The following is a 72089-nucleotide window of genomic DNA, read 5'->3' as shown; positions in this document are numbered from 1 at the left end:
TCTATCGGAAATTCTGATCGTTTGTATGCAATTACGACGCTCAAAAACTCATGCATGCTCAGATTCAACTACAACTAAGCTATTGGCTACTGGGTATTGAACTTCCTTTTTCTAGTCCCGTCGTACGTGTTGTACGTCACCCCATTCTTAAGGGTCGGAATTTGGTGTGGCCGTGTGTAGGCAAGACAGCTTGAGCGGAATTCCGTCGGAATTCCATCGGGAAAACCATCAGACCTTTTTCCGACCATAATTCCGATCGAGTGTACGCGGTATTATACTTGGTGCAAAATGCTTTATTGGTAATGACAGCTTTAAGATGCCTCCTGTATGAAGAAATTAGTCGCAAGCATTGCTCAGGTTAATTTGGCCCATTCCTTCACACAAAGAGTCTTCAAACCTTGAAGGTTCTGTGGGTCTCTTCTGTGAACTCTGATCTTTTTTCTATCTCTTTTTATAACGCTGATAGATTTTCTATTGGATTCAAGTCAGGTGATTGGCTGGGCCATTCTAGCAGCTTTATTTTCTTTCTTTGAAACCAATTGAGAGTTTTCCTTGGCTTTTTGTTTGGGATCATTGTCTTGCTGAAATGTCCACCCTCATTTTATCTTCATCATCCTGGTAGATGGCAGCAGATTTTTATCAGGAATGTCTTGGTACATTTTTCCATTCAGCCTTCCTTCGAATGAATAAAGTTTGCCAGTACCGTAAGCTGAAAAAAAGCCCTACACCATGACGTTCCCTCCTCCAAACTTCACTGTTGGTATAGTGTTTTTGGGGTGATGTGCAGTGCCATTTGGCCTCCAAACATAGCATGTATTATGACATCCAAAGAGTTCAATTTTGGTCTCATCTGATCAGACTATATTCTCCCAGTATTTCACAGGCTTGTCTAAATGTTGTGCAGCAAACTTTAAACAAGCTTTAAAATGCCTTTTTTCAACAATGGAGTGTGGTTTTCTGAAGCTCTCCACAAGTGGTCCTTGGCTCTTGGACAACTCTTCTTATAATTATTTTCACTCCTCTGACAGAAATCTTCTGAGAAGCACCTGGTTGTGGCCGGTTTCTGCTGAAATTATGTTCTTTCCACTTCTTGATTATGGCCTCAACAGTGCTCACTGGAACATTCAGATGTAAAGGTCTTGAGAGAGCTCTTTGCTTTTACCCATCATGCAATGTTTTCTTGTGTGACACCTTAGTCACCTTTTTATAGGCCATCAGTTGAGACTGAACCAGCTGATATTAATTTGCACTGACAAAGGGAATGCTTTCCAATTGCTGTTAGAGTTCAGCTGGTGTCTTGGCTTTCTATGCCTTTTTGCACCCCCTTTTCTTCACGTGTTCAATACTTTTTCCCTGTGTCATTCCATTTTATTACACATAACTTCAATTCTGAACTTATTTGTTTTGGTTTCTTTGTATGTATTGATTGCATGGGTTGTTACCGACATGTGCTGCTGACTTTTAATAAATGGACACTTACCTGTTCCAGGGTCCAGCGATGTCGGCAGCAGATGACGAGCAATTGCTTGTTTCTCGGCTGCCCCGCTAGCATCCTCTGTCAGGGAAGTGAAGTATTGCGGCTTCACTGACTGGTTCCCTACTGCGCATGCACGAGTCGCGCTGCGTGTCTGCACTGGTCCCCATTGTGTTCTGGGAACTGTGTGTTTCCCAGAACACAACGGGGGGGGGGGGGGGGGCATCTGTGGCTAGCTGTGGCTTGTCCCAGAAGTGGGTGCAGATACATGGATTATACAGGTATCTGCATCCCCCTCCTCCCTGAAAGGTGCCAATTTTGGAGGGGGGGGTTACGATGAGCGGAACTTCCACTTTAGGGTGGAACTCCGCTTTAAGAAGAAACCCAATCCATTAAGAGCTAGTGAGAAATAATATTGTCTGTATCAGACTTTCTCCATTGCCATCTAGTTTCTGCTGCATTTTTCTTGATGTACGTCTTAACATTTCCATTACTTTCATCATTCTGTGTTTGAATAAGGAGGGTGCAGCTTTATAAAAAAAGCTCTACTGTTTCTCCTGCGTGAACACTGGGATTGAATGTTTGATATATTCTGCAGGGGTTCCATCTTTACAGGAATAGAGGAGGAACCACTTTAGGGACATCTGTGAGTTCTCATATTCATATTGGTGAAATTAACCTTAGGAAAATTCATGCAGGAGTAACACAATTGCTCTTCATCATAGGAAAAGTGTACTTTAGTTTAATGAAAAGAAGCCAAGATATTTAATCTTTTTTTACATGCAGATTATTATTTTTTTTTATCTTTTTCTCTAGCTGTTTCCATCTCACTATTTATAGGCACACAATTTTGTGTAGGGTAAGAGGTCATGCTTAAAGCATACATATCCTGCAAAGAAAAAGGCATATGTCTTCAAAAATTAGTAACGATAAAATTGTATGGGGGGGTGGGGGAGGGTTTCAGGTGACTTTGGGAGGCCAAAAAAAAGCTTCAGGCACGCTGCCTGAATTTAAGGACACACATTACATTTGGACACATTTTAGGGGGTGTTTCGGAAAAATCAGTACAATGGAGCTGACAATATACATTGTTAAAGGGACTAGGATATAGGTATACATGGGCCCAGGATAGCATGCTGGAGAGCTTAGTGAAGCATGCATGAGGATAAAGGGGACATTCACAACATATTCCGATCATGGTAATTAGGGAATGATGAAATAAATACAATACATTAGCAAACATTAAATACATATAATGTGATCTTAAAGGAGAAAACTTACCTTAATATAGTCCTTCTATAGGACCTGGATGATGGCAGAACAGGTCTCTGGAATAATGATCCCTAGAGCCTGGGGGGAGGTGCCTGTCGAGAACTTGAGGTCCTGTAGACTTCTCCAAGTCGTCAAGTACCGCAAGGTGGTGACTAGCCTCTGCTCCGGAGCGATGGCTTGCCACATGCAGGTATCCAGCCTGCTGATATAAGGGGACAGCAAAGCCAACAGACGGTGAAAAACGGGGTCCGTCATCCTGAGATAATTCCTGAAATCCTCAGGATTATTCTCCTGCATCTCACGAAGCAAAGGCATGTGTGAGAATTGGTCATGCTGGAGTAACCAATTCTCAGTCCATGAACTCCTCCTTGCTTTTTCATGAACTGGGCTTGGGTCAAAGTAGGAACCCCAACACCAAGCCCCCACACGGCACGAATTCGACAAGTACGTACCCGCACCATGGTTTCAAAACAGTCAGCTGGTCAGAACAAACTTAAACGAACGCACTGAAGAACAGCAAGGCCTGTGAAGAGCGAGCTGAAGATCAGTAATGAGCGGACCACAAGGCACTGAAAACCATATACAAACCCACAAGCACAAACTGAACAGCAAAAGATCGGAATAAGCTGGAGTCTGAAAAGTGCGAATCGTCTCTAACCAAACTTCTACTAACACAAGATAAACACGAGATGAGCAGAAGGAGCCCAAAGTGTGGCGCACTGGATCTTGAATTTCCTTTTTCTAGTCCCGGCATACGTGCTGTACGTCACCACGTTCTAAACAATTCGAATTTGTTAAAATATATTCTGCTACTCGCCCCGAGTATAACGATACCACGTGTGAGAGTTTTACACAGCCTGGCCAAATACAGAGACCCATCATGCAGGGAGCAACATCAAGTGTTCTAGGGGCATAAATTTCAACTCTAATTTGACTACCTATTACACTTTTGTGAGGTACTGATGGGCACTGTAGTGGCATGGATGTGAAGTAACGTGGCATGGATGAGCCATGGATGGGGATGGCTGAGTATGGGTGGGGATGGCTAAGTATGGATGGGGATGGCTGTGAGTATGGATTGGATGGCTGAGCATGGATGGATGAGTGTAGGAATTGACACAGAGCAGTGCTCTGGTTACTACAGATCCAGTCCACAGTGCTGCTGCAACTGATCTCTCCCCATCTCCTCTCACACTGTACCAATTGGTATGGAGAGGGGAGAGATAAACCGGGCATGCGCCAGCTTATTTATAACTGATTGCTCCATCATTTGATGGAGTAATCACGTTGTAAAGTGCCGCTGCCATCGGCCCTATACCGTGATCCGTGATGCCGGCGGTCACAGATATATTCTCGGGTGCGCGTGATTCTGGGAGGACGTTATAGTAGGCCCTCCAAGAGTTATCCGGCTGCCCTGCAGCAGGGCGGTCAGCAAGTGGTTAAGAAGCTAACGTTTTTGAGAAAATGTGAATGCTTACTGTACTGCGAGCTGGACTTTGTTCTGTATAGCTGTTGGTATTAAATGATGTCTCTTCAGCACTGTCTGCCTGATAAGAGGCCTGTGTGTGAAGCTGCTACTCCTAACAAAAATGAGATTAATTCTGCTTAGGGCTGATATGCAGGGGACAGAGAACTAGCCACCTGTACAAATCAATGACATGCTGTGGCTGTACTTCGATAACCAGATATACCCATGTTTACTTGCATATAGGAAAAGATGAGCAGTCCTGGACCCAAACTGTCTGTGTTCAGGGGTGCACAGCTGTCCCTGTACACAACGTATCACTTGGATGTGCAATTACCAGCGTACATCCATAGCCTGTCATTAACTTGTACAAGTTGTTGTATGCAATTCCCTTTCCATCCCTGCCAACAGTCCCAGATGGGACTTTCCTGAATTTTTCCCTTTGTCCTGTGTACAGGGGCTTTGTCTCCCACATCACTCCATCCGTTCATTATGCACAAACATCTGTGCATCTGCCATATCTCTGCCCATATTTCCCCACTAGGTTCATATCTGTCTCCCCACCTGCCACCTTCTACCTCCACCAGTCTTCCATCTTACCCCGTCCTCATCTCTCATTACAATATTTATATTTCCATCTGTCATCAATCATTCACATGCCTAATCCACCTCGGTATCTGATGATTCTTCTTCACGCATCCCCATCTATTTCACATCTCCTCCATCTCTCCCCACAAGCAGCGATTACCTGCAAGTATTCAGCCCTGGGTGCAGACTGTCAGCTCTATGAGCGATTATATAGTAGTGCCTGCAATTGGCTGCTAGAGTTGTCTGCCTCTCGTTCCTTATGAAGTTATTGGAGGGATTACCTGCAATGATTGACCTTGGATGCAGGGCTTTCAGTTAATCGCCAGGATCCTTCACTGGGATTCCCAGATGCAATTGTACATGCCAATGTGAGAATGGAAACTAAGATCTATTATTTTATATCCTAATATTCTAAGGTCTCATACACACTTGAGCCCCTCCTAAATACTCGATTTACAAGTGTTAAAAGTTATTTTTCTGCCCCAGAATGTCAGTGTATGTTAGCCTATGGATCCATGCATACATAGCCATTTAAAGGAGTTCAGAGGCTGGGGTGTTTAACCACCTCAATACAGTGCACTTACACCCCCTTCCTGACCAGACCAATTTTCAGCTTTCAGCGCTAGTGATGGACGAACTTCCGACGGGACGTTTCGCGAACGCGGACCGCGAACACGGCCGATAGTTCGCAAACCGGAACGTTCGTGGCGGGCCCCATTGACTTCAATGGGAGGCGAACTTCGCAAACCTACAGGTCAAATTTGCAGCCACAAAATAATTAATAGCTGTGCAAACATAGTCCCACCACATGGACAATGACATAACACATGTATGAGGTGAATCTGGAATCGACAACTACAAGCATTCTTTTTTTATATGGGAAATTGTGGTGACAATTCAGGACTGTGGAGCGCATGAAGGCAATGGAGGAGAGGGAAGGTCAGGGACCAGGGTAGGCAAAGCAGAGGGTGCAGGAGATGATCACCAGCAGCGTGACATACAGCAATGACACCTGCACCGTGATAGAGTCATCTGACAGCAGCACCGCGATAGAGAGCACTGACATCAGCAGCGTGACATACAGCAATGACACCTGCACAGTGATAGAGTCATCTGACAACAGCACCGTGATAGAGAGCACTGACATCAGCAGCGTGACATAAAGCACTCACACCAGCACCGTGATATACAGCACTGACAGCAGCAGCGTTACAGAGAGCACTGACATCAGCACCGTGATATACAGCACTGACACCTGCACCGTAAGCAGCCCCAGGAGGAAGTCAGCATAGCACAGGGATGGTGGGAGCCCCTCATAATGAGCATAGCACAGGGATGGTGGGAGCCCCTCATAATAAGCAGCCTCAGGAGTAAGTCAGCACAGCACAGGGATGGTGGGAGCCCCTCATAATGAGCATAGCACAGGGATGGTGGGAGCACCTCAAAATATGCACAGCAGAGGTACAGCCCCAGGAGGAAGTCAGCACAGCACAGGGATGGTGGGATCCCCTCATAATATGCACAGCAGAGGTACAGCCCCAGGAGGATGTCAGCACAGCACAGGGATGGTGGGAGCCCCTCATAATAAGCAGCCCCAGTAGAAATATGACACCGCTCAACCTCTTCAAAGAGGAGGGTAGGGGCATATAGTACGGTGTGCTTTTTTTGGACAAGGAAGTGAGCCAAATGAAGAAAGAAGTTCTCTGTGCTCGATTAAAAAAATTGTTTATAGACATTAGGGATGAGCTTCGTGTTCGAGTCGAACGCATGTTCGACTCGAACATCGGTCGTTCGTGCGTTCGCCGAATTCCGAACGTTTGGGCCGTTCGCGGCAAAATTCGTGTGGCCCACAATGCACTGCGATGGCGCAATGCATTGCTGTCTCACGATTGGCCAAGCATGCACTGTGACCCCGCATGCTTGGCCAATCGCAGCGCCAGTAGCGGGAAGAGCAATGGTTGGTCACAGGCATCCTGCCTGTGGCCAATCATAGCTCAGACAGTGTAGTGCACGCCCCACACTATATAAAGCTGCCTTTCAGGCGGCCTCGTGTAGTGTTTGTTAGCATCTGAAGCAGTGGGTGTTCTGTGTACCTTCAACACAGTTACACACCAATCGTTTTTGGCTGATTTACTATTTTGCTCTTGTGTAGTGGTTACTGTCTGTGCCCTGACCGCAGTATACACCACTATATTCACCTCACCTATATAGCTAGTGATCTAGCTTTAATAATAGAGCTTGCAGTCAGTAGTGTTAGTGCGTGCTGTCTGCGTGCTCTGTACATACCACTATATACACCTACATAGCTGTTCTCTATTTGAGCACGATTGTCATTTGCTGGAGTTATTGGAAGTTGTGTGTGCCTCCAGCACAGCACAGTATACAGCTGTATATGCCCCTTTAACTCTGCTGTTTTCTTGTTATTGTCTGCGTGCCCTGACCGCAGTATACACCGTGATATTCACCTCACCTATATAGCTAGTGGTCCATCTTTAACAATAGAGCTTGCAGTCAGCAGTGTCACCCAGTACATACCGCTATTATCCACCTACATAGCTGTTCTGTATTTGGGCCCGATTGGCATCTGCTGGAGTTATTGGAAGTTGTGTGTGCTTCCAGCACAGCACAGTATACATCTGTATATACCCCTTTAACTCTGCTGTTCTATAAAAAAGGCATCTGCAGGAGTTAGTGGGTGTTGTGTGCCTCCAGCACAATATAAACTACCCAACTACTGTTTTACCCAACTCCCTTCAGGCCATTACCATGTCTGGAAGGCCAGCAAGGAGAGGCAGACAGGCGCGAGCCGATAAAAGAGGGCAAGCAGGCTCTGTGTCTAGAGACAACAGTGCTGGTCGGGGACGCGGTGCATTGTCATCAGCACGTGGCCATGGGACATGCTTGTCCTTCTTTTCTGCAGCTGGACATGTTGAACCGCAACATGCCAACGACTTGGTAGAGTGGATGACCAAGCCCTCTTCATCCTCCTCATCCTCTCTCACCCAGTCTCAGGGTAGTAGAAAAGCAGCTGCCAACACATCGTCGTCCCTCCTCTCAATGTCATCATCAGTGACTCCTTCCCTAGACCCACCACGTCCTCCTGAGGAGTCTCCTGAACTCTTTGAGCACAGTGTTGGGTACATGCTCCAGGAGGATGCCCAGTGTTTGGTGGGCTCTGATGATGACACTCAGCTAGAGGAAGGCAGTAGCGTGAGCACAGAGAGAGGGGATGCTCAAGAAGGACAGCAATCTGGCAGTAATGTTCCACAAGCTGCAGCATACTGCCAGGTTTGCTACAGCGATGAAGAGGGAGGGGATGATGAGGGCACTGACTCCACATGGGTGCCTGGAAGGAGGGAGGAGGAGGAGGAGGAGGAGGAGGAGGAGGCACATGTCCAACGAGGCAGGATGCCCTCCGGGGGCCAGCTTAGGGGCAGCACACCGACTGAATCACACCGCAGAGCTCCGCCTGCGCAGAGCGCTTCCTCTGCGCAGAGCGCTTCCTCTGCGCGTTATTCTAAAAGTTCTTTGGTGTGGGCCTTTTTTGAGACGAGTGCATCAGATCGCACCGCTGCTATTTGCAACATATGTCTCAAGCGTATCTCACGTGGCCAAAACATCAGCCGCTTGGGCACCACATGCTTGACCAGACATATGTTGACCTGCCATGCAGCTCGTTGGCAAGCATACCTCAAAGACCCACACCAAAGAACAAAGCGGACCTCTCCTTGCTCCTCATCAGCTGGCATCTCCAACCCCACTAGACCTTCAGTCCTCTCTGAAACCTGCTCTGAGAGGAATGAAGGTGTAGAATTAGGTGTGTCACAGCCAAGTGCTTCCGGGAACTCTGCTAGTGGTACATCCACGTCCGATTATAGCAGACAAATGTCCCTGCCCCAGCTGCTGGACCGGCGGAAGAAATTTACTCCCAGCCATCCACATGCCCAGCGGTTGAATGCTAGCTTGGCTAAATTGCTAGCACTTCAACTGCTGCCTTTTCAGTTGGTAGATTCGGCCCCCTTCCGTGAGTTTGTACAATGTGCGGTTCCTCAGTGGCAGGTCCCCAAACGCCACTTTTTCTCACGGAAGGCAATTCCGGCTCTCTACCGGCATGTGGAAGGCAATGTCCTTGCCTCGCTGGACAGGGCGGTCAGCGGTAAGGTGCATATTACCGCTGACTCATGGTCCAGCAGGCATGGACAGGGACGTTACCTGTCTTTCACGGCCCATTGGGTCACTCTTCTGGCTGCTGGGAAGGATGCAGGACAAGGTGCAGTAGTATTGGAGGTTGTTCCGCCACCACGCCTCCAAAATGCTACTATTGGTTGTGACACACCTCTCTCCTCCACCCCCTCCTCTTCTTCTTCCTCCACGGCCTCTTCCAGTGCTCTGTCCTCAGAACCAGCGGTGCTCCGTAGGCGTTGCAGGGGCTACGCAAGTACGCAGGCAAAACGATGCCATGCCGTGCTTGCGCTGGTTTGTTTGGGGGACAGGAGCCACACTGGGGCGGATGTTTTGTCAGCTCTGCAGGGGCAGGCCGAGAGGTGGTTGACGCCACGCCAGCTTAAGCCAGGAATGGTGGTTTGCGACAATGGCACCAACCTCCTCTCCGCCCTCCGACAGGGACAACTGACCCATGTGCCCTGTGTAGCTCACGTCCTTAACCTGGTGGTGCAGCGGTTCTTGGGCAGGTACCCCGGCTTACAGGATGTCCTGAAACAGGCCAGGAGAGTCTGTGTGCATTTCCGCCGATCATTTAATGCCTGTGCTCGGCTGGCTGAGCTCCAAAAGGAGTTGAACCTGCCCAAGAACCGCCTTATATGTGACATGCCCACCAGATGGAACTCAACATTGGCCATGCTGCAGCGGCTGCACACGCAGCAGAGGGCCATCAATGAGTACCTGTGCGACTACGGCACCAGGGCAGGGTCAGGAGAGCTTGGTTTTTTCTCACCACGCCAGTGGGGCATGATCAGGGATGCATGCACTGTCCTGTCACCGTTTGAGGAGGCCACAAGGATGGTGAGCAGTGACAGTGCATGCATCAGTGACACTATACCTCTTGTCCACCTCTTGGAGCATACGCTGCGTGGAATAATGGACAGGGCACTTGAGGCAGAACAGAGGCAGGAAGAGGAGGACTTCCTTGCCTCTCAAGGCCCCCTTTATCCAGACAGTGTTCCTGCTGTGCCACCCATCACACAGGAAGAGGGTGAGGAGGAGGAAGAGGAGGAGGAGGATGATTGTGTCAGCATGGAGGTGGAGGCTGGCACTCAGCATCAGCAGCAGCAGTCTTATAGGGATGATTTACAGTCCCAAGAAACACGTGGACTTGTACGTGGCTGGGAGGAGGTAGCTGCGGATCATGTTGTCCTTAGTGACCCAGAGGACTCCGGACCGAATGCCTCAGCTAACCTACGCTGCATGGCCTCCCTGATCCTGCAAAGCCTGCAGAAGGATCCTCGTATTCTTCGGATCAAGGAGAGGGACCATTACTGGCTGGCCACTCTCCTTGATCCACGGTACAAGGGTAAGGTTGCCGACCTTATCTTGCCATCGCAGAGGGAGCAGAGGATGAGACATCTCCGGGAGGCCTTGCAGAAAGCTCTGTGCAACGCGTTCCCAGAGACTGGGAGGTCACAAACTCCTGGTCCTGGACAACGTGTTGCTGAGGCATCAGTCAGAAGGAGCGGTGGAGAAGGTGGCCGTCTGACTGATGCGTTCAGACAATTTTTTAGTCCGCAGCCCCAAGGTATGATTGGTTCCAGCACCCATCGCCAGCGTCTAATTTACATGGTGCAGGAATACCTAGGGGCAAGGTCAGACTTGGACACCTTTCCCACTGAAAATCCTCTGGCTTACTGGGTCTTGAGGATGGATCACTGGCCAGAGCTTGCACAGTATGCAATTGAGCTCCTGGCCTGTCCTGCATCCAGCGTTCTTTCGGAACGCACCTTCAGTGCTGCTGGTGGCTTCGTTACCGATCACAGGGTGCGCCTGTCCACCGAATCAGTTGATCGACTGACCTTCATCAAGATGAATCAGTCTTGGATCACCCACAGCTACCAAGCACCTGAAGCTGATGTAACCGAATAATTTTTTTTGAAATACCACATCCCTTCAAGACTGCCTATGCTGATGCTGAGTGACTGTCCTGTTATGTTGATTGTCTATCCTCTTCCTCCTCCGCTGATATGTTGGAAGAACATTTTTGGTTCTGGGTGATGCCAGCAGCCCAATTTGTCTGCCCCTGTTTAACAGGGGTGTTTAAGTACAATTTTTGATGCAATGCTTTGCAGCAGGGCTAATTCCTGCAAAAAAACTAGAGTGTATGGCAGAGGTTGCAGTGTGATGGCACCAGTGCCTAAGGCCCAATTTTTCTGCCCCTGTTTAACAGGGGCGTTTAAGTACAATTTTTGATGCAATGCTTTGCAGCAGGGCTAATTCCTGCAATAAAACTAGAGTGTATGGCAGAGGTTGCAGTGTGATGGCACCAGTGCCTAAGGCCCAATTTTTCTGCCCCTGTTTAACAGGGGCGTTTAAGTACAATTTTTGATGCAATGCTTTGCAGCAGGGCTAATTCCTGCAATAAAACTAGAGTGTATGGCAGAGGTTGCAGTGTGATGGCACCAGTGCCTAAGGCCCAATTTTTCTGCCCCTGTTTAACAGGGGCGTTTAAGTACAATTTTTGATGCAATGCTTTGCAGCAGGGCTAATTCCTGCAATAAAACTAGAGTGTATGGCAGAGGTTGCAGTGTGATGGCACCAGTGCCTAAGGCCCAATTTTTCTGCCCCTGTTTAACAGGGGCGTTTAAGTACAATTTTTGATGCAATGCTTTGCAGCAGGGCTAATTCCTGCAATAAAACTAGAGGGTATGGCAGAGGTTGCAGTGTGATGGCACCAGTGCCTAAGGCCCAATTTTTCTGCCCCTGTTTAACAGGGACATGTAATTACAATTCTTGATATAATATTTCACAGGAGGGCCCCTTCCTGTGCCCACCCAGAGTAACTGTGAGGACTTATAGTGTTGTGGCACCAGCACCACAACCACCAAAGGTCAATTTTTCTACCACTGTTCAACAATGGCATGTAATTACAATTCTTGATATAATCGTTCACAGCAGGGCGCTCCAGCGGCCACCAAGAGTCACTTTGAGGGCTTACAATGTTGTTGCAAAACCAACACCTTGTTCCGCCATTTCTGCAGAGCATATAGGGCAGGCCCCTACTTTCAAACATCCAATTTACAAACATCTCCTACTTGCAAACGGAAGGAGACAACAGCAAGTGAGATGAAAAAAGATGGACGACAAAACAAATTATACAGGGGTGATAACCCTTCCCTATGTTTTCCAAAAAGCTTAAAGATATTTTTTTTGACTGGAGCTACACTTTAAAAATGTACCGCTTGAAAATGACAAACAGATTCAACTTAACACAACAAACCTACACAGTCCCTGTCTTGTTTGCACCGCCTGTATACTGCTGTTCTGAGTATATAGGGCCTGGGGGCCACACGCATTTCCTTTTTTTAATATGGGTACGGGGTTCCCCTTAATATGCGTACAAGACCCAAATAGGCTGGTAATGGGCAGGGAGGGCTACCCATGCCATTTTTCTGAATGATTTTCAACCATATTACAGGAACCAGATATAACATTAAAACCGCAAGCAGTTTTAAATGGTGTTATTTCCGTTTAATGTCATTTTGTGCAGGGACTGTTCTAAACACGGGAAACACGTGGCACTTCACAGGCATACTATAGACACCCCCCAGGCACCATATTTAAAGGAATATTTCACTTTTTTTTTTCACTTTAATCGTCATTAAAATCAGTGCTCCCGCCAAAACGGTAGTTTTTAAAACTTTTTTTTGCAGTGACCCATGTCCCCTGAGGCAGGAGGCAGATCACCAAACCCTTTTTAGCACACTATCTTGCATATTAGCCGTTAAAATTAGCACTTTCCAATTCGAACGTTCGAGTCCCATAGACTTCAATGGGGTTCTAACGTTCGTGCCGAACGCGGGGGTCGTTCGCAAGTTCTGGTGCGAACCGAACCGGGGGGTGTTCGGCTCATCCCTAATAGACATATACATGGTCTACTGGTCACATGTGTTGAATTCCTCCGAGATCCATGCCTTATTCATTTTTAGAAATGTGTCGTGAGCTAGGCGAGTACGCTTATCGGTCACGAACCCCCCTGCTGCGCTGAACGTCCTTTCGGACAGGACACTGGATGAGGGGCAAGCCAACAGTTCCATTGCAAATTGGGCAAGCTCTGGCCAGAGGTCAAGCCTGCCCACCCAGTAGTCCAGGGGTTCATCACTCCTCAGAGCGTCCACATCGGCCGTTAACCCGATGTAGTCGGACACCTGACGGTCTAGGCGTTCCCTGATGCTGGATCCGGATGACACCTGTCGATGGGTCGGCTGAAAGAATGACCTCATATCCGAAGTTACCAACACATCTTCAAACCGGCCTCTTCTTGCAGGCGCTGTTGGATTGGTACCCGCAACTCCTTCTCTGGGAGTGGGAATTGCTCCTCTGCCAGCGCACGCAAAAGCAGAATGCAGCATTTCTCGAAGCAAGGCCTGGAAGTGCTGCATTCTGACAGCCCTCTGCGACGGCGGTAACATTTCCGCCATTTTGTGTTTGTACCGGGGGTCTAAGTACGTTGCCACCTAGTACTGGTCCTTGACCCTTATGCTTTTTATACGGGGGTCCCTATTAAAACACTGGAGCATGAAGGCCCCCATTTGCACTAAACTGGAAGCGGTGTGGTGGCCTGGCTCCTGCTCATCATCCAGGATAATGTCGTCCTCTTCATTCTCCTCTCCCCATCCACGCACAACAACAGGGATCCCAGAAAGGTTTAAAGCATGCTCTTCTTGCTCCTCCTCATCCGCCCCGGCACCATCCTCCTCTGACTCCTCTTCAGACTCCTGTTGTTGACTTGTCTCAGATAGAGTAGCCCCCCCTGGGAATTCATCCAGCATTGCGACTTCCTCATCTTCCCGCTCCTCTCCTCCACAGCTTGATCAATGACACGACGCAATGCACACTCCATAAAGAAGGCATAAGGTACCATGTCACTGATGGCGCCATGGCTGCGACTGACCAGTTTTGTGATCTCCTCAAATGGGCGCAGAAGTCTGCATGTGTCGCGCATGAGCAGCCACTGGCGCGGTGAAAAAACACCCAGCTCCCCAGAACCGGTTCTGCTGCAGAGTTCATACAGGTAGACATTAACTGCACGTTTCTGCTGGAGCAGCCTATCAAGCATATAAGCCCCGTACACACGAGCAGACTTTTCAACATCCAAAGTCCGACGGACTGAGTCCGTCAGACTATTCGATCGTGTGTGGGCTGCAACGGACTTTTGACTCGCCAAAGTCCGAAGGACTTTAGAATATGGACCATGCTTCAAATTTTTCCGAAGGAACTCCGCCGGACCCGGTCCCTTCGAAAAATTTGCTCGTGTGTATGCTATTCCGACGGACTAAAAACGACGCTAGGGCAGCTATTGGCTACTGGCTATGAACTTCCTTATTCGAATCCAGTCGTACGTCATCACGTTCAAATCCGTCGGAGTTTAGTGTGATTGTGTGTGGCCAAGTCCGCTCAGCCGAAAAGTCTGTCAGAACTCCGTCGGAATTCCAGCAGAACTCCGACGGAACTCCTTCGAAAGTCTGTCAGACATAAGTCCTCTCGTGTGTACGGGGCTTTAGAAGGTTGAGTTCCATCGCGTCGGACAATCGCAAATAAGATGTCTGACCGGCAGATTGTGTCGCCACTGAATGTCAGCAAGGCGAGCCATGGCCGTGTAAGATCTTCTGAAATGGGCCAAGATTTTCCTTGCCTGCCGCAAGATGTCCTGGACCCCAGGGTATTTGACAAGGAATCGCTGCACGACCAAGTTTAAGACGTGTGCCATGCATGGCACGTGCGTGATTTTGCCCTGTTTCAATGCGCTAAGCAGATTGGCACCGTTGTCACACACCACTTTACCAACTGTCAAATTGAGCGGTGTTAGCCACTGATCTGCCTGTGAACGCAAAGCTGAAAGGAGTGCCGGGCCAGTGTGGCTCTTGGCTTCCAGGCACAACAGATGCAGCACGGCATGGCAATGTCTCACCTGGCATGTCGAATAGGTTCTGGGGAGCTTGGGCGGCGCAGCGTAAGAGACGCTAGCAGCGGAAAAGGAGGAGTCAGCTGAGGAGGAGAGGGAGGAGGATGGAGTAGGAGGAGGAGGAGAAGAAGAGTCAGGCCTGCATGCAATCCGTGGCGGTAAAACCAAATCTACACTGGTGCCACGGGTTACATGCTTGATGGCCGTCAGAAGGTTCACCCAGTGGGCAGTATATATATAAAAGTGATATACCTTCCCTGCCCGTGTTTGCTAGACCACGTGTCTGTGGTCAGATGTATCTTGGCACCGACACTGTGTGCCAGAGATACATTCACTTGCCGCTGAACATGGCCATATAGCTCTGGGATGCCCTTCTCTGAGAAATACTTCCTTCCTGGGACCTTCCATTGTGGTGTTCCAATGGCCACAAATTTTCGAAAGGCCTCCGAGTCCACCAGTTTATATGGCAGTAGTTGGCGGGCTATCAGTTCTGACAAGCCAGCCGTCAACCGTTGGGCAAGAGGGTTATCCGGCGTTATCATTTTTTTACGCTCGAACATTAGGCCCACGGAAGCCTGCCTTTTTGCAGAAAAACGTGAGCTTGGCGTGATGGAAGGTGGAGTGGAGGACAATTGTGAGGAGAGAAGAGAAGGAGAAGTAGAAGACGAGGCTGGACGGTGAGAGCCTGGAGTGTGGCTTTGTGTGTTCTGTTGCTTCCACTGGGCTCGGTGATGGCTGCTCATGTGCCTTCTTAAGGCGGTCGTCCCTAGGTGAGTGTTGGGCTTACCGCGACTAATGCGTTGACTGCAAAGATTGCAGATGGCAACGCTATTGTCAGCAGCGGACACGTTAAAAAAAGCCCACACTGCAGAGCCATGTGCCGGTGTCCTGAGAGCGCCAGATGTGACCGTACATGGTCGATGACTCGCTCCTGATACATTAGCAGTCTGCTTTGTCCCTCCTGTGCAGTGTAAGTTATTCCTGCTTCTCCTCCCTATCTGCTGGTCCATATCTCCCTCTGAACTCCCCTCCTCTTCCTCTCTTGTGGGCACCCACGTGACATCACTAGACACGTCATCATCGACATCACCTTCCCCACCGCTATAAGTAGAGATCTCGGAGTAGGCAGCAACACCGGGGACCAACCTCCTCCTTGGGCTGATCTGCGTACTGTCGTCAGACTGCTGAGTAGCGGTTGTTGCTACCTCCTCTTACTGATCCAATACCAAGAGTGGCTGCGCATCAGAAATGTCTTGATATGGATCGGAAAATAATTCCTGTGACTCAAGCGGAAGGTATGTGGTGGTGGTGGTGGTGTTGTTGGTGGTAGTGTCTTTGGGGGTGCACATAGCAGAGAGTGAAGAAGAGGGTGCAGATCGAGAGGATGAGGAGGGTGCAGAAGAGTAAGGCTGAGTGAGCCCTACCCCTACCACCCCTGTGGAAGGGCCTGCCTCTTCCTCTGCCTGTCATTTTTTAAATGACCCTGTGACAAAACTCTCAGTCCCTATACTGATAAAGGACTGCTGCAGTATAGGGCAGCAGTCAGACTCAGCAGTAGTGCACCTCAACCCTATGTATTGTGGACCTATACCAGTCCTTAAGGAATAGCAGACTGTACCTCACTCAACCCCATGTACTGTAGCACCCTAGACCTTACCAGTCCTTATAAGGACCTTTGTGGAACAAGTAGGTTGTGAATGATTAGCAAACTGTACCTCAGTCCCTATACTCATAAAGGAATAGAGAAAGAGACGCCGCCCTCTAAGTGCAGCAATAAAGTTGCTCAAATTTATTAAAAATGGTTAAAAAACACTCACATTAAATAAGTGGTGTACAGGCACATCAGGGATGTAATGTTTCATCCGTATGTCCATGGGGGCGACTCGCAGGGCTGTAAGGCAAGGTTTCAGGCATCTGACTTTTTGACCGATGGTTGGTGTTTTGGTCTATTCCATGTATTTCCTCGGAATGGTCAGAGCAGTCGGGGTAGTGCTGGTAGCTGTGGTGCCTTTGGTCCGATGTTCAAGGAGTCGGTGTCCTCAGGAGACGGGCTGGGCAAAGCAGCGCTTCGGAGCATGCATGCTCCTTCATCAGGCTTTTAGGACCTAAAAGCCTGATGAAGGCGCATGCATGCTCTGCTGAGTAGCGGTTGTTGCTACACCGACTCCTTGAACATCGGACCAAAGGCACCACAGCTACCAGCACTACCCCGACTGCTCTGACCATTCCGAGGAAATACATGGAATAGACCAAAACACCAACCATCGGTCAAAAAGTCAGATGCCTGAAACCTTGCCTTACAGCCCTGCGAGTCGCCCCCATAGACATACGGATGAAACATTACATCCCTGATGTGCCTGTACACCACTTATTTAATGTGAGTGTTTTTTAACCATTTTTAATAAATTTGAGCAACTTTATTGCTGCACTTAGAGGGCGCCGTCTCTTTCTCTATTCCATTGTTTCCTAGAGCTACTTCTTGCTTTAAGACTGGCAGCCCTTTAGGGTACAGCCTGTACTGCTGATCCCCCTCACGGACCACCTTGATGATCTACAAAGACCCTGAACTTCTCATCGAGGATACTGGTGTGTGGATATACCCAAAACTCACACAAAAATCGATATACTTTGGCTATATAAAGACGACCAATCTTTTATACTAACATTTTGTGATCATATTACAATATATTTTTGGGATCCCCAGCGAGCGCCATATTACCTTCCTCTGCTGTGCTACCCCTATACTCATAAAGGACTGCTGCAGTATAGGGCAGCAGTCAGACTCAGCAGTAGTGCACCTCAACCCTATGTATTGTGGACCTATACCAGTCCTTAAGGAATAGCAGACTGTACCTCACTCAACCCTATGTACTGTAGCACCCTAGACCTTACCAGTCCTTATAAGGACCTTTGTGGAACAAGTAGGTTGTGAATGATTAGCAGACTGTACCTCAGTCCCTATACTCATAAAGGACTGCTGCAGTATAGGGCAGCAGTCAGACTCAGCAGTAGTGCACCTCAACCCTATGCATTGTGGACCTATACCAGTCCTTAAGGAATAGCAGACTGTACCTCACTCAACCCTATGTACTGTAGCACCCTAGACCTTACCAGTCCTTATAAGGGCCTTTGTGGAACAAGTAGGTTGTGAATGATTAGCAGACTGTACCTCAGTCCCTATACTCATAAAGGACTGCTGCAGTATAGGGCAGCAGTCAGACTCAGCAGTAGTGCACCTCAACCCTATGTATTGTGGACCTATACCAGTCCTTAAGGAATAGCAGACTGTACCTCACTCAACCCTATGTACTGTAGCACCCTAGACCTTACCAGTCCTTATAAGGACCTTTGTGGAACAAGTAGGTTGTGAATGATTAGCAGACTGTACCTCAGTCCCTATACTCATAAAGGACTACTGCAGCAGAAGGGCAGCAGTCAAGTATAATATTCTTTCTATATTTGTAAGAAAGAATATTATACGTGTACAAGCCTATTACCCTACCAGTCCTGAAAAGAACCTTTGTGGACCTAATAGTAACAGCTACTGATTAAACTGACTGTCCCTCACTGCCTCACAAACAGCTTCCTGCCTGTCCCTATTTAAACTGACAAAACAGAGGCTGCTGGAACAATAACTTGAATAGCACTTGTGTGGACCTAATAGTAACAGCTGATGATTAAACTGACTGTCCCTGCAGCACACAGCGTCCTGTCCCTCTCTCTACACTGACAAGAGACAGGTTGCTGCAACAATCAGTAGCACAGCAGTGCCTCAAACCTATATCCTGCACTACACCTAACACCTATACCAGTCCTGAAAAGAACTTTTGTGGACCAAATAGCTAGCGATTTGGGTCACTGCAATCTTTCCCTGCTCCACACAGCAACCTCTCCCTATAGTGACAGAAGAAAGAATGTAAAATGGCCGCCGGATCTGGTCTATTTATAAGTTAGGGGGAATGTCCAAGTGTCCATGTGCTGTAATGTCTCAATTGGCTGTCCTGTACCCCATGATGGATGTGTCATCATAGGTCAAAGCTGTTTTACACAGTAAACACGGAAGTCCGCCGGGCGAACGGCGGCAATAGTCCGCCGATCGGGCGGACGTCGAACAGCCGAAATTCGCAGCGAAACGACCGCCGGGCGAACCGTTCAGCCATCCCTAATCTCTAACAATTTCCAACCATTTCAAACCATTTCTAATCATTTCTAACCATTTTGAATAAGTTCTAAACCTTTTGAATAATTTCTCATCATTTCAAAGCATTTTTGAGTCATTTCTAATCATTTCAAAGCATTTTGAATCATTTCATTCATTTCTGTCACATACCGCACTCCGATTCAAATCCAGTCGCATCTTTGATGCACCGATTAGTTCCAGTGTGCCCCAGTGGATCTCGGCCTCATTTCAGTACATGCTCCAGAGACGGATTCACTTGTCACTCGTGGATTCGGTCGTTGATTCTTGTCTTTGTCATGGCATATCATTTCTTGTCACTTATTAGGCTCCGATACGAATCTAGTTGCATCTAAACATGCACCGATTCGCTCTGGTGTGCCCAGATGTTGTCGGACTCATTTCAGTACATGCTCCAGAGACGGATTCATTTGTTATTCGTGGGTCCAGTTACTGATTCCTGTCTCTGTCACGGCATATCATTTCTTGTAACATATTACGCTCCGATACGAATCCAGTTGCATCTAAAGATGCACCGATTCGCTCCGGTGTGCCCAGATGTTTTTGGCCTCATTTCAGTACATGCTCCAGAGACGGATTCACTTGTCGGTTGTGGGTTCGGTTACTGATTCCTGTCTCTGTCATGGCATATAATTTCTTGTCATGTATCACGCTCCGATTCGAATCTAGTCGCATCTAAGATGCACAGATTCACTCCGGTGTGCCCAGTTGTTCTCGGCCTCATTTCAGTACATGCTCCAGAGACGGATTCACCTGTCAGTTGTGGGTTCGGTCATTGATTCTTGTCTCTGTCATGGCATTTCATTTCTTTGTCACGTATCACGCTCCGACATGAATCTAGTCGCATCTACGCACTAATTCGTCTCGGCGTGCCTCAGGTTGTTTGGCCTCATTTCAGTACATGCTTCAGAGTCCGGCTCGTTGTCAGTCGCAGTTGTGGCTCATCGATTCGTGTCTCTGTCATGGCGATCATTTCATTCATTTCATCATTTCACTGTCTCATACCGCGTCCCTATTCGAATCCAGTAGCATCCGCCATGCACCGATTCGTCCAGGCATGCCCCAGTTGTCTTGACCTCTTTTCGTTCTGTGCTCCACAGTCTAACTCATGGTTAGTCACAACATACCAAATTCTTGCCTATATCACGGCAAAATATTTCATTCATTTCATTTCACACACTCAATGCTTTATCGAGTCGAATCCACTCAAACCAGCAACGCATTGATCCGCACCCATCATTTCAGCCTTACGGGTATAACTCAACCGATTCATCGGATTAATTTCATACACTCCACGATCGCTTTGTATCAGATTTATCGCTTACAGCCAATTCATAGGATTCATTTCATACTTACATCCGATTCATATCGGATTCATTTCAGACACATCCAAGTACAACTTCGTGCAATTGTTGCAAGCACGCATCCAATCACAAACGTCTTGCAATCACCGCAAGCACACACCCAAGCATAACTCCCTGCAACTCCCTGCAATCGTGGCAGACTCACATCCAAGCATAACTTCTTGCAACCGTTGCAAGCACGCATCCATGCGTAGACTTCTTGCAGTTGTCGCAAGCAAGCCCCAGGCACAAACTTATTGCAATCATTGCTGGCACGCAGTTCTAGCTGGCTCAGTGCATTGCTCTGGGTAAGGCCTGGATACTTTCCTAATGTACGTAATATAACGGGGTACTATATTATAGGTAAGTTGATCCAGGGAGAAATCTGATTGCCTCTTGGGGGATCAGGAAGGAATTTTTTCCCCTGCTGTAGCAAATTGGAGCATGCTCTGCCGGGGTTTTTTGCCTTCCTCTGGATCAGCTGTGGGCGTAGTATTGGCTGTGTTGGGTTGTGCGATATTTTGTTTGTTTAATTGTTGATTTATTGTGGCGGGACTGGGTGGACTTTTGTCTTTCTCGACCTAGCTAACTATGCATCCTGGCAACTTCTTGCAATCATTGCAAGCACGCATCCTGGCATAACTTCTTCAGTCCTCGCAAGCACATGCAGTCATACTTCTCACAGCCGCTACGAACACATCTCCAGTGACATTAACTCCCTTGCAATCGTTGCAAGCACACATTTAAGCACAATACTTGCTATCGTGGCTAGGCACGCAACTTAGCATAACTTGTAATCGTTGCAAGCACTTTTCGGTGGCACTCAAACAGCCACACATCATTTTCAGCGGTACTCATTTGGCCACTTGTCCCCAGTGGCATTTTCATACGAGCCACTCGCCGTTCCTGTCTGTCATTTAGGACAGTTGAGTTCAGCTTCTGTTCCACACCAGATATCAAGTTGCCACACGCAGCTGGCTTCTTCTCGTAACACTATCAGGCTATATCTAGCCAACGTCCAGCATTTCTATCCTTACAGGACCCCGATGAGCCGTCTCTGATTACGGCCCATACAGTAAGATCCCCTCTACCTGGCATCCAGAAGCATCAGCCTGTAGCTAACGCCAAACGCTTGCCCATCACAACTGCCATTTTTAGGGACATGTAAAATATCGTTGCTCGCCAGCCTCCCCCTTGACAAGCTGACCCTATCAGGTCAGTTTTCCAACACTTCACCCATACTCAGGGGTGTACCAAGAAGCAGCTTCCGTCTGTTTTGAGAATGCTCAGTTCTGCAATACGGTCATTCCCCAAGGTTGATCTTTATGTCACGCTTCCTGGTCTTCCCCTCCCAGACACAGGACCCCTGTCAGATCCTTAATCTGGACGACATGGACCTATCAATGTCAAAGGTTTCGTACTACGTAGATCGGTATATCAATGTTCATACCATCTATCTCGCCCCTATCACCCAAGGTAGTGACAGATGCAGTGACCATTACAGGCTTTGCTGCAATTTTTGGCCACCATTGGTATACAGGACCATGGCCTCCAGAAATACTCCTAAACCCCGGGTTTACCCGGATTTCCTCCCTCTTTAGCTAATCCCCGTCATGGAAGCTCTATCCCGTAGTAACAGCCGCACAGCTCTGGGGTCATTGCTGGACAGGGAAAACTATGGCCTTCACCACCGACAACCAGGCCAAAGCAGAGTTTATTGTAAAGACAGGTCTAAATCCCTCGCAGTCATGTCCTTCCTGTGTAGGTTGGTACAGCTGTCATTACAAATTCAGTTAAAAGTTGACTGTACATTGTTTCCCGGGCAAACACAATCTCGCAGCAGATGCGCTGTCACGTTTTACACCTCCTTTGCACAGGTGCCAGGAGCCGATCCAGTATCAGCCACTATCCTTGCTCGGTCTCAGCTAACCCATGATTAGCACAACATCTGCAAACAGCGACCAAGCTCATCAACGTCTCACTCTTTCGCAACACCCTCAAAGCCTACCAGAAGGCCTGGAGGGCCTTCAACAATTCCTGACACACCACTCCTAGGAAACTTCAAACATCAAGCAGATACGGGCCTTTATCTCATACTGTCATACCCATCTGGCCCTATCCCACAACACTATTCGGCTATACTTAGCCAGCATCCAACATTTCTTGTCCTTGCGGGACAACCTTCCTTATTCATGTCCCATGCTATTCGAGCCATGGTACGTGACGTCCAGGAACTCCAACCGGTGGTCAGCGCCAAATGCTTACCCAAACGGGTGACATCCTTAGGGGTATGCCAACCATCCTGACTACCTCTTCGTTTGGTCTCCCCCCTAGCACGGTCCTACAAGCAGCCAGGTGTTTGGCCTACTACGGGTCCCTGCGACCTGGAAATTCACCTGCAGCTATCCAGCAGGCCAAGAGCTACGTAGACACCACTTAGTCCACTACAAAGATCACTTCGTACTTCACATAGTGGTTTCTAAAGAGCAGTAAGTAGGCTCCGGGATAGACATCCACTTTTACAGAACCGATAATAGCGGGTGTCCAGTTGCCACACTCAACCAACTGTCGACACTACTCCCCCAACAGTCGGACTCCAGTCCCCTTTTTCCTTTCTCGTCAAGCCCTTGAGTACCGGTCAGTTTATGAAACACATGAGGGTACTTCTACGCAACTTTCACCTAAACCCTAGCCAGTACTCCAGTCACTCCTTCCGCATTGGGGCAGCCTCAGCAGCATCCCATCACGGGGTCCCAGACCATGTCATTGAAAGGCTAGGCAGGTGGGAGTCTGCCTGCTTCGCCCGGTACATCCACAATCCGCAAGTGGAAATGGTTCAGGCATTTACTAAACTCACTCAATGATCAAACTCAATTTATAAAGAACTATCCCCTTCTGGAATGTTTTTGCCCCCTTATTTTGGTATACTGTATAATTAGACCAAGGCACACTTTCAGGTCAATTTCATGTGGCAAGTTTTATGTTAACTCGGAATGTTATCCATATTCGTATCAGCCATAGGGCTCCAAACCATAAATAGGAAGGCCAGTATGGTGGCCTGAATTTATGGGAGGAGCCCGGGGGGTATTTAACTAGCCCGTTCGCCTGTGGTCTTTGTCGGTTTCCTGTGCGCGATATCCACCCTCCCATCCCCTTTTTAGGGAATTTCTCAACATATTCATACTCACAGATTAATCATTTCATCTCATTTCATACTTAATTTCATTTCTCATTTCTTATCTAGGGTATGCCCCCTTATTTTGGTATACCGTACATTAGACCAAGGCACACTTTCAGGTCCATTTCATGTGGCAAGTTTTATGTTAACTCGGAATGTTATCCATATTCGTATCGCCATAGGGCTCCAAACCATAAATATAAAAGCAATTGTACTATTTATAGTGGGTTGTCCCTGAAACTGCATGCTACATACAAAGTCCCAACCAATCCCACTGTTCTTCCTCCTTCCATGTTAATTCCAATAGATAGGGATGGAGTTATATGACCTACAGTATATGGTCTGTACCTCATATAAAGTCCCAAACAAATGCTTTCTTTCAAGATTTATAATTGCACACTCCTGTGAAAAGGCAACAAACTAAGGTACCTAAAATTGTCCATAGGCCACACACAAAAGCCTTTATAGGTTATCTGTTTAGAGTTAAATGTGAGCTCTGGCTCTAGAATTATTACTCTCACTATGAGGTTCACAGCGATACCTCACATTTTTTAAAATGTATTTTTTTCATTCAACTTTATTACTATTACAAGGGGTGGACAAAACCCCCTGTTATAGCTTTGGGCAGTGACTGCCAGGTATTCTTTATGGAGAAATCAGGGGTCTGTTGGATCCATGATCCCCTCTCTGCCCTGCAAGACAGCTGATTGCATAGAGGTCTGCTTTTTACTGCACACAAACACAATATAATACACATTTTTTTTGCTAAAATATAAAAGATAATGATTCGTCAAGTAAATATATGCCAGACAATTAAAAATTTCAAATTGTGAATGCTTGTGAAATAGTGACAAAGTACGCTACCTAAAATTGTCCATAGGCAATGATTTAAAAGCCTTTACAGGTTATACATTTAGAGTAAAAGGCATTTAAAATGATTGTTCTCGCTCTGATATTCACAGTGGTACCTCATTGAGTGATGCAATCACTGTTTACATATGCGCAGGGCCGCCATCAGTGGGTGACAGCCCATACACATTTATGGGGCCCGAGCATCCTGAAGGGCCCGGGCTCATTCGAGCACTGCTCGGGGGCCCCATGAGAGGCTCCTGTCCATGGACTTCACTCTTACATTTTCTGCCGGCTGCCCTGAATGACGGACTGCTGTGCGTAAATGACAGTACTCTTTGGACAGCGACTCCGCTACTTAGCAGCCTGGGTTGTATTATCCTTCCCTCCCTCCACTCCCCACTGCTGCCCCCGCATTCAATTTTATACAGCAGGTAGAAGGGAAAATACACAGCATGTCTGGACAGAGAGCGAGAGCTGCCCATCTTTTCATGTTAAGAGGCAAGTGTTTTGTTGCGGGCAGTCCTAGGAACCAATCATCTGCCTCTTAACAGAAATGATGGGCAGCTCTCGCCCTCTGTCCGGACATGCTTTGTATTCTCCCTACTACCTGCTATGTAAGGTAGGTTTAGTAAGGAAGGGGCATTCACATAAAGGAGACTGGGGTGCCGAGAGGGGGGCTGTGAAGGGGACAGAGGTGCAAAGGGAGGGAATGTGAAGGGGATGGTGGTGCAAAGGGGGGGGGGGGTGTGAAGGGGACAGAGGTGCAGACTGAGGTGCAAAGAAGGGGGGCTGTGAAAAGGGTGAAGGTGCAAAGAAGGGGGAGCTGTAAAGAGGACCGGAGTGCAAAAGGGGGGCTGTGAGGGGGACTGAGGTGCAAAGAAGGGGGGCTGTGAAAAGGGTGGAGTTGCAAAGAAGGGGGGTTGTAAAGAGGACTGGAGTGCAAGGAAGGGGGCTGTGAAGGAGACCGGGCCCTGAGGAATGACGGTGGCTAGGCCTGGGGGGCCCAGGCCTAAAGCTGTGTAAGGGGCCCCAAAAAATCTGATGGCAGCCCTGCATATGCGTGCAAGATCTACATACACATTTGGGTGTGTGAATCTATCTATGGTTGCATGAATCTATCTATGGTTGCTGCTGACACCCCCTTTTCGGTCACCAGGCACCTGAATTACAGCGGTGGGGGTGTTTTTTGGAATCACCTGATTAGAGCTGTAAGCTCTAATAGACGTCCAAAACAGTGACAAGCGGGCGCAACGCTGTGCGTTCCTTGTCACTCAGCTCAATGTTAGCAAAGCCGAAGGAATTCGCTTTGCTAACACTGACCCGCCTCTCAGCCAATCAGATGGCCAGGTCTGTTACTGGTCGTCTGATTGGCTGAAACGTCAGGCGCTGTGATTGGATGCCTATCAGGCACCCAATCATAGGAGAGGACTGAAAGAGAGGAGGACGGGAGAAGACACATGGAGGGAGAAGACACATGAAAGACAACACTCGCCGTCACCAGCTGCCCCCCCGAGACAGGGTAAGTGCCCAGCAGGGGCGAAGGGGGATCACATTGGCAGCATTGGATGGCACAGTGGCAGCATTGGATGGGACAGTGGGAACATTTGATGGCACAGTGGCATTACTGGGAGCATTTGATGGCACAGTGACAGCATTGGATGGCACAGTGGGAGCATTTTATGGCACAGTGGCAGCATTGGATGGGACAGTGGCAGCATTGGATGGCACAGTGGGAACATTTGATGGCACAGTGGCATTACTGGGAGCATTTGATGGCACAGTGACAGCATTGGATGGCACAGTGGGAGCATTTTATGGGACAGTTGCAGCATTGGATGAGACAGTGGCAGCATTGGATGGCACAGTGGGAACATTTGATGGCACAGTGGCATTACTGGGAGCATTTGATGGCACAGTGACAGCATTGGATGGCACAGTGGGAGCATTTTATAGCACAGTGGCAGCATTGGGAGCATTTGATGGCACAGTGGCAACATTGGATGGCACGGTGGCAGTGTTTGATGGCACAGTGGCGGTATTTGATGGGCACAGTGGCAGCGTTTGATGGCACAGTGGCTGCATTTGATGGCACAGTCGTACAGCTTGATGGGCACAGGCACAGTGGCTGAGTTTGATGGCACAGTTGTGGTATTTGATGGCACAGTCGCGGTATTTGATGGCACAGTGAGGCTGCAATTGATGTGTTTTTTTTAGAATTTTTTTATTTGTTTGTGCCCCCCCAAAAATTTTGAGCACCAGCCACCACTGGTTGAAAGGGTTTTGTTATACTGTATGTATCTTTTCTATAATTCTAAAAATATCTGTTGATCCTGCCAGAATTTTTGTGATCTCTTAACTTTGTGCAAACTCTGCCTCTGCTAAACTGAAATCCCAAGCAGTGTTATCAGCCCAACCTAGTTCACTTTTGTGGACTACAGAAGACCTCCCTGGTGATGAGAATAATGACCCCTAATGCGGCCCATCCTTCTCCAGTTTTGCTGCATAGAGCATTACAAGAGGCTGATAGCAAAGCAAATAAGGGACTTAAACCGTTTACCTTAACTAGTTGCCTATCGGCCCCCTTCCTACCCAAGGCATTTTTCAGCTTTCAGCGCTGTCACAGTTTGAATGACAATTGCGCGGTCGTGCTACACTGTACCCAAACAATTTTTTAATAATTTTTCATTTTTTTTATCAAGTTTTGGAAAAAAAATGTTTTTCACTTTTTTTCTGTCAGTAAATTTTGTAACTAAGTAATTTTTCACCTTCACTGATGTGCGCTGATGAGGCGGCACTGATGAGGACTGATAGGCTGAACTGGTGGGCATTGATGAGGTGGCTGGGCATTGATGAGGCCGCACTTACGGGCACTGATTAGGTGGCACTAATATGCCACACTTATGGGCACTGATAGGTGGTACTTATGAGGACTGTTAAGGGACACTGATGGGCACTGATATGAGTAAGCGCTAATTTTAGCGTGAAACGCGTCAGGATTCCCTGTTCTACATTCCCTTTGCTGCTGTAACTCGTATGATGTGAAGGTTTTTTGGTGGAAATAATAAAGGCACAACTTATTTTACCTGATCCGGAGTGCAGCTATCCAGAGTTTTTTCGGTTCCTTCATTTGATGGGCACTGATAGATGGCACTTGTGGGCACTGATAGGCGGTACGGATAGGCGGTACTGATGGGCATTGATGGGTGGCACTGAAGGGCATTGATTGACAGCAGTGATGGGCATTGATGGGCAGCACTGATAGGCGGCAATGATTGCCAGCACTGACTGTCATCCTTAATGGGGACTGATTGGTGGCACTTGTGGGCAGTGGTGGACACTGATTGCTGCCACTGGTAAGCACTGATAGCTGGGATTGGTGGGCAATGGTGGGCACTGATTTGTGACACTGTTTTTCAATATTGTAATCAGGGCACTGATGATCAGTGCCCTGATTACATTCCGTGTGTGGAGATGCCGCAGATCGTCTCTCCTCGCCACTCACTCTGTCAGTGTGAGGCAAGGAGCGACGATTACCGGCACTTCCTTGCTTACATGGGACCGGCTGTGATTGGACACAGCCGATCACATGGTTAAAGAGCCGCGGACCCGGCTCTTTCCACAGATCGGGGTTGCGCCATGTTGCTAGGCTGCGAATCACTGTTCTGGGACACTGTCATATGATGGTGTCCCAGAACAAGTGCCGCACTGCCCCACCATCAGTGGGAGGACGGCAACCAGTTAAAGAATTATATATATATATATATATATATATATATATATATATATATGTATACACATACACACACACACACACACACACACACACACCCTGAGGGACCCAAAACATGTACACACACTTCAACATGAAAAATATATGCATAAAAATCGTATTACTAGATTTACATAAACATCAAAGGGTAGCTGTAGGTCATGTTTGAATTATACAATCACATTAGGTGCTCAAAGTGGCCACCATTAGCATCCAGACACTTGATTTTGGCGAACTACTGCATTAACAACATTGACTATAGCAGTGATGGCGAACCTTGCCACCCCAGATGTTTTGGAACTACATTTCCCATGATGCTCATGCACACTGCATTATAGTTGAGTATCATGGAACATGTAGTTCCAAAACATCTGGGGAGCCAAGGTTCGCCATTACTGGACTATAGTGTCCACAGGAATTGCTCTGCATGATGTTTAAATTTCTTCCCATAGTGCAGTCAGTGTAGGTGTTTTTTTTACAGTACACCACATCCTTAAGTGTTCTCCTCCGATAGAAATCAAAAGGTGTTAAAAGAGATGTATGTAGTTTTTTGTTATTTTAGAATCATACTTACCTAGGCGAATGCAGAATCAGCCCAATGCTGCTTCTGTCCCCCTGTGCTTCTAACACTGAGAACCGAATGATCGAACGCCACCGATCGGTTGGTTCTCACAGCTCCCTGAGCAGAGAGCTGGTGACTGTCAGGATCTCTCTGCTCTGCCCCTCCGCACTCACTGGAGTGCTGAGCCGTGGAGGGGGCGGGAGCATTCTGCTCAGGCTCTCAACAGCTCGCTGAGAGGCCAAACGGGGTGTCGGTGGAGGCATGTGGGTAGATTCCGACTCCATTGTCTTGTCCCAGCCTGGATCAGCCCTGTGACATCAGCTGACAGCGGGCTTCAAACCACTGTCCACTGAAAATGGGTCACAGGAGTGCTGTGATCCACAGGAGAAGTACAGCTAAACAAGCTTTGGCTGTACTTCTCCTTTTAAGTCTTGGGAACGTGGAAGTAATTCCACAGCACCTCTACGTCCTATCCAATGTCCTGGCATAATGTCGTAGAGATAGGCTCTCACGTTTCGTTGGTAGTGAGGTGGTGCGCCATGTTACTGGAAGTAAAATTGCTAATTTTCTTTGACTCTCTCCTGATGATGACACAAAGGTTGTTACCACTGACATCTTTTGGGGAAACATAATACTAATAATACACATTGCTGCCATAATTCAATTTGTGTTTTAAAAAATGGTATAAATAACTGTTGAAGTGTGTATACATTTTTCTGGGCCCCTCTGCATGCATATATATCCAAAGTAGCTGCCCCTTGAGCCCATACTGCCCGCAAATTGGGGGCCCCTGATAACCCCGCCGAGCACAGAAGAACATTGATGTATTCCCCGGCCAGCAGGGTGGGAGTGGGGCCAGGAGCTCCACTGCTGCTCTGACCCTGCCCCATGCAGCCTGTATGCTTGGAGCTGAGATCAGAATAGGAGCACTGTGATCCCTGCCTCCCGACATCTTCGAATCCCGCCCCCAGAACTTTGCGAGTCCTGCCCCCAGACCATTGCAAGCCCTGCCTCTGGACCCCTGAGGGCCCTGCACCTTGATGTCTGAGAACCCCGCGCCTGGACCTCTGAGGGCCCCGCACCTTGATCTCTGAGGGCCCTGCACCTTGACCTCTGAGGGCCCTGCATCTGGACCTCTGAGGGCCCCACACCTGGATCTCTGAGGACCCTGCACCTGGACCTCTAAGAGCACTGTCCCTGAATCAATGAGACCGGGTGGTGAGCCTGATTGGCTAGGTAGGTCCTTCTCCACATAGACTGCTTGTTGACTGTTATCCTAGCCCTGACCTGTTTATGAACAGTATAGCTGTACACTGCTGATAGGTAACATTTTAAAATGGTTACTTAGTTGATCACCTCCTGTACTCTGGTCTCTGGTCACCTCCTGTACTAGATTTGCAGTCTCTGGTCATCTCCTGTATTAGATTTGCAGTCTCTGGTTCAGTGGCGGCCCGCCCATAGGGGGCGCCCGGGCGCTGCCCCCCTCTCCCTAGGTGTAAAAAAAAAAAAAAGTAAAAAAAAAAAAGAAATATAAACGGGCCCTTTAAGACATTTAAAAAAAAAAAAATGTCATTTAACAATTTGACATAGTGTACTGTGGCGCCGGTCACAGTGCACTATGAGAAGCGCCACGTCGATGCAATCACAAGATTGCATCCATGGCGCTTCATTTGCGGGTTAAAAACCTGCCTTGCGGCGCACTGCAGAACGCCGACTAGCTTCTGCCCGTAAAATCACTGTGATTCTACGGGCGGGAGCATTGTCATTCTTAGACAGGCAGTCACTTCCGGCTTTCGGCTGCTTCACAAAACCCGGAAGTGACGTTGGCAGCTCTGTTCCTTAGCCCGAGCGGAGCTGCCAGACAGTGAGACAGGTGAGTCACCGCATAAAGGCTTTCTAGTTTCTACTTTGTTGAGAATGTTCATGCATTTAGCTGAATGAATGCAAAAAGCTTTCACAGCCAGAAAGGTTTCCCCAGGCCAGGCGACTTTTGCCGTGGCCAATCAGAGAATGAGCTATGAAGGGGGAACTCCACGCCAAATTTCTGAAAAAAAATTTGACGTGGGTTCCCCCTCTGAGAGCATACCAGGCCCTTAGGTCTGGTATGGATTCCAAGGGGAACCCCCTACGCCGAAAAAACGGCGTGGGGGTCCCCCCCAGATCCACACCAGACCCTTATCCGAGCACGCTACCCGGCCGGCCAGGAAAGGGGGTGGGGACGAGCGGGGGCCCCCCCCTGTGCCCTCAACATGGGGGGGTGCCTTGGAGGAGGGGGGGGCGTGCGGCCCCCCCACCCCAAAGCACCTTGTCCCCATGTTGATGAGGACAAGGGCCTCTTCCCGACAACCCTGGCCATTGGTTGTCGGGGTCTGCGGGCGGGGGGCTTATCGGAATCCGGGAGCCCCCTTTCACCTGTGAAAAAAAGTACAAAAAAAAACACAACACAGGGTTAAAATATTTTATTGCACAGCTCCGGGGGTCTTCCGTCTTCCGTCTTCGGGGGTCTTCTCGCCGGACTCCTCCGCTATCTTCTTGTAGCTCTTTTGCTAGCGGAGGAGCCCGGCTTTCTTCCTCACCGCCGGCCTCTTCTTCCGACTTCGGGGGTCTTGTCCCCCTCTTCGGTTCTTCTGCCGGGTCACCGCGCCTTCTTATAGCTCTTTTACAGGCGGTGGCCCGGTCTTCTATCGCCGCCGCCGCCGCCTGTTCTTCTTCTTCTTCTTCTTCTTCTTCTCCTTCTTCTCCAGGAGATGTTGCCTCGACGATCTCCCTGGCCGGAATGCCAGGGACGCGCTGCGCTGCCACTTATATAGGGACAATGGGGCGGTGTCACATGGGTTGATGTCACATGGGCTGGTCACATGGGTTGATGTCACAGTCGCCATGTGACATCAACCCATGTGACCAACCCATGTGACATCAACCCATGTGACACCGCCCCATTGTCCCTATATAAGTGGCAGCGCAGCGCGTCCCTGGCATTCCGGCCAGGGAGATCGTCGAGGCAGCATCTCCTGGAGAAGAAGGAGAAGAAGAAGAAGAACGGGCCGCGGCGGCCGCGGCGGCGGCGGCGACAGAAGACCGGGCCACCGCCTGTAAAAGAGCTATAAGAAGGCGCGGTGGCCCGGCAGAAGAACCGAAGAGGGGGACAAGACCCCCGAAGTCGGGAGAAGAGGCCGGCGGCGAGGAAGAAAGCCGGGCTCCTCCGCTAGCAAAAGAGCTACAAGAAGATAGCGGAGGAGTCCGGCGAGAAGACCCCCGAAGACGGAAGACCCCCGGAGCTGTGCAATAAAATATTTTAACCCTGTGTTGTGTTTTTTTTGTACTTTTTTTTCACAGGTGAATGGGTAGGGGTACATTGTACCCCATACTCATTCACATAGGGTGGGGGGTCGGTATCCGGGGCCCCCTTATTAAAGGGGGCTCCCGGATTCCGATAAGCCCCCCGCCCGCAGACCCCGAAACCAACGGCCAGGGTTGTCGGGAAGAGGCCCTTGTCCTCATCAACATGGGGACAAGGTGCTTTGGGGTGGGGGGCCGCACGCCCCCCCTCCCCCAAGGCACCCCCCCATGTTGAGGGCACGCGGCCTGGTACGGCTCAGGAGGGGGGGCCGCCCGCTCGTCCCCACCCCCTTTCCTGGCCAGCCGGGTAGCGTGCTCGGATAAGGGTCTGGTGTGGATCTGGGGGGACCCCCACGCCGTTTTTTCGGCGTAGGGGGTTCCCCTTGGAATCCATACCAGACCTAAGGGCCTGGTATGCCCTCGGAGGGGGGAACCCACGCCAATTTTTTTTTTCAGATTACATAATGGGGCGTGTTTTATGAGAAGTGGGAGGGGCCAAAATGATGGGCGGGGTCATGATGGGCGGGGTCTGGCGCCCCCCCATCCAAAAACTTCACCAGCCGCCACTGCTCTGGTTATCTCCTGTACTAGATTCTCAGTCTTTGGTCATCTCCTGCACTAGATTTATAGTCTCTGGTCATCTCCTGTATTAGATTCGCAGTCTCTGGTCATCTCCTCTACTAGACTTGCAGTCTCTGGTCATCTCCTGTATTAGATTTTCAGTCTCTGGTCATCTCCTGTATTAGATTTTCAGTCTCTGGTCATCTTCTGCATCAGATTTGCATTCTTTGGTTATCTCCTATACATAGCTGTTCACCGCCTATTACATTAGGGTGTGCACCCCAAAGCTCAAACCCATATGTGTGTGCGCATGTGCATATATAATATGACAGTGTCCATAGTGCAGTGGGCAGTGTCAGTAGGGCAGTGGACTGTGTCTGTATTTTTTTTATTAGTATTATTATTATATATATATTTTTTTTTACAGTTTTATTATTTTTTTACAATATTTTTAGGACCTTGTTTAGGGGCCTATGGTGAAATACCAGGGGTCTAAACAGGGGAAATCTGCGCCACATAGGGTGATTAGGGTGTGCCAAGGCACACCTGGCACACCCTGTGCGCACATGCCTTTGCTCCTGTACTAGATTTGCAGTCTCTGGTCATCTCCTATATTAGATTTGTACTCTCTGATCATCTCCTGTGCTAGATTTGCAGTCTCTGGTCATCTCCTGTGCTAGATTTGCAGTCTCTGGTCATCTCCTGTGCTAGATTTGCAGTCTCTGGTCATCTCCTGTATTAGATTTGCAGTCTCTGGTCATTTCCTGTACTAGATTTGCAGTCTCTGGTCATCTCCTGTATTAGATTCGCAGTCTCTGGTCATCTCCTGTATTAAATTTGCAGTCTTTGGTAATCTCCTATATTAGATTTTCAGTCTCTGGTTATCTCCTGTATTAGATTTGCAGTCTCTGGTCGTCTCCTGTACTAGATTAGCATTCTCTGGTTATCTCCCGTACATAGGTGTACACAGCCTATTGCATTAGGGTGTGCACCCCAAAGCTCAAACCCATATGTGTGTGTGTGCATGTGTATATATTCTGACAGTGTCCATAGAGCAGTGGGCAGTGTCAGTAGTGCAGTGGACTGTGTTTGTATTTTTTTTTTATTATTATTATTATTATTTTTTTTTTTACAGTTTAATTTTTTTTTTATAATATTTTTATGAGCTTCTTTAGGGGGCTTTGGTGAAATACCAGAGGTCTAAACAGGGGGAATCTGCGCCACATAGGGTGATAGGGGTGTGCCTAGGTACCCCTGGCATACCCTGTGTGCACGTCTATGCTCCTGTACTAGATTTGCAGTCTCTGGTTATCTCCTGTACTAGACTTGCAGTCTCTGGTCATCTCCTGTATTAGATTTGCAGTCTCTGGTCATCTCCTGTGCTAGATTTGCAGTCTCTGGTCATCTCCTGTGCTAGATTTGCAGTCTCTGGTCATCTCCTGTGCTAGATTTGCAGTCTCTGGTCATCTCCTGTATTAGATTTGCAGTCTCTGGTTATCTCCTGTACTAGACTTGCAGTCTCTGGCCATCTCCTGTATTAGATTTGCAGTCTCTGGTCATCTCCTGTGCTAGATTTGCAGTCTCTGGTCATCTCCTGTGCTACATTTGCAGTCTCTGGTCATCCCCTGTGCTAGATTTGCAGTCTCTGGTCATCTCCTGTATTAGATTCACAGTCCCTTGTCATCTCCTGTATTAGATTTGCAGTCTCTGGTTATCTCCTGTATTTGATTTGCAGTCTCTGGTCCTCTCCTGTGCTAGATTTGCAGTCTCTGGTCATCTCCTGTATTTTATTTGCAGTCTCTGGTCATCTCCTGTATTTGATTTGCAGTCTCTGGTCATCTCCTGTATTAGATTTGCAGTCTCTGGTCATCTCCTGTACTAGATTCACAGTCTCTGGTCATCCCCTGTACTAGATTTGCAGTCTCTGGTCATCTCCTGTATTAGATTTGCAGTCTCTGGTCATCTCCTGTAGTAGATTTGCATTCTCTGGTTATCTCCTGTATTAGTTTTACAGTCTCTGGTTATCTCCTGTACTAGATTCAACCACGTCCACATAGAAGAACTCATAGTGTGCCGACACCACCACCATTAACACTACACTATTAAACGCCTTATAGTTATAATAGTAAGACCCTGAATGGGGTGGTGGCACGATGTGGACGTGCTTCCCATCTATAGTCCCTCCACAGTTGGGAAAGTCCCAACAGTCGGCAAAATGGGAGGTCTGCCATTCCCATGACATTGAAGGAAACTGTGGATTCAAACCAGAAAAAAAAACATAGTACTTTTGCACATAACATTGCAAGCAGATTACACAAAACATTCTTGCCCAACATCAGTATAACATTTATTTTAAGGAGTATTTAAAGACAAAAATATAAGGCCCATTTATCAGATTCCTCACCCCCTCTGATGGCCCATTGTAAAAATTTTAGGGGGGGGGGGGAGGTTCGAGCTGAGTTTGGGATCCAAACAAAGCCTATGGCACTCTGCCTGAATTTAAGGACAACAATAACATTTGTACACATTTTAGGGAGTATTTTTGGCGTAAAGCGCTACAAAGGAGCTGACAATATACATTGTTAAGTGACTAGGCTAGGTGTGTATGGGCCCAGAATAACATGCTGGGGAGGTTAGTGAAGACAAATATGCATGTAGGTCAAAAAAGGAGCATCAAAAGCTTGCAGCATGCATGGGGACAAAGGGGACATTCACAGCATATTACAATCATGATAACTAGGGAATGATGAAAGAAATACAATACATTAGCAAACATTAAATACATAGAATGTGATGTTAAAGGAGAAATCTTACCTTAATATAGTCATGCTGCAGGACCTGAATAATGGCAGAACAGGTCTCTAGGATAATGATCCCTGGAGCCTGGGGGCAGATGCCTGTCGAGAACTTGAGGTCCTTCAGACTTCTCCCAGTCGCCAAGTACCGCAACGTGGCGACTAGCCTCTTCTCCAGAGTGATGGTTTGCCGCATGAAGGTGTCATGTCTGCTAATATAAGGGGTCAGCAAAGCCAATAGAGTTCCTGAAATCATCAGTATTATTCTCCTGGATCTCATGCAGCAAAGGCATATGAGAGAATTGGAGTAACCAATTCTTGGTCCATGAACTCCTCCTCGTCCTGTTCTTGGACTGGGCTTGGGTCAAAGCTTGAAGCCCAAGACCAAGCCCCAGCACAGCACGGACTCTACGATGAGTACGTACCCACAACATGGCTTCAAAACGGTCGGCTGGTCAGAACGAACTAACAGAACGCACTGAAGAAAAGCAAGGCCTGTGAAGAGCAAGCTGAAAATCAGAAACGAGCGGACAAGTATGCACTGAGAAGCAGATACAAACCCCACAAGCACAAACTGAACAGCAGTAAAACGATCTGAAAAACACGAGTTTGAAAAGCATGAATCGGCTCTCACCAAACTTCTACTAACACGAGATAAACACAAGATTAGCAGAAGGAGCCCAAACTGTGGCGCACTGGGTATTGAACTTCTATTTTATAGTCCCGCCGTACGTGTTGTACGTCACCGCATTCTTGGCGGTCGGAATTTGGTGTGACCGTGTGTATGCAAGACAGCTTGAGCGGAATTCCATCAGAAAAACCTTAAGGCCGCGTACACACGCGGGGACTGTTCGCCCAACTTTGTTCGTCAAACAGTTTGAGCGGACAGTCCGCTCAAAATTAGCATGGACGGACTTGGCCACACACGACGAACGAACAGTCCGCTGAAACTTGCGCGATGACGTGAACGGCACGTACGACGGGACTAGAAATACGACGTCCTATACACTGCAATGCAACCTTCGCCGTGTAAATCCTTTCTGAGCATGCGCGGAACTTAGTTTGACGAACAAGCCTACACACGGGCGGACTGTCCGCTCAAACTAAGTTTCAGCGGACAGTTTTATGGAATTTCCGAAAAACTTTGTTCGTCAGACTGTCCGCTGAAACTGTCCGCTGAAGCCCACACACGAGCGGACTGTCCGCCGAAACACTGTTCAGCGGACAAAGTTGAGCGAACAGTCCCCGCGTGTGTATGCGGCCTCAGAGTTTATTCCGATGGGAAACCGAGTCGTGTGTACAGGGCATTAGAGATCAGTGCACTGGTCATGGAGAACTTTCTTACGTTCTTTCCAGTCGAGTGGTGCTGTGACTTATGCTTGACTCAATTCCCAAGGGTGCATCAGTCTTCGTGGGAGCCAAGAAATTGTTCTGCCAACCTTAGAGTTATAACTTGTGTGGCTTAGTTGGTTGAAGTGCATGTCTAGTAAATAGGGAATCCTGATTTGACTTCCAGCAGTGCCTTCCTTCAATTTTAGGAATCCCTCAGATATTGTAAAGTCATATCTACAAGTTACAGCTTCCTTCAGGCTTCAGAATGCCTGTTCATTCTTTTGCCAGAAAGGAAAGAGAAACGTGACTCATCTAAGGCAATTGTGACACAGATTGTCATGCATGTTGTGTTTCTTTAAATGCAACTCTATGGTGCAATTCTGTTGTACTCACTTCCTGTGTGGTGTTTCCTGTTCCTGCTGGTTATTATTCAATGAACATGGCTTCTGTACAGTAATGGCTTGTGCTGAACATGACCTCTGTACAGTAATGGCTTGTGCTGCCTTTACTTACATCACATCAAACACGGATTGCCTAGGTCATCCAACAAGCTCACAGAGCCAAGGGCTTTGCTCCTTTGGAGGTAGTGTCTGCTCACCCGACCAAGAGTGATCAACATCTTGGGCAGCTTTGCGTCATGTAGCTCCCTAAGTAATTTGCGGGGCAGCTTCCTGGTCATCTATGAACGCATTTGTGTCCCACTACTGTGTTGAACCAGCTATTTTCAGTTAATTTTGGTTTACAAACACTGTTAGCCCTTGTACACACGGTCGGAGATTCCGACTACCAAATCCGTCAGAGTATGTCCGATGGGAGCATTTTGTTGGAAAATTTCACCGGCAAGTTGGAAAACTGGGTCCGTCAGATATTCCGACGGAAACAGTCCAATGCAGACCACACACAGTCGAAATATCCGACAAAACGGTCCGATACAAGGGCTTAAACTTTCTTTGCTCAACATTTTGCCCATCCGGGTGTGTACGGCGAGTTATTTCCCACATGTATGCTGCCATGGAGTCTATCGCCCAAATTGCTGTGTACGCGCCCGAAGTACAATGACAGTGATTCAAGCAGGGGAGCCAACTTGCCGCAATACAACTGCAGCGGGCAGTCGATAACTAGTTAAAGTGTATCCAAGTACACATTTTCCAGGCTTTATTACATTTTGGTAATAAGCCCCCGAGGAGGCCAACAAGGAGAGGCACTGTGTAATAGAAGGTGCAATCAGTGCAAAAAAATACTAAAACCCCCCAAAATGCAAGCTGAACACTAAAATTTTTTACAAAAATCAATGGTAAATGATAAGAATAGTGCAGCGCAATCAAGCAATAAAACACAAACCAAAAATTCTGGTGAACAACAAGCCCCAGAAAGATGAAAAGATGACTCCACTGGTGAAGATCAGCAATTTCAATAATGGTGACAGACCCTCCACCTTCAATATAAGTTCAACGCAAACATTTAACATTTATTTAAGTTCAAATACAGACTATTCACATGAGCTGAAAACGAAGGATGGCAACGGGTAATGGCATCCTTGCGTGGCTCCTCCTCGTATGCGTTGCGTTCGTCAGAACTTTCTGCCCCGCTGAGGAAGTTCTGACGAACATAACGCATGCGGCGTAGGAGCCACACATGGATTTTGACTTAAATAAATTTGAAATGTTTGCTCAGTGAGCAGTTAGATCTTTTCTTTATATACATATGGTTTAATGCCCCCACTGAGAGTATCGATCTGGAGGAGAAGTTCTACTTGATTTGTTTTTCTACCTACCTTTTGTGTGGGACCTGCTTGCATTACTACCTGTTAGCTCAGGAGTCCATGCTTTGAGGTGAGAGTAGAACTTATACCGAAGGTGGAGAGTCTGTCACCATAATTAAAATTTCTGATCTTCAGCGGTGGAGTCATCCTTTCATCTTTCTATGACTTGTTGTTCACAAGCATTTTGGACTGTGTTTTATTGCTTGATTGCACTGCACTTCTTATATTTTTAGTATTCATATGGGGTAACATAATTTGTGTGCTCAAAGTTGCCAAACTGTTTGCTTTCTCTGAAACCTATAAGCCCTGAAGAGAGAGGTTAGGGGGAAAATTACAATTCTGACAATATCTTTGTGTGTGTAAATTTCACCTTAAGCTATTGAGCTCTACAAACAACATCCTTTTGTCTACAGAAGTTGGTGACAATATGCAGAATGTAAACAGAAGCATCACCTGTGGCTGCATATGAAAATACAAAATATTCATAATAAATTCATATTTACCTAAACATTCAATATTTAGTCTTAATATAACAAATACTATATGAGCAAAACCACTGTACATTCCGTTCACATTGTATTTGCTGAAATTTATACTGAGAGAATATAAAAGCAGTCATTGCTGAGATCTGCTTCTGAAAATGCTTGTTTCTTGGTTGTCATGCCAGTTCAGCAGTTGTATACTTTTCTTCGGCATTGTGCTGGATTAGGTACGCAGAGCAGGAGTTTTGACTTTACTCTGACTTTCTATTCTATATGCTTGCTCTGTGCCAGTGACTCAGTAAGTATGGAGCCCAGAGACAGCCAGCACCTAGTATTTTTAGAAGGAGGTCAGCAATGACAGCCCTCGTTTATCTTTTGGAACAAAGTTACAGTGGCTTAGTTCGCAGCTCATCATGAGAAAGTCACATATGCTCAGCCACAATGGCATTTTTTTTTCAGATTCTTTTAAAAGAAGGAAAGTTTTTTTTTGTTTAAAGTACTGTTATGCCGCGTACACACGATCAAACAATCGGGTGGAAAAGTCCGGCAAACTCAAGTCTGCCGGACAATCCCCCCGTGTGTAGCCTCCGGCAGATTTTTTGACCCGAAAGTACGGCGATTTAGAAAGTAGTTTTGCACTCCAATCTTCCCGCCGGACTTGCATTTCGGCGGACAATCCGGCCATGCGTATGCCAGTCCGCCGTACTTTTGAAATTAACTGACTTTTCCCACCCGGAGAAAAGTGCGCTCATTTTGAGCGGGTCTCCAGGTAGGAGGGGCCCGCAAAGGAGACGTCGCTGACCCCGCCACCTGGTATGGACTTAAAGGGGAACCCCAACGGCGAAAAAATCGGCGTGGGGTCCCCCCTAGGTCCACATCAGACCCTTGTCCGAGCACGCTACCCGGCCGGCCAGGAAAGGGGGGGACGAGTGAGCGCCCCCCTCCTGAGCCGTAACAGGCCGCGTGCCCTCAACATGGGGGGTGCCTTGGGGAAGGGGGGGCCGCGCGCCCTACCCACCCCAAAGCACCTTGTCCCCATGTTGATGAGGACAAGGGCCTCTTCCCGACAACCCTGGGCGTTGGTTGTCGGGGTCTGCGGGCGGGGGGCTTATCGGAATTCGGGAGCCCCCTTTAATAAGGGGGCCCCCGGATACCAGCCCCCCACCCTATGTGAATGAGTATGGGTTACAATGTACCCCTACCCATTCACCTGTGAAAAAAAGTACAAAAAAAACAACACACAAGGGTAAAAAAAGTTTATTGCACAGCTCCGGGGGTCTTCCGTCTTCGGGGGTCTTCTCGCCGGACTCCTCCGCTATCTTCTGCTAGCTCTTTTGCTAGCGGAGGAGCCCGGCTTTCTTCCTCGCAGCCGCCCTCTTCTTCCGACTTCGGGGGTCTTGTCCCCCTCTTCGGTTCTTCTGCCGGGCCACCGCGCCTTCTTCTAGCTCTTTTACAGGCGGTGGCCCGGTCTTCTGTCGCCGCTGTCGTCGTCGCCGCCTTCTGTTCTTCTCTTCTTCTCTTCAGATGTAGACTCGTTGCATCCTCCGCTCCCAATGGCTCCGACGCGACGCGCGCTGACTTATATAGGGACATCACCGGATGTTGTCCCCGTCCATTATGGTGTCACAGTCCCAGAGGATGCTGGGACTGTGACATCATAATAGGCGGGGACATCATCCGGTGATGTCCCTATATACAGTAAGTCACTGCGCGCCCAGTCCCCATCATTGTGAGCGGAGAGAAGAACAGAAGAACAGAAGGTGGCGACAGAAGACCGGGCCACCGCCTGTAAAAGAGCTAGAAGAAGGCGCGGTGGCCCGGCAGAAGAACCGAAGAGGGGGACAAGACCCCCGAAGTCGGAAGAAGAGGGCGGTGGCGAGGAAGAAAGCCGGGCTCCTCCGCAAGTAAAAGAGCTAGCAGAAGATAGCGGAGGAGTCCGGCGAGAAGACCCCCGGAGCTGTGCAATAAACTATTTTTACCCTTGTGTGTTGTTTTTTTTTGTACTTTTTTTCACAGGTGAATGGGTAGGGGTACATTGTACCCCATACTCATTCACATAGGGTGGGGGGCCGGGATCCGCGGGCCCCTTATTAAAGGGGGCTCCCGGATTCCGATTAACCCCCCCGCCCGCAGACCCCGACAACCAACGCCCAGGGTTGTCAGGAAGAGGCCCTTGTCCTCATCAACATGGGGACGAGGTGCTTTGGGGTGGGGGGGCCGCGCGGCCCCCCTTCCCCAAGGCACCCCCCTGGTTGAGGGCATGCGGCCTGGTGCGGCTCAGGAGGGGGGGCCGCTCGCTCGTCCCCCCCTTTCCTGGACGGCCGAGTAGCGTGCTCGGACAAGGGTCTGATGTGGACCTGGGGGGGACCCCACGCCGATTTTTTTCGGTGTTGGGGTTCCCCTTTAAGTCCATACCAGGTGGCGGGGCCAGCAACGTCTCCTTCGCGGGCCCCGCCTACCTGGAGACGTGCTCGAAATGAGCGGACTTTCCTCCGCGTGTGTGGACGAGTCCGTTCATTTCAAAAGTAGGGCGGATAGTACGGCGGACTTAGTACGCCGTATTAGTCCGCTGAAAAAGTGCCGTGTGTGGGCAAGTAGCCCGTTCGGAAAGTCGGACGGACAGTCCGGCGGGAAGTCCGCCAGACTAAGTCCGTCGGATAGTCCGCTACGTGTGTACGAGGCATTAAAGTTAGTACTTGCTTCAGCTTGTAACAGCATTTATTTTTCTGAACAGTCCTTGATTGCATTAATTTTCCTGACATGTAGCTGTGAAATCATGAAGCTTATGCTATATTATATTATATCTATAATTATGTACAGTATATAGCTAAAATTGGGACAAGGGACATGAATAGTTATATACTCCTCAGTACCTTCCTAACAGTCAGTTGACCTCACTGTAGGTAATAGAAGAAAATGTTGATGACATGACAACAATCATCTATTATGCCTGATTTATTTTTGAGAGAACTGCAGAATTTTTGGATGGCCTTGAGTACTGTAGCTTTCATCCTGTAAAGCCTGGTTGTTCCAAGAAGCCTAAACTTTGCCAAACCACAAAAAAAAACTCTAAAGGGTCCTAGGTGGTTTCCAGATCAGGGAAGTGCTTTGCACGAGACATAAAAAATATTTAATATTTTACATACTGAATTTACAAGTTAAATGTGATTTGTTTCTGGTGTAACTTTTCTTTTTAATATTCAAGTTTTTTCAGTAAATGTTTTGCAGTGCTGAGTTTCTTCCAGCTGGTGGCAGTATAGCACATGCATTTTCCCTGTGATAATGTTGACCATCTGCTTTGTGCTTTTGCACATTCCCCACATGTATTTTTTCAGATGAGCAGACAGATGAATGACAGGGAGAAATGACAGATTTGAAATGAAATGCAGGCCTCCAATGATAGGAATATAAAAACATTTAGAACATTTTAATATACCGTGATTGTTTCTGATAAATTCTACAGATGGCTTCTGACATGACTGTTAAAAGCTTTTGGTATCAATAAATTATACATTTTTTAATTTTCAGACTATCCTTGTTAACAAGTTACAGGGTACTGTATTAAATATCCTACTTAATATTGGAACAAATGCTTCTGGCTTAACTAATTTACAAGCATTCATGAGATTATGCAAGATTCGTGACCACCTTGTAGGTGACCTGCAGCATCAAGCACCAATACACATAAGATTTATTGGGAGATACAGCTATTTCCTTTAATAAATACAAGTATATTGTATATTGTACATACAGTATCTCACAAAAGTGAGTACACCCCTCATATTTTTGGAAATATTTTATTATATCTTTTCATGTGACAGCACTGAAGAAATGACACTTTGCTACAATGTAAAGTAGTGAGTGTACAGCTTGTATAAAAATGTAAATTTGCTGTTCCCTCAAAGTAACTCAACACACAGCAATAAATGTCTAAACCGCTTGCAATAAAAGTGAGTACACCCCTAAGTGAAAATGTCCCAATTGGGGCCAATGAGCCTTTCCCTCCCCGGTGTCATGTGGCTCGTTAATGTTACAAGGTCTCAAGTGTTAATAGGGAACAGGTGTGTTAAATTCGGTGTTATTGCTCTCACTCTCTCATACTGGTCACTGGAAGTTGAACATGGCACCTCCATGGCAAAGAACTCTCTGAGGATCTGGAAAAAAAGAATTGTTGCTCTACATAAAGATGGCCTAGGCTACAAGAAGATTGCCAAGACCCTGAAACTGAGCTGCAGAACAGTGGCCAAGACCATACAGTAGTTTAGCAGGACAAGTTGCACTTAGAACAGACCTCGACACGGTCGACCAAAGAAGTTGGATGCGCGTGCTCAGCGTCATATCCAGAGGTTGTCTTTGGGAAATAAACATATGAGTGCTGCCAGCCTTGCTGCAGAGGTTGAAGGGGTGGAGGGTTAGCCTGTCAGTGCTCAGACCATATGCTACACAGTGCATCAAATTGGTCTGCAGGGCTGTCATCCCAGAAGGAAGACTGTTCTTAAGATGATGCACAAGAAAGCCCGCAAACAGTTTACTGAAGACAAGCAGACTAAGAACATGGATTACTGGAACCATGTCCTGTGGTCTGATGAGAACAAGATAAACTTATTTGGTTCAGATGGTGTCAATCATGTGTGGTGGCAAGCAGGTGGGGAGTACAAAGACAAGTGTGTCTTGCCTACAATCAAGCATGGCGGTGGGAGTGTCATGGTCTGGGGCTGCATGAGTGCTGCCGGCACTGGGGAGCTACAGTTTCTTGATGGATCCATGAATGCCAACATGTACTGTGACATACTGAAGCAGAGCATGATCCCCTCCCTTTGGAGAATGGGCCCCAGGGCAGTATTCCAACATAACGACGCCAAACACAGCTCCAAGATGACCACTGCCTTGCTAAAGAAGCTGAGGGTAAAGGTGATGGACTGGCCAAGCATGTCTCCAGACCTAAACACTATTGAGCATCTGTGGGGCATCCTCAAATGGAAGGTGGAGGAGTGCAAGGTCTCTAACATCCACCAGCTCTGTGATGTCATTATGGAGGTGTGGAAGAGGACTCCAGTGGCAACCTGTGAAGCTCTGGTGAACTCCATGCCTAAGAGGGTTAGGGCAGTGCTGGAAAATAATGGTGGCCACACAAAATATTGACACATTGGGCCCAATTTGGACATTTTCACTTAGGGGTGTACTCACTTTTGTTGCCAGAGGTTTAGACATTAATGGCTGTGTGTTGAGTTATTTTAACGGGACAGAAAATTGACACTGTTATACAAGCTGTACACTCACTACTTTACATTGTTAGTAAAGTGTAATTTCTTCAGTGTTGTCACACGAAAAGATACAAAAAAATATTTACAAAAATGTGAGGGGTATACTCACTTTTGTGAGATAGTGTACATATTAAAGTGTTTTTCACTTTTGGTTAATTTATGTAAATTTTTCTAACATTTTTCTAACATTTACATATTTATAATCCGATCTGTTATGTCCCTTCCCATTATTGCTAGAGATGGGGCAAGCACCAGAACTTTAGAATTTGGAAAAAGATTAGTGGAGGAGCAGGGCTTTTAATGATGCCTAAAGTGAAACAATAAAAATGAAAAAGTCCTTTATTTTGTAAACAACAGCTTGGGGAGCCAGTCTGTATGATGAGGCCACAATTAAGTGCGCTTGGAACAAGATTAGAGATTTTTTGGATAAATTCTGGTGTCTCTTTAGCAGATTTTGGATGGAGTTTGGACCACAGTGAGCAAGCCTTAGGTGAAGAAGCTAAATTAGAGTAAACTGCAGGGCTCAAGTCCTGCGGGAACGCATGGGAACGGAGTTCCTGTACTTTTTCCACAACAGGAACTCAGTTCCGTTTAGCAGCCGTGTCCTGCAAGACTTTGAAATATGCGAGTTGTGTGGCAGGTGCTACACCAGCAGCTGCCAACACAGCTCGCAATAGTAAGTGCCACACACCTGACCATTCAGGCATTGCCAATAGGGGTCCCCATGACAGCTTCTGCTTCGATCCACCTGTCAATCACAGCTAGCTGACGGGTAGATCAGGTCCCTGCTGCTAAGAGATTGTATTTAGTCAGACCTCTCGTGATGCGCTCCTCCCCGCCGGCCCCTCCTCATTTTCTGTCTCCTGCATACTTGCTCTGTGTGTCCCGCTGAACTCCCCCCTCCTCTATCTTCAGTGCCATATGATGAGAGAACCCAGAGGAGGAGTACAGCTATTCTGCTCACAGGACATGCAGGGAGAGAGGTGAGCTGAGGGAGGAACATCAGTTTGGGATGGTAATACCTGGCAAAGTCTAATGCCAGGAGGGAAGTTTATGTGGAAATATGTGAAGGGTTGGAATAGCAGTGAGTGTGTGTTAGAGCCCTGCAGAGTTTGCAGCCCCCCAAGCTAACATACATCTCCTAAGCAGGAACACATCACTATCTCCCCAAGCATTTTGTCCAGATAATGTGCAGTTAATTTATGACCTTTCCGTTTAACCCTGTGTTATCCAAACTCTGTTCAATGAAAAGTGTAAACTCACCACATAAACACTCTACAGTATATACAAAATAACATTCCCCAATAAAGATCAGAACATGATGTTCACATTTGCATGGAAGCACAATTGAATGAATGCTGATTATTCAGAGAATTACCATATTTATGTTTATTGAGGATTTTTTATGTACTAACAGTTAAGCTTCATACACACAGTACAAAAATTGGATGAAAAATACCACTTTTGAAGTGTTCGTGAATATGAGCGTATCATTTTTTTATTTATTTTTTGGTGAGGGAGTGGATCTTGGGTGGGAGTTCCCACACTTTTTTCCCCAGGACTTGAGTCCTGGTACACCAAGATTAACATATTTTTTTTTAGATAAAGTCTGGTGTCTCTTCTGCAAACTTTGGATAGAAGTGCGGAACAATTGGCCTTTGGGTGTTGGTAGTGCTTTCACATTATAACCCTATAGAGGTTCTCTTGATGAAAGCAAGAATTGGCCTTGCTGTAAAAAATTTAAATTTGATGCCCCAGTCGAACAGGTGCAGAAAAATTGGTTTTTGGGTGTCGGTGGTGCCATCACACCGTAGGGAGGAAGGAAAAAATTGAATTGTGCTAACCTATAAATAAAACATGTGAATGTATATATAGACCCAAAAGTGAAAAGTTAGCAATTAAGTGCTAAATACAACTGAATATCTCCAGTCATCACATTGAAAAGATAATAAATAAACCACAATTAGTGCTGAAACGAATACCCATTCATAAGTGACAAATAATGATGATTATCACATATAAAATTAATAAATAAACTCAATTGATACACAAATCAATAATAGTGTTAATGAATAATTAAATATGGAAAATTAATAATAAATTAATATTAATTAGTGTCCATATTAATGACCGACCACCCGTGATAAAAAATGCAATGAATAGCTGAATTCCAATATAGTTCTTCAAGCTGCAAATGTGCTCTTGCCACCACCATACATATAATTTGGCTCCTTACCGACTCAATATGACCCCCCCCCCCCCCCGTTACAGAGGGTCACAGCAGGTGAGAGATTAAAAAGACTTTCACGTTATCATCCTATCAATCCGATCCTATGTCTTCCACAAGATGGAACCAGTTCACTCTCTCACAGATCCTCCCCTCCCGTGCACCACTCTCCGCTCAACACGATAGCACAAAAAAGATAAAGGCTCCAAATAGTGTAAAACCTTCAACTTTAATTCATATAAATAAATACACAATAATGCACTTACAAAAGTAGAATGGCATCAGGCTCATAGGAAGTGCGCACACAAACAAACCAACCCATGCTTCCTGGTGTATTGACAAACGAAGACCGAGGTGACATCAGCGTGTGGCTCCTCCCATCACACCGTAGCCCTACAGAGATACTCTTGATAAAAGCAATAATTGGCTTTACTGTAAAACTCTGCGGCTGGGGGAACATAACTTCCAATTTGTAGTTTATCGGTGTTCTCCCTTCTCTAAAGGCTCATGTAGGGCCATCTTTAGGCAGAGCAAAAGGGGCAGCTGCCCTGGGCCCTGTCATTATTGTGGGGCCCAAAGCAGCTGCCTCACGCTTGCCAACTATCCCAGTTTAAATTCCCTTGTCCCTTGAAGTTTTAGTCCTGTGCTGTGTCCCTATATCTCAGTGTGTAGTACTAATGCTGCCAGCTTTCCCCTATTGTTATGTACAGGTGAGTCACCTGCAGACCCTGTGTTTACATGTAAATATCCGGAATTCATATGTAAATAACGGCAGCATTCATATGTAAATAGCAGCTGCATTCATATGTAAATAGCTGAGGCTGGCGCCATCGATATGTAAATGAAGGCGGCATTCATATGTATATAATGCCCCCCTGCAGTGAGGAGGATGTGCTGTAACCTCTAGCAAATAGTCAGTGAGCAGTATTACTGTACAGTAATCTCTAGTAACCAATCAACATACAAAGAGGGGGGAATTTATATCTCCATATACTGGGAATTTAAATGAAACGCACAAGCAAGGGGGGACAGTGCGTCTCCATCCCTATTCTAAATTCAAAAGACAAAACGAGTATGGGACTTTAAATGAGGCAGGCTCAAAAACAATGTAAGAGTAGAAATTGTATTATTAATTATACATGAATGTCAAGGAGCGTTTCTATGTGACCAATGAGTATTCAATACATATACAGACATGACATCCGAGTAAGCATGATATAGAACTTCATAATCATAACAAGGAAAACATTTTTTACAAATTTCAAAGAAATAGTACAGTAATAATGTTCAATAGAATTCATAAAAATATTGTAACAAATGATGGAAATGTGAGGGATTGCATCCTCACTAGCTTGACGCGTTTCGTCGGTTGACCGACTCATCAGGAGAATGTATAATGTCTGTAAATAATGAATAGTAACAGGAGTTCTAAATTAAAAAGCCCATAGTATTAGAAATATTATATACAAATAAATTTTATATAGAAAAAAGATGGTCAAGTCCACAGAACTTACACCCCGTAGGAATGCCGAGCATTAGTTGTCCCGGTGTGCATGGGTCGCCACATCAAGCCTCCACCGGGAGCTGAGGCGCAAAGAGTCCGCCCAGAGCACCCGACCAACAATGAGAAGCCCCCAGCCAGCAAATAGAGTAATTGGAGTATTATGTCGATTATGGCAAATATAATCTGTAAGATAAATAGAAGGTATTTTTTATGATGAACCTGGTAGCACTGCAAAGTACCAAAGACATAAAATGCCTAGAGAAAGAAAAGTGAAAAAGAGTGATGTGACAGTGCACAGATGGAGCCATTAAAACAACCACCTAAAAGATGTGCAAAGAAGGTTACAAAAGAGTAAAGCAATACAAAGTGAAGGAAATATATAGACCAAGAGAAATGAAAGATGGGCAAGTGACCATATACAATCATATTAAGTGATGACCATAGAAGATCAACATGAGTATAATTGAAACAGTGGTGAAAAAAGGAAGTATATGAAGAAACCATAGTGTGTATAAGTACCCATAAATAATGGATATCAGATTGATGTGTGATATGAGGCAGGTAGTGCAAAGCGGTCATCTAGTCAGCTGTGAATGGGGATGCCCAAGCCGGTCAGCCAAATAGGGCAGACGTGCGCCAATGTCACGCAAGTGTGATGACGAGCGGGAGCCGCCCCGGCTGCCAATGGTGCCAAAACTACACTCCCACCAAACATCAGCTAGATGGACAATGCCATGGTAACCAAGGGGCGCTCAATGAGGACGTCACTGGTGCAGCATGAGCGTGGGGTCAATGTGCAAAGGACTGTACGCCCCCATGTAACCTGGTCCAACCTGTGGGTGGCAGGGGGCGGCGTCTGGCACGAATCGCAACTCCCAGCAAAGAAAGACAAGGGGCAACCAAAACAAAGCAGGCACGATGAACAGCATCCACCAGGGGTGAAAGAACTGCGGAACATAAATGTATGAAAAATAGGTCGCACATAGAGAAATATATATATATATATATATATATATATATATATATATATATATATGCATCACAATGGTGTATAATTGGTAAATACCATCTACAGGGTAGGAATCATGGAATAAAATCCCATCCGTCCCTGAGGAAAAATTTAGGTGATTAAAAGGTAGCTATAAGCTATCTATTGTATTGGAGCTCTGCCTCCATCCTGGTTACAACATACAAAGAGGGGGGAGGGGGGAACCAATCAACAAGCAGAAATCATGTGCTGTAACCTCTAGCAACTAATCAGTGAGCCTTAATGTGTGCTGTAACCTCTAGCAACCAGTCAGTAAGCGGTAATGATATGCTGTAACCTCTGGCAACCAATCACAATTACTGTCCGATCTGATACAGTAAACTGATTTTAGGTCTAGCTGCAATTTATTGTATGTCTCAGAGCTGTGGAGGGTGAAATTGCATTGGGGGGAGGGGGGCCAAGAAAATTTTAGCCCAGGGTCCAATTAATATTAAAGATGGAAAGACGACCCTGGACTCATGTGACATGCCACTCTCTTCCTCTACCTCAGAACCAACATCAGAATCAAGTAATGTCTATGCATCCTCAAGAAGCAAGTAGCTGATGCTGTGTTCAAATAATTCAGCTGAGTCTTCCATTCATAATGCTGGGTCAGCTGGGTTAGCTGTGGACAAGGAGGCAGAAGAAGCCACTATGGCAGCTGCGGTGGACTGTGCAGGAGTGTCAGCTTGGGTCATAGAGAATGAGCATGATGAGGATGATTTAGTAAGCCAGTCCACTGACTCCTCTACGTGCTCTGGATAGCACGGGCAACATCACTAAACAGAGACAAACGTATCCTGCCTGAGGATAGACTACGTCCACCTTTGCCTGTGGACACAGACGCTGCTGGCCCCCCTCATAGCGGCATTGGAAAGTCTGCCTCTCCTTATTTAATGGAAACTGGGAAATGTGTGATTGGATGCACTTTAAATTGAGGACTGATGCTGACAGAAATGTAAAAACTTTAAAACAAAATAAAAAAAAGGGGAACACCAGCATCGCATTCAGAAAAACTATAACTGACAACTAAAAAAAAAAGGGGGGGGGGCAGGCAGGGGACAAAAAAATATATATACTAAACTGACACACTATACTCACACTATACTAATACTACACTAACACTATACACTCAGAGTCACAATCAATGAACACATTAACTTGCTAGTAGCAAACCGAGCCCTGCTCTATATATCTCCACTCCAACACACTGAAAAATCTTTCTGTGGAAAGGAAGCTTTCATAGTGTGGGGTGGGACTATGCGCACTGAGCCGTGATTGGGCAAAGTCAACATAACTTTGTCCAATCAGGGCTATGACAGTGCTCTGTGACCTAATTGGCAAAGCCTTGCACCTGAACAGCAGTCAGGTGCAAGGCTTCATCTAATTAGGTCCCTAGAATGCACTGTGCAGCGCAATGTTTGGGCTTAATTGTTGCTTTGCCCAAACCGTTTGCCCAACTCTAATTATTAATAACAATGATTAAGGGCGCTCTGTAAAGAATATTAATCTAAACCATTAATTAGCAAAAAACATATTTTTCTCTTCCTAAACCACTGAATCAAAATGGCTGGAAAAGAAAGTGCTTAAAATAATGTGAACATCACCAAAAGTGAAAAATATACACATCATAACAATAATTATACTAGAAAAAATGGTGGACATCAGTGAATCACCATACATAATAATAATAATTGACAATGTAAAGTCCCAATAAAGTGTCTCTACAAAGAATGAATTCTGTCGAATTCTGCCGATCCGGAAAGTGAAAAACAAATAATAATCGTGATATAGCAGCGGTTAACAACAAATCGGAAGAAAACTTGCGACTCCCTCCACCATGAACGTAGAACTACACCAGTAGTGATAATACAAGCCCAAACTGCTTACCAGATCTGTTTGACCACTTTAATTAAAAAGTAAGTCAAACAACGCTTGTACAGGATAATGCCTGCTCATATGGATACCAATGCAGATGATGTTAGATGGTGTGTCTCTCTTCACAGACTCAAGTGGCAAATGTGAAAAAATACAAAAAAATCCATAGCATAATACTGACCTTAATAAAAAATAAGTAAAAAAACAGACAGCCAAAAGGCTCCTTACATGGTTAGGTGCCTAGCCTGGCACTGGGACTGCTCGCTCTGACCAAAAGAATTGCTCTCCAACTCAAGGAAAAATTCTTCCGCATTCGATATTGGCGTGCGTTCCAGGCCTACAGACCGACAAACCAGAGGGCTGGAAATGGCCTCGAATAGCGTGACCAAGTGCCGCTCCGACGTACGTTTCGTTGTTAACGTCTTCAGGAAGCGCGAAATGGATGAAATTCATTATTGTTCTCAAAATCATACAAACAATACCCCATAATGACAACATAAAAGATGTTTGTTTTAAATCTTTGCAAATTTATTAAAAATAAAAAACAAAAAGTATTCACAGCCTTTGCTCAATATTTTGTTGAAGCACCTTTGACACCAATTATAGCCTCGAGTCTTGAGAATTATACTACAAGCTTGGCACACCTATTTTTCAGCAGTTTCTCCCATTCTTCTTTGTAGGACCTCTCAAGCTCCATCAGGTTGGATGGGGAGCGTCTGTGCATAGCCATTTTCAGATCTCTCCAGAGAGGTTCGATCGGATTCAAGTCTTGGCTTTAGCTGGGCCACTCAAGGACATTTACAGAGTTGTCCTGTAGCCACTCCTTTGTTATCTTGGCTGTGTGCTTAGGGTCATTGTCCTTTTGGAAGATGAACCTTCCTCCCAAGGTCCATAATGCTCTGAAGCAGGTTTTCATCAAGGATGTCTCTGTACATTGCTGCATTCATCTTTCCCTCAATACCGACTAGTCTCCCAGTTTCTGCTGCTGAAAAACATGATGCTGCCACCACCATGCTTCACTGTAGGGATGGTATTAACCAGGTGATGAGCGGTGCCGGGTTTCCTCCAGACATGATGCTTTCCATTCAGGCCAAAGAGTTCAATCTTTGTTTAATCAGACTGTTGGTCACCTCCTTAACTAACGCCCTTCTCACCTGATCGCTCAATTTGGCCCCCTGTAGGAAGAGTCCTGGTGGTATCAAACTTCTTCTATTTACAGATGATGGAGGCCACTGTGCTCATTGGGACCTTCAATACTGCAGAAATTTTTCTGTATCCTCCCCCAGATAAAATCCTGTCTCGGAGGTCTACTGATAATTCCTTGGACTTCATGGCTTGGTTTGTGCCCTGACATGCTCTGTTAACTCTGGGACCTTATATAGACAGGTGTGTGCCTTTCTGAATCATATCCAATCAACTGACTTTACCACAGGTGGACTCCAATTAAGTTGTAGAAACATCTCCAGGGTGATCAGTGGAAACAGGATGCACCTGAGCTCAATTCTGAGCGACAAAGGCTTTGAATACTTATGAACATGTGATTTTTATTTTTATTTTTTTTATAAATTTGCAATGATTTCAAACATTGTCATTATGGGGAATTGTTTGCAGAATTCTGATGGAAATAATTTATGTAATCAATTTTCTAATAAGGCTGTAAAATAACAAAATGTGAAAAAAGTGAAGCGCTGTGAATACCTTCCAGATGCACTTTATATGCCTGCTAAAAAAACTATATTTATTTATCAAAAAGTGTTTTAAAGTGCTAAACATTTCATCCAATTTCTAAATTGTTGCATTTGTCAATTTCAAAAGCCAGGAGAAAGAACAAGAGTGGTTAAAAAAAAAAAAAAAAAAAAACAGGTGAGTTTCCTAATTTATTTTTTGTATTTATTCTCCATGTAATGGACGTGTGTCCATTGCCCACATCATTTTTGCTAATAGGCGTCCCTTTTTCCCCATCTCAGAAAGTTGGGAGGTAGGCATATGTTGTCTAGTAGGGGTCTCTAAAGTAGAAATCTTGCTAAACATTTTTTGGCAGGTAAGCATATTAGCTGTAATAAGCCTCTTGCCTATGTTGATACTTCAAGAATGAGCTATTTTCTATAAGCTTTTACATTTTTTATGTGGAAATGTTGCTTTCTTATTTCGGCTTCCTTATGAATTCAACTAAATAATCACTAAAATAGAGCCATCTGGTTCATTAATGCTTTGTTTGCATGAAATACACATAATTAAGCTTTGCTTGTGCCAGTCAGGATGCTGGTGGGGGCAACCCAAATGAGCAACTGTCTGTATTTTGTGCGATAAATAATATGTCAGTTATGTAAAAAATCTCAGAAGAGAGTGATTCAACAGACTCAGAGGGATATTTATCAAAGTGAGTTTCTGACAGAGTCAGGCACGTAATTACTGCAAGTCAAGCTTTATCGCATACAGAAATGATTTCTATGTGTGTTTGTGTCCCTGTGCCTCCATTCCTGGGCAGCCAACTCACTGTCAAAGTTTTACAAAAGTCTGCAACTGTACTATTAAACTTGCACAATTTACCCTACATGCAAACTTAATAATACCCATAAGCAGCTAGAATGAAAGAGTTGGTTAGCTCAATGCTACATTTGAACAGCAGAGGGAGAAATTTATAACACAAGTTGCGGTTTTACAATTTTATATGAAAGCAGTATTAAATCCAAAAACAAAAATGTAGGTTTTATATATTTTTTCCATCTGTTTCCACCTGGTGATCTAGCCAGTAACTCACCTCCTGTATCAGAGTGCCCTCATGTTGGATGAAAGAGCACAGGAGCACAGCAGCATTGTCAGTTTTGGGGGGAGGGAAGTGTAGAATGTCTTATGCCCCGTACACACGAGAGGACTTAAATCCGAAGGAGTTTCCGACGGAGTTCCGCCGGAGTTCCGACGCAACGGACTTGCCTACACACGATCCCACTAAAGTCCACCCGTCTGGTCCGCGGTGACGTACACCAGGTCCGACGAGACTATAAAACGGAAGTTCAATACCAAGTGCGCCACCCTTTGGGCTCCTTCTGCTAATTTCGTGTTTATCTCGTGTTAGTAGAAGTTTGGTGAGAGACGATTCGCGGTTTTTAGACTCGTATTTTCCAGAACGTTTTTCACTGCTTTTCAGTTTGTGCTTGTGAGGTTTGTATCTGTTTTTTAGTGCGTGTAGTCAGTTCGTGTCTGTATTTTGCAGTGCGATCTAACTGCGCTCGCTGACTTTCAGCTCGCTCTTCACAGGCCTTGCTGTTCTTCAGTGACGTCTGTTAAGTTCGCTCTGACAATCCGACCGTTTTGAAGCCATGTTGCGTGTACGTACTCGTCGTCGAGTTCGTGCTTTGCTTGCGCTTGGTGTTGTAGTTCATTCTGCAACCCAAGAACAGTCCGTGGACGGGGTGTTGAGGAGTTCATGGACGAAGAATTGGTTGCTCCAGCGTGACCAGTTCTCGCACATGCCTTTGCTTCGTGAGATCCGGGAGAATAATCCTGATGATTTCAGGAATTATCTCCGGATGACGGACCCCGTTTTTCACCGTCTGCTGGCTTTGCTGACCCCTTATATCAGCAGGCAGGATACCTGCATGCGGCAAGCCATCACTCCGAAGCAGAGGCTCGTCGCCACGTTGCGCTACTTGGCGACAGGGAGAAGCCTTCAGGACCTGAAGTTCTCGACAGGCATCTCCCCCCAGGCTCTGGGGATCATTATCCCAGAGACCTGTTCTGCCATTATACAGGTCCTGCAGGAGGACTATATTAAGGTAAGATTTAGCATTTAACATCACATTTTATTGTCTTTAATGTTTGCTAATGCCTTGTATTTCTTTCCTCAATCTCTAATTACCATGATTGCAATATGCTGTGAATGTCCCCTTTGTCCTCATGCATGCTGCAATCTTTTAATGCTCCTTTTTTGTTTTTCATGCATATTTGCCTTCATTAAACCTCACCAACATGCTATGGTAGGCCCATATCCACCTAGTCTAGTCACTTAAAATGTCTTTTGTCAGCTCCATTCTATTGCTTTATCCTAAAACCAAACATTTTAAAGATTATTCCAAATGGTCTGTGTCCCCTTAACTGAATCCCCCCCCCCCCTTAATAGTATCCCAAATGGTCTGTGTGTCCTTTAACTGGATCCCCCCCCCCCCCCCCCACACTTAATATAATTCCAACGAGTTTGTGTGTCCTTAAATTAATGTTGAATTATATATTGTATTTTTAACACACTTCAACCCTGGAATGATTTTCCCCCCTTCCTGACCTTCATCACTTTTTTGGGTGATTTGGCAGTGCGTTGTTTGAATTGACAATTGTGCGTCCTTGTAACATGGCTCCTCCTAGTAAATTATCTTCATTTTATTAGCACAAAGAGATTTTGTATTTGGTTGTCTTTGATCACCTCTGCTTTTTTATTTTTGGTGATTAACCACCAACAAACCCAAAATGCATTTTTCCAAATATGCATTTTTTTCTCACTTTTCGCTCTAAAGAAAGATAGGCACAAAAATATATCACCATGATTTTTTTGGACATCATTTGATGCTGATACGTATTCTTTTAGTAAACAAAAATGTGTTAAAATGAATCACAATTTAAGCGTTTCTTGATTGTTTTGGGCAAAAGTTCTCTCGTTTCGTAAATATGGTCTATTTTGCTGGCATTTGTAAAATCTTGCCATTTTTGAAAATAGTAATGGCGTTGCTAACCGTTTTTGTTTTTTTGTTTTTTTTCTGGTGACTGCCACATTATGGCGGACACATTGGCCAATTTCCATACATTTTTGTGACCATTGTCATTAATACAGTGATCAATGCTGTAAAAAATTGTCTTGATTACTGTAAAAATGTCACATGCAGTGAAGGTGTTTTATTAAGCACAAGGGGGCCAAGGAATGGTTTAAAGTGTGTTCTGGGTGAGTGTTTTTCTTAACTGTCTGGGGGATGGGCTAGCAGTGACATGACCCTGATCACTGCTCCCAATGACAGGGAGCAGACGATCGGTGTCATGTGACTAGGCAGAAGCGTGAAATAAAGTTTGTGTTGTAATGTACAATGTTTAATGTGCAAAAGTACTTATTTTGTTTTTTTCTGCTTTGCCTCCCCAGTTTCCTTCATCGCCACAGGAATGGCAGACTGTGGCATCCCATTTTGCCACCCGTTGGGACTTTCCAAACTGCGGTGGTGCGATAGATGGGAAGCACGTCCACATTGTGCCACCACCCCATTCGGGGTCATACTTTTATAATTACAAGGGGTTTCACAGTATTGTGTTAATGGCGGTGGTGTCGGCACAGTATGAATTTCTGTATGTGGACGTGGGGAAGAATGGCCGGATGTCGGATGGAGGAGTCTTCGCTCAGACGGAGTTCTACCGCCGTCTACAGACAGGTGGCCTGGGATTGCCACCTGATTCGGAGAATGTGGAGGAACTACCCTTCGTGTTCATCGCTGATGAGGCTTTTGCTCTGGACGACCACATCATGAGGCCATTCCCCCAAAGAGCCCTCACCCCGGAGAGGAGGGTTTTCAACTACCGACTGGCCAGAGCGAGAAGAGTTGTGGAAAATGCATTTGGAATAATGGCCAGCCGGTTCCGTGTTTTTCTGACTGCTATAAACCTAGCGGAATACAAACTTAACTATGTCGTACTTACGTGCTGCATTTTGCACAATTTTTTACATAAATACTCAACTACTTATTTATCCACAATAATGCCGGAGGCTGGAGTTGGTCCAGAATCACTGACAGGCCTGGATACTGGCCGTACTGGCTTGGCCCCCCAAAGTGCACGTGAAGTTCGCAAAAGATATGTGACTTATTTTAACGGTAGGGGGGCCATTGCAATGCCACACAATATTTAATTTTTAAAAAGAGGAAAATAATAAAAGAACCTCAAATCTGAAATGTGTTTTCTTGCTTGCTTTTGGTTTGTGCTGTCTCCTATGTTATCCTAGTGCACTTGTAGTGCCAAGTGTATTTTCATTAAATTCAATAAGGCCCATTGTCACTGGATACACAAAATCCCTTTTCCCAAACTGGTATTAAGCATTGAAAGAATACGCCACACATTCTTGATTATTCAAAATTTTAATTTGGCCACATTCACATGTGCCATTGAATATTTAGTGATGTCATTTTTTTTGGGGGTTTATTTAACTTTCTTTGCCAAACATTTTTTCGTTTCCTTTTTTTTCCCATTTTTAAAAACATTTTTTTTTTTTTTTGTGGTTTTTATTTTTCTATAAAAAATATGAAAAATGTATAACAACAATCAGCCACAATCGTAAAAATTTGGGAAGTAACAATCTTTGAACTAAAACAAGGGAAATGAAGAACATGATCGATATTATGGAGAAACGGATTATATTCTCCCCAAAATATCGATCATGTTCTTCATTTCCAGCTGCATATTGTCAATCTGAGTCTTCATGAGATCCAGGCTAGTTCGCATGTCATCTAGTTCCCCATTCCAGCCCATTATCTGGCCAATCAGCCTTTGTGCGCTGTCACTGGAAAATGGGGCCCTTTCCACAAACAGAACATCACCTACAATAGATGGGAAAAATTGGGTCAAAAATGATGCAGTCATACATGGATTTCAACAAGCTGGGGTGTCAGACACTCACCTGGTGGGGTGCCCATCTCCCCTACTTCCTCCACCTCTCCTTCCTCAACCTCTCCTTCCTCGACATCCTCGGGGGGGGCACTGGTGCTTGGAAATGTGTCGCTTTCCACAACCAGAACATCACCTAAAATAGATGTAAAAACATGTGTTTGGAAATATGCAGGTATACATCGATTACCTGAAGCTGTGGTGTCAGACACTCACCTGGTGGGGTGCCCATCTCCTCTCCTTCTTCCACCTCTCCTTCCTCCACATGCACATCCACGGGGGGGATGGGGCTAACCTCACATTCCTGCTGGCAAGGGTGGCGGTCCCTGGGATCCTGCTTTGTGAGGCTTTTCTCCCCTATGAGAAATTAACAAACAAAAAGGTATACTTTAGCACACAGATATTTAAGGCCAGAACTAGGAAGATGAAACCTTGATTAGAAGTGTTGTACAATTGTCGGTTTATGAAGAGATGCAAAATGTGAAGACATGATAAATCAATTCACTTTGCCAAAAAATCAAATAATTTGCTTTTTGTGCCAAGGTTCACACATGCCCAACCCCCCCCCCCCCCCCAAAGTATACCAGGGAACCCCGTGTGGCGTGTGGTTTACCCTAATAAATGTTCTCTGGTGTCCCACACCTTTGCTCATGAGTGCAGATGTGTTTTTACCCAGCTGCCAAGTGTCCTCTCCTTCAATTACACTGAATGTTCTTTTCTAGTCATTGTATTTTGAAACACATCTAAACCACAATGTCCTAATCATTTGTTGTGTCCTAAAAATTACACAGCCAAAAAATGCTGTTTAAACCCTGTATCATAAACAAGGTTTGCCACGAACAATTTACGAGGGTTTGTTAAAACGATACGATTCTTTTACTGTATACAACATGAAAGCAGCAATTTTTTACATTGTACAAAGGTAAAGCATATGGATCTGTATGCAATAATCATAAAATAGGAACACACGACAAGTACTTACTTTTTTTCAGAACTTTCTTGATCCTTCTGTATTGATCCGGCTCCCTCAATTTAAGGTCGGACCACCGTTTCCTCAATTGGTCTTTTGACCGTCGTACCCCAAAACGATTATGCAGGGTCTTAACTACTTTGGCCATGATTCTGGCCTTGCGCAAGTTCGGATGGGTGTATGGTCCATGCTTGCCATCATAATCCTTACTTCGCAAGATTGCCACCATCTCCACCATCTCTTGAAATGCCATATTTGAGGCCTTAAATCTCCTCTTTCCGGATCGGGACTTTTGTGGCTCCGGGGATTCGTGACTACTGGAGTCGTTAAGATCAAGCACCTGTTGTGTTTCCGCCATGTTTCTCCTACTGCGCACCGTAGAGAAAAGGGGGCGGGAAATATTCTTGTAAAAGAACGTCATGGGCGGGCAAAGCAGGCGTAGTTCTACGCGTACGCACTGGATCTTACGCCAAAATGCACATGTCGTACGTACGTTAAGTGCGCAGAAAGGGGCGGGAAAACAAGAACTTGACTAAAAGAACATCAGGGGCGGGCAACGCAGGCGTAGTTCTACGCGTACGCACTGGATCTTACGCCAAAATGCACATGTCGTACGTACGTTAAGTGCGCAGAAAGGGGCGGGAAAACAAGAACTTGACTAAAAGAACGTCAGGGGCGGGCAACGCAGGCGTAGTTCTACGCGTACGCACTGGATCTTACGCCAAAATGCACATGTCGTACGTACGTTAAGTGCGCAGAAAGGGGCGGGAAAACAAGAACTTGACTAAAAGAACGTCAGGGGCGGGCAACGCAGGCGTAGTTCTACGCGTACGCACTGGATCTTACGCCAAAATGCACATGTCGTACGTACGTTAAGTGCGCAGAAAGGGGCGGGAAAACAAGAACTTGACTAAAAGAACGTCAGGGGCGGGCAACGCAGGCGTAGTTCTATGCGTACGCACTGTATATAACGACAAAAATCACATGTCGTATGTTCGTTTGCGAAAATAGGAACGGAAGTTGGGAGCAAGCAAAACGAAGGTAAGTTTAAACCATTTCCCCAAATAAGTGGCAGATCCTGGAGTCTATATTGGGCTAAGATTAGGAGAGTCTGAGCTAACATTATGGTTTTTGGCTTGTGTATTGTCTTTCAGAAAAATGAATCAAAAATTCAGGGATCCGGAATTTTTAAGTCTGTTTATAGACAAATATAAAGAGATGTCAAATCTGTGGCATGCCAAGCACAAGGATTATTTTAATAAACCAGTAAGGAGGGCAACACTGGAGAGATTTTTGACATTTGTGCACACTTGGATCCCAGAGGCAGACGTGGACTTTGTGGAGAAGAGAATTCAAATATTGCAAAATATGTACCGAAAGGAAAAGAGGAAAATCGAAAAATCCAAAACATCAGGAGCAGCACCAGGTGATGTATATGTACCCAGGCTGTGGTACTTTGAAAAGCTACGGTTCCTGGACGACCGGTGTAAACCCAGGGAGTCGCTTTCAACTCTTCCCTCCACCCTTCCCTCCACCCTTCCCTGCAGCATTCCCTCCACCTCAGCAGAGGCTGATGAGCCTTCCATCCTGGAAGAAGCGGATGCACCCAGCTGGAGCCAGGTATTTTTTTAGCAAAAATAGTGATATTCATAATATTAATGATGTTAACTAGATGTTATTAGAATTTGTACGCTATTATTGATGTTAAAAAATAGTTAAAATTTGGACATATCAATTTACAGTAGTGGCCACAAATGTTTGTCACCAGCAGAAACAAGAAATAGTGGTGTCATAATGATACTCTTTTATATGTATTAACAGAATTTTGAAGTCAGGAGCTGAAAAATGTTTAGGATTGATGAACAAAAAACTAAAACAATGTCCCTTTTTTATACACAGGATGAGCTCAGCCAGGAGGAAGGTGGGGAAAGTGGCAGGCAGGAGGAGGCTGGGCCCACTCTCAGCCAGGAGGAGTCCATGCCCTCTGTCAGCCAGGAGGTGGCCGGGCCTAGTAGAAGCCTGACAACATCACAAGTGCCTCCCCTCCGTCTTCCATCAAAAAGGGCAAAAAAAAATACGCTAGCACAGGAGGAATCCCTGCGCCTAATTAGAGAGGCTACTAATGTCTTAAACAGCCCCCCTGACGCAGAAGAGGCCTATGGCTGCTACATCGCCAGCCGTCTCCTGCAATTAGAGATGGCCCAACGTCTGCAGTGTGAAAGGCTAATTTTCTTGGCGTTACAGAAGGGGCTGAGTGGAGAATTATCTGCCAACAGCAATATTGTGGAGCAAGTTCCTCGTGTTCCTCCTCCTCCTCCTCCTCCTCCTCCTCCTGCCACGAGTACACCACCGGAGACACAGCCTCCCAGGAAGGCTACAGGGAAGTCTGCAGGGAAGGGTGCAGTGAAGGGTGGAGCGAAGAGAAGAAGGTGATGACCTGGCTTCACTCTGGTCCGACCAAAAAGACGCAGCCTGTTGTACCACAGCCTGGGGACATATATACCATCTGATGCTGCTCTTGATGTCTGGGATTCTGGGACCATATTGGATTTCGTAATATTTGAATTTTCTTTTCCACAGAGTTTCACGTTTGCCCTGGGGCCAAAAGGCTACACAAATGTCACACGTTTCTCCAGTGTTGCCTTCATTTTTTTGTTTGTTGAACCAGAATAAATGGATATTTTTGTTTGAAAATATAATTGCCTATGTGTTTTTTGGTCAAATACCTTTCTATAAAAGACAATGTGAAATTAACAAGGGACACTAACCTCCTTGAGGTTATAAACAAAATAAAAATGTTATTGTGGTAACTTGTCACCAGAATAAAAATAAAAAGGTTATTGTGGTAATGAAAAAAAAAAAAAAAAAAAAAATGTTTTTGGTGTTAACTTGACGGAACAATTAAATATGGAGATCACAATAAAAAAAAAATGGTAAAGAATTCTACCAAAAATATGTAGGCAAAAAATTAGTCAACAACATTTTTTATTTTTATTTTTTATTTTTTTGGAGTAATTTTTTCATCAATATTTTTTTTTGAATTCTTGAACATTTTTTTTCTTGTGATCTCCATATTTAATTATTCGGTCAAGTTAACAACTTTTTTTTTTTTTTTTTTTAATTGACAGAATAATTAAATATGGAGATCACAAGAAAAACATGGTAAAGAATTCTACCAAAAATATGGAGGAAAAAAAAAAATATATATATTGAGATGGGGCTTTAAAATAAAAACAAGATCATTCATGAGATGAGGAGAAATAAAACAGAAATGTGTTTGGTGAGAACTCTGTGAGTGAATATGAGCAGCAAAGCAACTTCGTTCTTCTAGCATTATAAATAAAGACTTCGTTCTTCTAGCATTATAAAGAAGATGCGCTATACATTTAAACGAGCACAGAATTTGCAGCATGACGAATGTGCTACTTCCAATACGAACTGGAGTTTTACAAGACCGAGCACTTCCGTCTCGTACTTGCTTCAGAGCATGCGTCGTTTTAGGACTGTCGGAACAGCATACAGACGAGCGGACTTCTACATCAGAACTGGGTCCGGCGGAGTTCCGTCGGGAAAATTTGAAGCATGCTTCATTTCTAAAGTCCGTCAGACTTTTGCGAAGCTAAAGTCCGTTGCAGCCCACACACGATCGGATAGTCTGACGGACTCGGTCTGACGGACTTTGGATGTTGAAAAGTCCGCTCGTGTGTACGGGGCTTTAGCAGATTTAGATACACTAACACATTGAAGCCAAACTCCAGCTCACACTTTATAACCACATCAATACTGGGCGCTTTCGCCCTCTTCCTTCCCAGACCAATTTTCAGCGATCTCGCACTTTCAGTAAGAATTGCGTGGTCATGCTACACTGTACCCAAATGAAATGGTATTTATTCATGACTCCATTTTTTATTTCTTGCAATATAAGCGTAAATTTGGAAAAAAAAACAATATTTTCTTTATTTTATTTTGAAAGAAATCCAATAAAATTTTATTTTGTCATGTTTTTGGTAAAAAAAATCCTGTTACGTGTATAATAATTGGTTTGTGTGATCACGGACATATGTACAGAAATGATAATGTACAGATGTGTGCAGGTGATTACGGACATATGTGTGCAAACGATCATTGGGACATGTGATTTTACTTTTATATATGTGGGGGACATGTGTTTTGGGGATCATTACTATGTGGGGACATGTGTTTTGGGGACATGTGTTTTTACTTGTGTTCACTGTATATTTTACATTGTGGGGACATGTGTGTTTTACACTGTGGGGACACTAGGTTGGTGATCAGTGAGTAAAAGCTCATACTCACTGATCACCAGCCGGCTGCAGAGATCCGCTCACACGGAAGTTGTCGGTCAGGAGAGGAGAGCCGATCATGTGATCAGTGACACGGCCATCATGTGATCAGGAGTGCCAGTCACAGAGCCCTCCTGCCGGTCCGGGTGACACAAGCACATCGGGATCGCGCCACTGCGTGGGCACGTGCGATCCCCCTCCTTCTGAGGGACCTTCCTGAACGTCCACTCAGAAGGAGAGAGCGTCCACCCGGCCGTACATATGCAGTGGCAGGGTGGGAAGGTGATAAGCAGCTACAGCAAACTTTTTTTTTTTCCTTTTAGGATAAGGGTATTACATAAATAAATAAAAGTTGATCATTGTAAACACCCCCATTAGTGTTAAATAGTTTATCTCATCCCTGTAACTACTATATCTTCAGGAGAGCTTGTTTTTTTTGTTTTTTTTTAAATAAAGACAGATTTACTGGTGATGGGTCACCAGGTGAAAATAAAAGAAAAAAAGTCAAAAAAGAAAACAAATGCAGTCATCGTATCTAAGAATTGGTAAACTGCAATAAAATAAATGTTCGCTTTTGGTTTAATCCCAATTTAAGTGCGACTCATAATTCTGAATACGAGAAGTAATTTAAACTAAATTGATTGCACTGCAAAATTAAAATCAAATTTGCTGTTGCCCATATTTCATTGAAATTTCATTTTGGATATTTTTTCTCCATTTTTTGTGTATTTGTTTAATATTTGTGCATGTCTGTTTTAATTTGTTTGTGGTCTTAAAAAAAAACCCACCAAAACCAACTTAAAGTAGAACTGTAGACATTTTTTGTCATATTGGATAGAGTAAAGGGTTATAACCCATTTTAAAATTTTATTTTGCAATCTGGGGAGATTTACCTTAACTTCTTGTTCCATACCTAAAACAGGAAGTGAAAGTAAATCCCTTCAAATTAGGGGGATTCCCTTGGGGACCCCCAGGTCACCAGAACTTGTGTCCCCGTTGGAAGATTTACCCACTGTTACTTTTCTGGGGACAATCCAAAATGTGGGACTTTATTTTACTTTCACTTTCAATAATGGTAAACAGGGCAAACAGAGAGGGTGAATCCCCCTAACAGGGACACAGTCAGCAATAGATGTTCTAATCCCTTTCCGCTTAATCCAAAACAAAATAAAGTGTTTGCCTTTAGTTATACTTTTATTTTGCCTTCCTTGAGGAGATTGCCTTTACCCTGCTAGGGATGGATCTGTGAGATTCAGGGGGCTGCTTGCTTGGGTTGTTCCAGGGAATATCCGATTGCCTCTCAGAGGATCAGGAAGAATTTATTTTTCCCTTTTATTGGTTGAACTAGATGGACTTTTTTCAACCTAACTACAGTATGTAACTATGAAGCATCTATGGACTGAGTGCTGGACCTCTCTATCAAGGGATAGAGTCTGAGGGTATAGCTGTTCTAGGACTTGTGAGTAGAGACCCTGATTGACTCCCTAAAACAGTGCAACCAGAGACACCTGCCTTATGGTCCCCAGCTTTGAGATTTTAACTATTCTGGAGCTATCTCAAGGTCATCAGCTATGAGAAAATAGACTATTCTGTAAACTACCTCATGGTTCCCAGTTGTGGGAGCTAGACTGTGCTACCTTTACCAAGAGAAGAGTGTCCACTGTTAATTGTGCTTAAGCATTTTGGAGTATCCCATGCCCCTTCCCTCTCCTGTTAAAATTCTGCAAGCAATAAATCTTAAAAAGACATCCCTAACAGGGCACGCATACTCATATTTGGTGGACTTGTCCTACTGTGCAGAAATTCTGAATAGAAATTTTAAGAATGGCCTCCACCCTGGTTGGTATCACGTTGGACCCCGACCCATCCCTCACTCTGTTGAATCATAACACCGCACTAGAGCCCAGTTTTGTCTTATACTTTAAGTTATGACAGCAGCCAAACAAACTATAGCATGTGCCTAGAAGACCCCCTATGCTCTGTACCCTTGAAACCAAAAATAGGATCACTCAGGCTATGATACATAGCAAAATTGAAGCAACTATCCAAGATAAAATTCCTAAATACCTCGAAATCTGGTAACCTTGGGTGGATCATTTTCTTCCACTTGGGTTTGATGAGTCCCTCCTGGAGCCTTGAGCTCTTACTATTTATATTTGTAGTCGAATGAGTCCTGGGCCCGCCTGGACCGGTCAATGCCCCTCTTCTCCCTACTTCTATCCTTCCTCCTCATTTTCTTCCTTTCCTACTTTCTCTTGCCTTTAATGATCCTAAACTATTAGTCTTTGATTTTGATTTATTGGAATGCGTTCCTGCATCCTATCCTTCAATTTTGGATTGCTTGTATCACCTTCAATGTTGGTTCTACTGTTTACTCCATATGTTTACACTACATGTTTTGAAGGCCTCATACCTTCTTCCTCATTATATGTGTAGCCTATCTGTTATGACCTAGAATGGACAACTTCTAATATGAAGGATTACATTTCAGAGACGGCCCTACCACAAATAGACCCGAACAGGCAACCGACATGGACAACCCCCTAACGGTAACGGAATTCCTTACCGCTATTAAAGGCTTGAAATCTAGTAAATGTCTGGGCCCGACGGGTTCTCCCCTAGGTTTTACAAGTCATTTGCCCAACTCCTCGCCCCACTTTTGTCCACTGCATTTAACTCTATAGATGATACCTATCTACCTTCCAGTAACCTACTATCCGCTAATATTTTAGTCATACAAAAACCTGGTAAGGACCCCTCAAAATGCAGCAGCTATCGACCGATATCGCTCCTCAACCTGGACATCAAACTCTACACTAAGGTCCTGGCAAACCGCCTTTCCCCCCTCTTACCCTCAATTGTCCATAAAGACCAGGTGGGACCACAAAAACTATCCATCTTATATCCTACATACAGAGACACAATCTGAAGGCCTGCCTGCTATCGTTTTATGTGTAAAGGCCTTTGACCGGGTCAACTGGAATTTCTTGCGCCTCTCCCTTGAGAAGATTGGCCTTGGACCTACCTTTGTGTCCAGGGTTATGGCACTATACTCCAACCCCTCTGCATTGGTCCTGGTCAATGGTTCTCCTTCCGCATCATTCCACCATATCCAATGGTACTCGCCAGGGCTGCCCCCTGTCACCCTTACTTTTCGTTTTAGTAATAGAACACCTAGCCCAAGCCATTAGACAAAACACATCTATAGTAGGGATCCAGATACCCACTTCCAATCATAAACTCTCACTATACGCTGGTGACCTCATGGTCTACGTTCAACAGCCACACACATCCCTACCGTCCTTGATGCAGGAGTTCCGCAAGTTTAGGAAATTTAGCGACTTTAAATTAAATATGTCCAAGACGGAAGCCCTTAATATTACTTTGCCACACACAACTCTTGTCCGAGTACAGGCTAACTTCCCCTTCCAATGGGGCCCCAAGAGCATCTCCTATCTGGGGATAACGATTCCCTCCAATCTATCAGAGCTCTATGCTCTCAACTATCTCCCCCTACTGGAAGGAACTAGATGCCTGGAACTCCTCTCCACTGCACTGGTTTGGGCGCATTAATACTTTGAAAATGGACACCCTACCCAAACGAATTTATCTATTCCAAACCGTACCTATCACGGTCCCTAAACGCTTTTTTACCTCACTATGATCTATTGAAAAAAGAATGTCGCCTCCTGAAGACGTGATACAAAATGTACGTCGAGGCATACCTGGTTACGCAATCCTTTCTCAAACTTCTGGTCCCTCTGGTTGTCCGTTGCTGGCGGTGGAATGCACGCCAGACTCTACACCGTACACGGAGCTTCCTGACTCGGAGACACGCTATATGGCCTCAGTGCCGGGTCAAGGCACTTTTTAAAGTAAGGAGCCATTTGGCTTTTGTTTTTTAAAATAATTCTAATAAACAGGATTACACTATATTTGGCTTTTTTGTATACTCCACATATTTAACTTGGCTAAACATCCGGGGGGAGAACCAAGGTTTTCCAAAGGGCATCTCACACAACTTTCATTGCATTGCAGCAAGTATCATCTTGCAAAGGCTTATATTGGCCTTATTTTGGGAACAAAAAAGGTCAACAACATCTGGTAAGGAGATATCTACCTATGGAGCACTTTGGGTGTACATCACATCGGTGAAGGTGGTCCACTTGTAAAAGAAAAATTGGTCGGCATTTACTCACTGGATCAGACACTATTTTATTTCACTATATTTTTCATTTATACTTTTTATGAGTTACACAATTTTTTTAATTTTTCACTTTCAGCACAAGTTGTGATTATATTGGTGGACTACAATTACCAGTATATATTGTGAATATACTGTTGGACTCTATATTTATATATATTTATTATTTATATATTATTTATATATTGTTTAGCCTATGGTGTGCACAATATTGTTGCATATTTTTTTTTGTTGGAACCCATAAAAGCAACACTGTGTTTTATAGCCCACATGTTTACTTTATACAGTGATTGGCCTGATGTAAAGTCCTGCTGACCACTTTCCCTTTTCTTTGCCCAAAATTTGGGATGGAGGCCAATTACTTTTGGTGCCTTGGACCACATCATTCTTTATAGCATTCATGTACTTTTTTTGAAACAATATCAAAGCTTTCCATTAAATCTACAGTCACTTACTTTTCTTGTCCTAATCCACATCTCCAGACATTTCCATTAGTAATGTCTTTCTTCCTTAAAGACTGTACGTCATGACATAGGAAGGAGTTGACCAGCTGAGCTTAGCACACACCCTGCATCATCCACCCTCCTACACCCAGGTGCATGTTTTCTAAATTAAATATGGCTATATTTGAACCTAGGTAATTGATCCAAATGTGTTGTGCGTAATAAATCAGACCTTGTAGTAAAATACAAGTTCCACATACAGTGCCTTGAAAAAAGTATTCATACCCCTTGAAATTTTACACATTTTGTCATGTTACAACTAAAAAGGTAAATGGATTTTATTGGGATTTTATCTGATAGACCAGCACAAAGTGACACATAATTGTGAAGGTGAAGGAAAATGATAAATGGTTTTCAAAACTTTTTACAAATAAATATCTGAAAAGTGTGGTGTGCATTTGTATTCTGCCCCTTTACTTTGATACCCCTAACTACAATCTAGTGGAACCAATTGCCTGCAGGAGTCACCTAAATTAGTAAAGTTGTGGAGAAGTTTAAAGCAGGGCTAGGTTATAACAAAATATCCCATGCTTTGAACAGCTCACAGAGCACTGTTCATCCATCATCTGAAAATGGAAAAAGTATGCCACAACTGCAAACCTACCAAGCCATGGCTGTCCACCTAAATTGACAAATTGGGTAAGGAGCGCATTAATCAGAGAAGCAGCCAAGAGATAACTCTAGAGGAGCTGCAGAGATCCACAGCTCAGGTGGGAGAATCTGTCCACAGGACAACTAATAGTCATGCACTCCACAAATCTGGCCTTTGTGGAAGAGTAGCAAGAAGAAAGCCATTGTTGAAAGGAAGACATAAGAAGCCCCGCTTGCCATTTGAGAAGCGAACATGTGGTGAAGGTGCTCTCGTCCAATGAGACCAAAATTTAAGTTTTGGCCTAAAAGCAAAACGCTATGTGTGGCGGAAAACTAACACTTCACATCGCTGTGAATACACCATCCCCATCGTGAAACATGGTGGTGGCAGCATCATGTCATGGGGATGCTGGTCAGAGTTGATGGGAAGATGGATGGAGCCAAATACAGGGCAATCTTAGTAGAAAACCTGTTTGAGTCTGCAAAACCTGTTTGAGTTTGAGAATGGGATGGAGGTTCACCCTCTAGCAGGACCATTACCCAAAACATACAGCCAGAGCTACAATGGAATGGTTTAGATCAAAGAATATTCATGTGTTACAATGGCCCAGTCAAAGTCCAGACCTAAAACCACTTGAGAATCTGTGGCAAGACTTGAAAATTTCTGTTCACAGATGCTCCCCATCCAATTTGACAGAGCTTGAGCTATTTTGCAAAGATGAATGGGCAAAAATTTCACTCTCTAGACGTGCCAAGCTGGTAGAGACATACTCAAAAGACTTGCAGCTGAAATTGCAGCGAAAGAGGGTTCTACAAAGTATTGACTCAGGAGGGCTGAATACAAATGCATGCCATACTTTTTAGATATTTATTTGTAAAAAATGTAGAAAAACATTTTTTACAAATAGAGGGGTTACGGTGGCGCCTTCCCACCGTAACCCCTCTCACTCATTATGGATATGTTATGCTGCATGCATATACATCCGGCTATATTATTTGCTGTATTTTTCCCATTTGGGGATTTAACACACACACATATATATATATATATATATATATATATATTTATATATATACACATATACATATATTTATTCCTTTTCTCTTATTTTTTACCTGCCAGTGGGTACAATTTCATGGGACCCCGGGGCCCTTGATGCGTCCCTCTCCTGTTTATTAGTGGCCTTTAAGCGACATCACTGTTTGACCAAGATTTTCCAGCTTTTACTGGGCCCTTAGCTCATTATTTAAGCTCTGCTTGAGTACAGGTGAGACTGGGCTTGGAGACGGACGTTGATTTTGGCATACTTGGTGGGGCCATGACTTGAACCCAGTCTGTGTAGGTATTCCTTTTTGTTTGTTGTGTGAACATCAATGTCTCTTGGGATGGATGGATCTCTCACTCATTATGGATATGTTATGCTGCATGCATATACAACTTCATGGGACCCTGGGGCCCTTGATGGGTCCCTCTCCTGTTTATTAGTGGCCTGTAAGCGACATCACTGTTTGACTGAGATGAGGCTGCATTTTACAACATGATATGCATTCCTCTGTATATAGCATGTAATTAATTTTGTTTGTGATGTCCCTCTGTTTGTTTTCCCTTGCAGATTCTCCAGCTTTTTCTGGGCCCCAGTGCACATGTAGGCCCCCTGTTGGTCCGAAATTTCGGACTGCAGTGTGGCTGATAGGATAGGTGATTAAGTGGGGGAATGTAATATTATTCCCTTGCCTTCTCCAATTTCCCCTTTTTTGTTTACCATCTATATACTCTTTAAAGAATATCTGTTTGGATGGGATTCGGATTGGCCCCTGCGTCAGGATGTCTCTTCTGCATTTATTTAAAAAATGTTTTGGATGCTAAAATGTACCTATCTAGTGATTAGGATGTAAGTATATGTATTGTACTATCAAATGGCATTACAACAATCTTAGTTGTGATTTTTTTGGATGATTCCCTTGTCTAAATCTTTTAGATATGGTGTTACCTGAAAAAACCCCTGATGAAGGAGAATACGACTCATCTCTGAAACGTCGTTGGGTTTGGGTTAGTCCATTACACCTATCCATTATTTTTTGTGTATTGTTATGCATCCTTGATTATTTATATGTTTTTGTGATATTGTAACTATGTATTTCTTTGTATAATACATTTTTTACGTATTTTCCTACGTATGTGAACATGGTAGTACCTACATCTAGGGGGTTTCTCCATTTTTCCCACCGTAACCCTATAGAGGTGCTCTTGATGAAGACAAAATAAAATTGCAAGGATATGCATATGGTTGGTGTTTTTGCTACATTTGATGTGCCCGAGACAATTTGCAGATAGCAACAGTGCGATCTGCTGTAGATGTGCTGAAAAAGGCCCAGACAGCTGAACTTTGGGGAGTGGGTAGGGTGATAACAGCTGCAGAATGTGATGGAATAGGGTGGCTGCTCTCTACTCTTTCTTGATGTTGACCTCCTTGGGGTTGTGCCGCCTTACCTGCAGTTCCCTCCTCTGCTCTATCTGGCACCCAAGTCACCTTAGTGACCTCATCATCATCATCTCCATCTCTCCTCCGTCTTCATCATTACCACTGGAGACAACGTGGCCATACACTGCGGCTTGGGGAACATGAATGCCAATTTGTCTACCAGAGCTCCTTCCTCTCTCTAGGCTCATGTTCCTGTCTTCCTCAACCTCAGAACTAACATCTGAATCCAGTAATGGCTGAGCAACATCAAGAGCCAACTGGGTGATGCTGTGATCAAATAACTCAGCTGAGGTCAGGACGTCTGGCTTCATTTAAAATTCTGGTACTACCCCAAATTATATATATCTTTCGAACATTGCCTATTCCACTATGTAGTAACCATCTTAAATCACTAAACTCTCTATTTACAAGATTCATTTGGTGTTCCAAAAAGCCAAGATGCTCTAAAGCTCATTTGGTCAAAAATAGACTCACAGGTGGAATGGGACTGGTAGATATTCGGGACTATTTCCGAGCGTCTATCCTCCCCCAACTTAAACATTGGTTCACTCCCTCCCATGACATCCTGTGGGTCAGTCTTGAACAAGCTTTGCGTCCAACTAATAACCTACGCTCTATTCTTCTTTTGGATGCGTTGCGCCCTCTCCCTTTACAACAACTTCCACTCACTATTCAAGCCTCTTTGTTGGCTTGGAGAGATCTTCGCAAACTAGCCCCACAAACCTCTCCTAAGGTAGATATCCCTATCCCTCTCAACATTTTGGAACACATGATCCCAAACTTCACGACCATAGAGTGGATCAATAAAGAAATAAAGTGATTAGCAAATCTATTTCAAGACGACTCCCTCAAACCTTTCCCAATATTTCAAAAACAATTCCGCCTAACATCTAGAGATGCATACAAGTACCACCAAGTTTCCTATCTCCTGAAATCCAACAAAGTCCACCGCATATTCCTCACAGATGAAGTATGGTGCTTCTACACTACAGTTCCTACACCCCCTAAAGGGATATCCTTATTCTATAACTTCTTTCAGCAAAAACTTGGCTTCACTAAATCCTACCCCTATCAGAAATGGGAATCTGACCTAGGCATAACCGTTACAGAAATGCAATGGAAACCTGCATTCAAAGCGAATTACAAAGCTTTCAAAGTGTGTTAACCACTGGGAACTAGCACAAAAAATTGCCCTTAGGTGATATCTCACACCCTATAGACTTTCCAAATTAAGCCAAACCAAATCCCCATTATGCTGGAGAAAATGGGGCGCAGCGGGCTTCCTCCTCCACATGTTCTGGACCTGTAAGCAATTGACCAGCTTTTGGAATAACATATTCCATTTAATCTCAAACACACCCCCCAGTCCAGCCCTAGCAGTCCTAAATATCGGTATTGAG

This window comes from Lithobates pipiens, unplaced genomic scaffold, assembly GCF_037356315.1.
Source record: "Lithobates pipiens isolate NorthernLeopardFrog02 unplaced genomic scaffold, aLitPip1_a1.2 Scaffold_22, whole genome shotgun sequence".
NCBI classification, from domain to species: domain Eukaryota; kingdom Metazoa; phylum Chordata; class Amphibia; order Anura; family Ranidae; genus Lithobates; species Lithobates pipiens.
The sequence above is the reverse complement of the archived record's forward strand: the minus strand, read 5'-3'. Positions refer to the sequence as shown.